Genomic DNA, 72089 nt, shown 5'->3' on the forward strand with positions numbered 1-72089 from the left:
TAGCATCGATGGATTGAGCTACTTAAATATTATGACTGTACGACAGAGTATCATCCCGATAAGGCCAATGTGGTGGCTGATGCTTTCAGTCGTAGAGTGATAACTGATTTGAAAACGATGTTAGCTCATATTAATTTGTTCAATGATGGGGGTTTGGTAGCCGAGTTGTAAGTTAAGCCGACTTAGATTGGATAAATTCGAGATAAGTAACTAGGGGGTGATTATCTAGTTCTACGGTTTCATCAGGTTGAGAGTGTTAGCGTATCTGATTTTGGACTGAATAAAGATGGGATTCTGTGTTTTCGAGGTTGGGTTTGTGTATCGAATGATTCAGATATGAGACAGTCGATTTTGAGAGAAGCACATAGTAGCTCTTATGCTATGCATCTCGGTGGTAATAAAATGTATCAGGATTTTCATGAGCTATATTGGTGGCTGGGCTTGAAATGAAATGTAACGAATCTTGTTGCTCGTTGTCTGACGTGCCAGCAAGTTAAGGGTAAGCACCAGTTGCCTTAACATGTTAAGATTCCCTTATAAAAATGGAAACGAGTGACGATAGACTTCGTTAATAGGTTGCCCTTAACACCCTCTAAGAAGGATTCTGTTTGGGTCATCGTGGATCGATTGATCAAGTCTGTCCATTTTATTTCGGTTTGGACAAACTACTCTTTGCAAAAGTTAGCGAAGCTTTATATTTCTGAGATTGTGAGATTACATGGGGTTCCGGTTTCGATAATTTTTTATAGGGATCTTCGCTTCACTTCTCAGTTCTGGAAGAAACTTATGAAGCTCGAGGTTCGAGATTGGACTTCAGTACTGCGTTCCATCTTCAGACTGATGGTTAATCTAAAAGGGTGATTCAGATACTGGAGGATATGCTTCGAAGCTATGTAATTGACTTCTGAGGTAGTTAGGAGGATTTTTTATCGTTAGTTAAGCTCGTCTACAACAAAATTTTATAGTCTAGCATCCAGATGGCACCTTATGAGGCCTGTATGGTCGTAAGTGTCGTACTTCGCTATATTGGACTGAGTTGGGTGAACATCGGGTTTTGGGTCCTGAGTTGGTTTTCGAGACTAAAGATAAGGTTAAACTGATTCGGGATCGTTTGAAGGTAGCTTCTAATAGACAGAAGTCTTATGCGAATTTGAAAAGGAGGTATATCGAGTATATAAGTGACTTTGTATTTTTTAAGGTATCTCTGTGGAAGAAAGTTCTGAGGTTCGGTCGTAAAGGCAAGTTGAGCCCTAGGTTCATTGGGCCGTATCAGATTCTAAAGCATGTAGGACCGGTCGCTTATTAGTTAGAGCTATCTTCAGATTTAGACCGTATCCATGATATGTTTCATGTCTCGATGTTGAGGAGGTATCTGTTTGATCTATCTCATATTGTATCTGTTGAGGAGATTGAGGTTAGGCCGAACTTGACATTTAATGAGGGGTCAATTCATATTTTGGGTCGAGATATTAAGGTTCTGATAAGGAAGTCTATATCGTTGGTTAAGTTTCTGTAGAATAATCATGGCACTGAGGAAACTACATGGGAACCTGAGGACTCGATTTGTCAACAGTATCTGTATCTGTTTGAATCAGGTAAATTTCGAGGTTAAAATTTTTTTAAGGGGTAGAGTTGTCATGACCTAAAAACATATGTTTGATTTTGTAGTTGTTGTATGGGTTGGTTTGGCTGAGTGGTTAAGTTTCTAGTGTGTTTTCATGTGGTTCTGTGTTCGAGTTTCCATATGTGCAAAGAAATATTTTGGTCTATTCTTTTTCTAGTAAGCTGGTGAAGGAGTTTGGATTAAGTTTAGACTCTGAAAAAAAAATCTGGTTAGTTAGGGGTTTGGATTTAAATCTTTTTAAAATTAATTAGTTTTTTTAATTTATTTTTTAATTTTGTTTTTCTCTCTCTTCCAAAATTTCTCACGTTCAATTTGTGGGGGAATAAGTTAATTCAATTTTTTTTATTTTTTTTACTTTACTTTAGTATTTCATTTTCTTTTCTCCATTTTCTATTTTTCTTTTTCCTCTCAATTCCGCAAGCCTATCGTTTTCCTATTCTTTGAAGTTTGTTTTCTTAGGTGCAAGCGTTACTCTCTTGCATTCCCGTTAATATCGATTTGGTTCAATTATTTCGGTAGATGGCTTAATTCGTAGAGGTAAGGCTTCTATAGTCTTTCGAGTAATTGATGTGAACATTGTGAATTTTGGAATCAGGGTGTGGTAGTGCAATTTTGTATTGTTAAAGAATCTTATTAATCCATCGTGTTTCTAGGAGAGGATCAAGGGGGAGGAGGCGTTTCTTCTGCGATTTAGGGATGCAAGTTACTCTACGTGTTTGGTAAGCGTTTGGTAAGCATTTGGTTCTATTTTGGGGATTGTGTAGTTTCGTTTATCACTATTGTTATGAGTTCAGGAACTTGGCCTTAAAGTCTATGATTTCGTTATTAATTAGTGTTTCAATCGGTATTTTAGGTTCTGGTTATCTTATGGAAGCATTTGCATCAAATTTGAATCAGGTGTGTACCCTAAACATGAAAAAAGAGATTAGACAAAAGCTGGAATTAGTGTCTGTCAACGCCACACGGATGTGTGTCTGGTCGTGTGGCTGGTCGTGTATGAGACACAGCCGTGTGACTGATGAATGTGTGGTCGTACACTTGACATAGCCTTGTGATGGTATGCGTGAGGTCGTGTGGGCCACACAGGCTAAGCCAGGTTAGGTTGTAGGCTTTACACCAGGCCGCGTGGGCCATATGGATAAGGCCATTCTCGTCGTGTGGGCCCAGAATTCTAAAATTTTTTCTAGGGTCGCACGAGTCGTTCCGATTGACTATGGGCCTACTGTAGGGTCGGTAAGGGCTAACCAAACCCTATTTCTTGTGATATGATACTCTGATAGTCTGATTTAAGTAGGAGATTGATATGAATGCCTGATTGTACTGTTAAATATGTATTTATCTGTATACGAGCATGTTAAGCATGTTTATTCTGTTATTTTTGGCATCTGTATTCTATATCTGATGTATGCGTGATAAGTTTTATATTTATGATTGATCGTACTTGAAAACTAACTATTATCACGATGAAGGCGAGCACACCTATTGAACAGTAGTATAGTTTATAGCAAGACCAGAATGTCGAACCTACAGGAACTAAAAGTACTAGTATTAACTTTCTTTTTATTATCTAGCCTAAAAATAATGGGATTTACTTTATCTAAACTAATTAACTAAACTAAGAATGCACAGGAAGAAAATTGGGGAAATACTTTTGGGAAAACTGATTGATTTGGACAATACCCAAGGAAAAATCCACCTAGACTTCACTACTGAACTAGACGATTTATTCACTTGACTCGATCCGTAGAAATTCCTAAGTTATATTATTATCTTTCTCGAGACTAATAACGTCTAACCATAGGTTGATTAATTGAAATATCTTTCTAATTAAAACCCCTAGTGTTGCATTAACTCGATCTATAGATTCCCTTATTAGGTTTGACCCTAATCCGACAAATTTATGTCGCCCTATGTCTAGGGGTGTAATCAACTCCGCTTAATTATGCTAGATCTACTCTTAGATAGGGACTTTTGCTCCTCGAAATAAGCACATCAAAACTTGAATCAATATCTTGAAATATTAAAATAAGAATTAAGAACAAATCAAGTATTTATCATATAATTCAGAAAATAATAACAAGATCCATCTTAGGTTTCATTCCCCTTAGGTATTTAGGGGACTTAGTTCATAAGTGTAAAAGGAAACATCTCAGAAGAATAATAATAACAAAACATAAAGAAAACCCAAAAACCCCTGAAGGAAATTGAAGGGAGATCTTCAATCTTGACGGAGAATCCGGCTTCTGAGATGGATCAATCGGCTTTCTTCGAGTAATTCCTTGCCTCCTACTCCGTGTGTCTCTTAGGTGCCTCCTCAGGTGTTTATATAGACTTTAGAATGCTTCAAAACCCTCAAAAGTGGCCTTTTTAGAGTAGAACTAGACTTGGGCTCGACAGGGACACGTTCGTGTGAGGTGGCTTAAGCCGTGTTTAGAGTCTGCTAAATAGACACGGCCGTGTGGTGTGGCTTAGGCCATGTTACAATCTGTTAAATAGACACGGGCGTGTCAACTACACGTGTGAGAAAGTCCAAGCCGTGTTGATTTTCCACGTTGACTCATTTTCTCCGTTTTTGGCCCGTTTCTCGCTCTTTTTGCTCTCCTATGCTCACCTAAGTATAAAACATGAAATTAAAGGATTAGGAGCATCGAATTCCACAAATCAGATGATAATTCATCCAAAAATATGGTAAGCATGAGATAAAAATATATACAAATTACAACTTATCAATATTTGTATTTGAGGTAGGATTTGTATATGTGGAGGAAGAAATCTATACGGTGACCTTTTGCCTATATTCTAGCAGCTTGACTGCATATTATCTGTTATGTGTCGCATCGACACTATATGGTGTGTAGGGATGGGTGAGTGTTTTTAACCTCACATGATGTGATGGGATGGTCGGAGATGGTGTGTGTAGAGGATAGGAGTAGGATTCGGTATATCTGTTCTGTTAATCTGACTTTGATATCCGTCTCTGTTATGGACTTAGGTCCAAATCTGTATCTGATTGTATATGAAATATTGTGTATGTTGCATGAATATTTCTGTTGGGCTACACATTGAGTTTCCGAAAACTCACATCTATTTGTCTGTTTTGTCCAGGTAATCCACAGGTGTAGGCAGGTCGGTGGGACGGAGGCTCAGCAGTGACCACTTGACGAGAAACTATTTTCATTATTATAATTTAATGATTTTTACTGAAATTCTGGTTTTCGTAAGAGTTCTGTAATTTTTGGATTCTCCGGACTTTTTGGATTGTTTGGTTTAAATTTTTGGTATGGTTACGTTAGATTTCTAAACCACGACGATTCGACAAAATATCAATTTTACGTGAACAAATGTTATTTTTGAAAACATGAATGTGGTTTTGATTTAAACGGTTTTTCAAACTTCCGCTGCGAAATGATTTGGTTAACCTTAAAGGATAACAAGTAACGATCAGTAATAAATATATAAATGAATACGTTTTATTAAACTTGGACGTTTTATCAAAGTATTATCAGTTTCAAAACATTTTTTCATGACACTCCCAGATTTAGCCATAACGTCTAAGCTGGGTTTGAGGTGTTACAAAATGGATATAATCTTAATTACTAGTTATTTTAACTTTTAATTTTTATTCAAGTTATGATTATATTTTCGAGTAAAATTAATTCTAAATTTTTAAATGTTAATTCAATAATATGTTAAAAAAATAAAAAGATATCATCATTAGTTCAAATATTTTTAAAAGTGGTTTTATATATTATACAAATTGTAGATAAAAGTATAAAAGTAAATTTAATGTGAAACTATTTTCTTAATCTATTCAAATCTTAAACGTTGGCTTTCGATAGAACTAAAGGATGTACCTATCGACATTTCCTTATTTGGTTAATTTAGACCAATCAAAACCACGTGTGCTTAATAAAACGGTTTGTAGTTCTTGCGTTGTCTACTGTTTAAATTTGACCATTTTGGTTCGAAAATTAATTTTAAAAAGCAGTCCATGTGCACACCTCATAGTACTAACAGGGGCGAATGGCAGGTGTTCGGCCCTAAAATTTAAAATTATTATTTAAATTTTTAATTTTTATAAAAAATTTTAAATTAATAAAAATAAAATTATATTTTATTTTTTAAATTAAAAAAATTATTTTAATTATTTAAAAATTATAAAAATATAAACTATAAAAAATTAAAATTTTATTCAATTCTCCTACAAAATTATTGCTGCAGTACTAATTATTATTATTATTATATAAAACCCAACTATGAAATGTCATTTTCAAAGCTCTGCTTTAACATCGGCTGCTTTCATTTTTTTTTAGCGTCATTTGCTCACGTCTGCTAATCATAATTAATTGGATACATACCTGAAACTTTTGTCTAATCAATTAGCTTATGTTCTTTCATTACAGGACAAAATTGAGACACCTATGTAGTAATTTGTTCAATGTTTCTGTAATAAAAAATATATACATACACTTTCTTTTTGGAATTTTGCTGTGTGAGAGAGAAAAGAAAAAGTTTTTTCCTGGAACTTGCCCACCTCTACCACTTGTTTGAACGTAAATAGATTCTTTCAAAGTCTTGACTTTTCAAGCAATTTTTATGAATATAAATAGCCTACCAAGATCCTGAAGAAATCTTAAGCCAAGCTTTTCATTTCGTTGAGTAAAAAGAAAAGGGAAAAATAAAGCAAAGAAAAATGGTGAGAGCTCCTTGCTGTGATAAGATGGGATTGAAAAAGGGTCCATGGACACATGAAGAAGACCAGATTTTAATCTCATATATTCAAAAACATGGCCATCAAAATTGGCGTGCCTTGCCAAAACAAGCTGGTAATTTTCCATTTTCTTTTCTTACTAGTTTTCCTGGAAAAAAAATTTCCATTTAAAGGTGACAATGCGTTTATTTTATAATGTTTTTATTTATTTATTTATTCTGTATAAATAGGTCTTCTAAGATGCGGGAAGAGTTGCAGATTACGATGGATAAACTATTTAAGGCCTGATATTAAGAGGGGAAACTTCAGTTTGGAAGAAGAGGAAACCATCATTCAACTGCATGAATTGTTAGGGAATAGGTATCTATCTCTAAAACTATCATTCAACAGGGATTAAGTTGAAAATAAGTTAAAGAAGTGTTACTTTATTATGGGAGAGTTAATAATTAAGAGAGAGAAGTCCTGAAGTAAATGGGTCTATTGTGGGGGACGAGTTGTTTTTCTTCCTTTTCTGTGGGTTGGTTTTGAGTACTAAAATATCCGCAAGTGGGCTGAAAGATCCCTTTTCATATTAATCCTCTGTGGAGTTAAAAAAAATAAATTGATTTTCTCTTAAAAAATTAATTTACAATTTCAAATAAAATAAATGGTTAATATATGTTTTTTTTTTTAATTTTCAGGTGGTCGGCAATTGCAGCAAAATTACCAGGACGAACAGATAATGAGATAAAAAATGTATGGCACACTCACTTGAAGAAGAGACTTAAGCAATACCAGACAAAACCAGACAACAGCAAAAAGAAACTAAAGTCCAAAAACAAGATCAAATCGGAGCCGTCCATCACAAGCCACTCAGAATCCGATGAGGTTCCATCATCATCTGGTGAAGTAGTTTCCTCCATTATAGATGGCAGTGATCATAGGGAAGACAACAACATGGATTCTTGGGAATGTTTGGTTGAAATTGATGAAAGTTTCTGGTCGGATGCACTGTCATCGGATGAGCCTCAAGTTCCTTCATTATCGACTGATAATATCATGGAACCAAACTATACATTTGGTGAAAACCTTGATGATTCAATGGAGTTTTGGTACGACCTGTTCATTAAAGCTGGTGGTAGTGAACAAGGTTTCATCACACAATTCTAAGGAGAACCACCTCATTGACCCAAAAAAAGAAGCCAAGTCTTTAGATGAAGATTTTAGTTCCATTCAAAGGAGAAATTATGTCATTGGAAGACTTTTGTAGTGTAGAATAAAAGGAGGAAAGGCAAAAAGATTGACTTAGGAGCAGTTATATATCGGGATAGATGATGCTTCAAAACTTATTAAAAAAAAAAAAGTTGAAGCTCATTGCATATAGAGAATGATGAAATTATAATTTACTATATTTTCATTTTTTAATTGCTAATTTATGTGCTTAATTATAATAAAATTGTTCATTCATAGATGGTACAATTTATTACTTCCAATATTTAATTTTGTTATATAAATAGAGTTTTTAATATCAAATAATTATTTGATATACAAATAATTAAAATTTTTAATTTTACAGTAGAGTTAAGATTTTGTCATATATCTTATTTATTTTTTAATTTTTAAATATAATTTAAATATAAATTATTTAACATTTATTATGGATAAAATTTTTTTATCAAAAACTTTGATTTTAGGCTCACTGCTCATTAATTTTTTATCAATAATTTTTTATTTCCAAGAAGAAATATCCTTAAGAAGCCGCATTTAACAAAGTTGAGATTTGAAGATTAACATTTTCTGAATTTTGGTTTGGTTTTATTATACATAAAATTTTGATAGTGTATTTTATTATATAAAGGGACTTTAATTTTAATTTAATTATATATATTTTTAAAATATTAAATTTAATTAATTTCATATTAAATAAATTATATGCATACTTAAATTGTTGCTAAGTCAATAAAGGTGTTAGTGTGAGTTGTGAAATTAAATTAAAATAAAATTTTCATATATATAATAAAGATTAAACTTGATGTGACAATAACTTCATAATCTAGTAATAAGAGAATTTGTATTGTGGTATGAAAGTTTGGGTTCAATCCCTAGCAACTTCATTCTTACCCTTAATTATAAAAATAAAAAATAAAAATTTAACTTATATGAAAATTAAAATTTATGAGTTTACTATTAAATAATATTTCATTTAAATATCTTTGAACTCACATTCTTTTGATATGAAATTTAAATTGGTTTGTCAATAATTGTGCAGATAAACTTATTTAAATAGATGATTAAAAATGAAATAAAAATAATTAATATAATGAATTTTATTTTAAATTTCTTTTTCAGCTAACTAAATAATATTCTAAATTAGCTTGCAAGGCAACATGTGATCATGGAATAAAATTGAATTACTATATTATGTTACAACCCAAAATATGAAATGAATTAAGTTACACCACAAAATGAAAATAATATGAATGCATTAATACTAATTATTGATATGTAAAAAATGATATAAATTTAAACTACTTTATAAAAGTTTCATTTTAAAATACTTTATAAATTTAAAGTTGTATATTTAAAATATTTTTAAAATAATAATAAATGTTATTTTACATATATACACTAAAAAATAACACAGTATATAATTTTTTATCTTATAACTAAATAATTGAGCTCAACAATATTTTATTTTCACATTCATTATCTTTTACTTCAACTAACCTCAAACTAATGGGATGACATTGCATAGGTCTCATTAGGTGTTTCACAAAACAAACCATGCAAACGTGCATGATCATCTACGAAAGAAAACTCATATTTGCTTCTTGAGATTTAAAGTCATGATGTATATTATATAATGCTTTGTTGGGTAAGGGCTAGCTCCTTACCCAATAATGCCCAATATGCTAGAGAGTATAAATTTAAATACCATCAAGCGTAAATATGGGAATTTTTTTTATGGGCGATCATGTAAAATGTGTATGGTTCATCTTTTTAAGTTTCTACAAGATTCTCTTATTTTATAAATTCATTATCTTTTCAAACATTTGGACTTTTGAGAGAGTCGGTAGACAAATTTACTCTAAGAACAATATTGACATGTTGAGAAATCCGTCAAATCTTGTCAAATAACCTTCACAAAACTCATATAATTAACATCCCTTCAAACAAATTGTTTAAATTTACACCCACATTCGTAAATATACACATTGAATATTCAAAAACTCATTAACTTAAAATTTTACATACTTAATGAATAATGCCTTAGCTGGGTTAATAAGGTTAAGACTATGATGTTTTGATGGCTTAGATTTGAGTCTTATTATATATAAATATTATGTGTAAGTTTTCTTTTAAATTATTTTAATTTAAATCTCACCTTATATTATTTATGAATTGTGCTTGTAAACTCTTTAAAAATATTTTGTTTTTCATTTTCGAGTACACTTCTTTACCCATATATAGTTTGGTTTTTTTTTTCTTGACCATTAAAAATTAAAATCGAAAAAGTTTAACATAGTAGGAATAGGTTGAACGACTGTTTACCAATGTTTAAAGTTCTCTTTATAGTCGTTTCCATGTGCATACGTAAATGCTAAATAGTTGTTGGAATATAGAAACGATTTAAGAAACATTATCATGTGACTTTGTCCCCACCCCTAGACATTCAAGATATTGGGCAATATATTCAAAAAAGATATTGGGAAAAACACAATATATTTTTCTTTTAATGACAAGAAATATTATAAAATGTTATAATCTACATCAATAATGATAATAGAATAATTGCAAAGTAATAAAAAAAGAAAAAAATAAAACACACAGATTTTACGTGAAAACTCTTTTGAGAAAAAAAAATATGGGCAGAGGAGGAGAAATTTACTAATGTTAAAAACTAAATGATACAATAAGAGTTTCAACTATATATATTTAAAGGTTAAAAAACTTTATTCTAATCAATGTCAAATAGAAAAAGTGTACTTCTATACGGGTTTTACTTGTGCGGCATGGTCTTCTTATTTTACCACTATATTTATTTCTTTAATAAATAACGAGATTCGAGTCATATAAACTCTAAGATAAAATGTAGTTTATTTAATATAATAAATGTTTGTGATGAAGATGCAAACACTACAGGAAAATAGGGTTTTAACGGCGTTTTTAGCGGCATTTTATCAAAAAACGCCACAAAAATTGTAAAACACAGAGCAATAGCGCGTTTTTTGTTAAAACGCCGCTAAAAACAGAGCAATACACTACATGAAAATAGGGCTTTAGCGGCGTTTTTAGCGGCGTTTTACCAAAAAACGCCGCAAAAATTGTCAAACACAGAGCAATAGCGGCGTTTTAGTAAAAAACGCCGCTAAAGACCCGAGCATTAGCGGCGCTTTTGGTAAAACGTCGCTAAAAGTTATATAACCCCTAAACCCTAAAAAATCATAAACACTAATCTATAACCCCTAAAATAATAATTATTAAAATTTATGGTTATACAATATATTAAATATTTTCTTATATAATCGTAAAAGAGGGATTAATATGATTTAAGGTTTAGGGGTTAGGGTTGGAGTTTAAGGTGTAAGGTTTTGGGGTTAAGGATTTAGTGTTTATGGGATAGGGGTTAAGAGGTTTAGAGTTTAGATAAGCAATAAAATTCCTTTTTAATTATCTTTGTCCCTTGTAATATATATAGGGTTTATGATTTGGAGTTTAGGGTTTAGGGTGTGAGGTTTATGATTTAATTGTTAGGATTTTGGGGATTAGGGTTTAGGGTTTAGGATTTAAGGTTTTAAGTGTTCATGGTTTAGGGTTTAGGCCGGTTTAATTAGGGTTTAGGGTTTATAATTTAGAGCGCCTTAGAGTACTTTAGTGTTTATGGGATAGGGGTTAAAGGTTTTTTAGGGTTATGATTAAGTAGTGTTTTTTAATTTATATATTAAACGATTTCTTATATAATTGTAAAAGAGATAATATTAACTTGAATATTATATTAAAATTATAATTACAGTTTAAATTATTTAAGAGATAATAGTTTATATAAATAAAATGGTTTAAGATTTAATCTAAAAATATTTTGATATATTAAAAATAATTCAATTCAAATTAATTCCTCTACACTTAATTTATTTAAGTGAAATTTAAACTTAAAATTGTCATAGAAATAGCAATTAGATTATTATTGGTCCCTATATATACTTTTCAAATTTTAAATTATTAATTTTGACACAAATGACAACCGTTAAATCCGTAACTGGCTTTTTGTGAGTAATATGTTTGTTACATTAGATTTTAGAAATAGCAAAACTTAATGAATTTAATAGCTACCATTTAATTAATACTACAATTTTAAAATTTAAAAATTAAAATGACTAAAAATAACAAAATGAAAGTAAAAGGACTAAATCCACAACTTACATATAATTCAACAACTAATAGAAAAAAAATATAATTAAAAATATTTAAATTGTTTATATTTAAAAAATTAATAAATATCAAATAAAAATAACATGTATATATTTATAAAAAAAATTAAAACAATATCATTTGGTTTAAATAAATTTACTTTAAGTATTTATAAAGATTTAAGGGATTTAAGTAAAATTAAATTGGAGATTTAAGGGATTAAAAATTCCGTAAAAAATTAAAATAGTAAACGGCATCGTTTTAAATGGATATTTAGGGGATTAGCGGCGTTTTTTAAAAAACACCGCAAAAAACATAATTTTTTACCTTGAACGGTGCCGTTTTCCTTGAAGTGTTTGCTTCTTTCTCATGCCCGACACCCATTCCCCCCAAAATAGATTTCCCCAATTCTGTAATTTCTTCTAAACCCTAAATTTCCCCTAAAAGAATTAACAGGCACGGTTAAGATTCATTGTAGAGCTAACATGCATCTGACTTGAATCGCTTTTCTGTTTTGGAGGTTACTCGTTTGCTTCATCGGAGTGTAAAATTTCAGGTAAGTTGTGCTTTTATTTGAGAACAATTTATTTCTTCTTTGTTTAACCTATGGGTTTTGGATGATGTTGGATGAAGTGTCGGTCAACCAAGTTGTAGGATATTCATTTTGGGTTGGCAATTGTGTCTGAATGCACTCAATGACAACCACGAAAGCAAAATCCTCAGCCACTTAATTTTTCGAACACAAAGATCTCGTATCATGTTCACACAATTTTGAATTGTTGTTTGTTGTATCTTGATTTGAGCTATGATAGGAATCTATTTGGGTCAAAGGTTAGTTCATATCCACTGAAAGATCGAAGAACTGAGCATGGACCATCCGACTGACAAAACAATTGAAGAGTTGCTCATTTCTAAGATACAATTAACTCTAAAAAAGAAAATTAACTCATAATTACTGTCGACTAGATATTATTTCCATGGAAAAAAAACACCATTAGTATAACTGTATGCGCTAGAGCAGTGATATATGTTCTTCGACTATCCACCAAAATTAATGTAAGTGAGCTACCTTGCTATAATTCTGTATATGCTGTTATACAATAATTTGAGCTCTTTTTGCACTGTTCTTAAGCTTCATGATCTGGTCTTTGTGTCAATTATGAGTTTATTAAATAAAAGTATTCTAAATAATATATATAGGATTTTCGTTTTCCTAGTATGGTATATGGAAATTGCTTTATCTTATCATATATATATATAGAATAGCAGTAGATACATATAAGGCCAAGTTTCATTCATTAAGTGGAAACCAGGTTCTGGGGGTTTTCAGTTTCATGTAGTTACATGTGTCTGGTAATAAGTAAAAAAAGCTGAAAAAACTTAAGCACTAAGTAGGAGGGAAACTGCCAAAGATTGAAAGGGTATTAGCTGATATATTATTTAGCATGTAATAATATATCATATTTTGGAGCAGTGTTAAAGGATAGGGGAGATGAACCCTTTCACAAATGACAATCAAATCAAAATTATAGGAAAGGAAAATGGGGCATGTAATAGAAAAAAGTAAGTAAGGTGGATAAATCAAATAGGTTCCCTTTTTTTTTTTTTCTTCTTCCCATATCAACTCAATTTGTAACCTTTTCATAAAACAGGTCACAATTGAAAATGCTACAATCTAAATCACCATCTTGTTGTCCAAAAGTGAAACCCTTCAAAAATATTCTCACGAATGGTGCTTTAAGTCACATCTCAGGGATAAAATCATATACTTTCTTTCTTTTTTAGATCAAAAATTAAATCATATTTTGGGACGACAAAATTGTCCCTAGAAGCTTTGAAAATCGTCCCTAAAAGCTATCTCTAAACTCTAATGCATATCACTTGCCTTGTCTATTTGTTGGGCTAGACCAGGAACTCAACCTGGTTTTGCCTGCAGCTTCTGCTTGATCCCTTCAGCGCATTGTGTTCTAATGACTCGTATCAGGTCCTCATAAAGCTTGTTTGAATCAGGGACATTAAATTTGTACATGGGTCAAGTCTCGATTCAAATTCATTTTTAAAATTTTTTGCCTAAGTTTAAATCCGGTTGAGCCATGACCAACTTAGGAGGGTCAAACCTATCAAGCCTAACTCCTTGGATGGGTCTAAGGGTTATCATGGCCTAGCTTGCATAAGCAAACATTGGCAAATTCTTATTTAAGTTGCAAAACCATAATCAATTCAAGATTTAACTGATATGAGGTATTATTATTTTTTTGATTTTGCAGGTAAAAGACATATTATTACAGGCTAAAGGGTCTTGTAGGGTTGTAAACAGGGAACTGGTGAAGTTGATGGGACCCTCTGTGTTGAATAAAACTTAAGGTAATTTTTTTCTTTTTTTTTTTATTGACAAACTTCACAATGTAAAACAAATACATTGATTGCATTTGTCTGTAACAGTTCAAATACTGATTACTAAAAGCTCTAGATATATATAGAAAGTACAGGTTCTTTGTTGTTCTGCTGCACTCAAGGGTAAACCAATAGGACGTGTATTAAATTTTGCTAACAATATATATTTAATTTTTTTTAAAATTCCTTAATATTAGACTTTTTTTGAAAAGTTGTATATGCATAAATTCCATAAATGAATATTTCAAGTTTCCATTAATCATTCCCTTACATTACCATTAATACTAGACAATTCTTGAGCTCCCACCAAAAAACAAAAAACAAAAAACTAGCATGATGAAAGTAGGAGGGAAATTGAAATGTGGTTCAAATGGTTCATTGTTCTTGAAATAAAAACAAAGACCTAAAAACTTACTGATAGACTATAGTAATTAGGAGTAGGGTAGCAGTTTATTGATGTGATAGTGAGAGTGACCATCAATCCTAAATTTGAAATTCGATTTCTCAAATAGTTTTTAATTAATTGAAGTCAATGACAAAGTTAATATACGTGGAAACAGCAGTACTTTCCCTAGTCAAGCAGTGAGCAGTAGTAGTAAATTCGTAAAGTAGATATAGTTGGCATTGGATTTGGGGTTGACAATTATGAATCGTTTACATTTAAAGCTGCTCATCCTTAGAGTATAAAATATTTGGCTGTTTATATTAAAGATGAAATAGACAGGCAAATCAATAAGAGTGGAAGTGCATTTTTCTTTCCTTTTAACCTTCAACTTACGTCCAATATGAAAACATTTTAAGGGGACACATTTCTTTTTGGCTACGTGTTATAATTTTACACACATATCTGTCTTCCTTTGCTATTTTTTCATTTCTTAATTCACAATTGGTTTGCTCATTTTTGTTTTACGGTTTATAGGATTACTTTTTTCGTGATTCATTTTTATTTTTCTTCAATTATATTATTTTTAAAGTTTTTTGATCATATTTAATACTAATTTCACCCATAAAAATTAAGGTCCAATTCCCAACTGTTTTCCTTCACTCCTCTTCTTATTTCTCTCCTGCTTTCTTCTCTTCTTCTCTCCTAATTCTCATCTCTTCTTAAATCTCCTTCAAACAACCATTTTATTTTATTTTCATTCGTTTTTCTCATGATGCGGTCATGTTTAAATTATTTTATATTCTTATAAAATTTGATACATAAATAATTTGTATTATATACAATATGTTTAAATTATTTTATTTTCTTATAAAATTTGATACATAAATAATTTGTATTATATACAATATGCAATATTTCTGTTTTCATGTTATAATTATGTTATTTGCTTGTATCATGGCATAATATAGCAAGTAGCTGTATTATGGCAGATGACATTCATTTTTCAGCTTGATTCATTTCTCCCTATAGTTAAATTAGCTTATTTGGGAAAATTAGAATCCATTATCTGGTTTTGATGCTTTTAGGAATTCAGATGAGGTTAACCCAAAATATCTATGGCATATATACAAAGGCATATCATATTTTTCTTTTCATTGCTGCTTCACTAAAAAAAAACACTTTCTGTTTGGACCAGATTCAGCATCAGTTACTACTTCCTGCTCCTCCTGCAACTAGTGGTTCAACTGAATTTGCCATTTAATCTTCGAATTAATATTTGGTACTGATATAGATAAAATTTTTATATTTGCTTAAACAGAAATATATTTGGTGCTACTCTTATAATCTTACATCTGTTCTAGGTACTGTCGAGCACCTGAATTAATATTTGGTGCAACTAAATACACCACAACCATTGACATCTGTTCTAGGTACAGGTTTCGTTGCTAAATTTTTTTCCTTATTTCTATGCATTTTCACTTTAAATTATTTAACAAATATTACTTTTTTGACTCCAGCCTCTGTTTGCTGGTGAGAGTGGAGTATGAATAAGTATGAATTAATTTTATTACCATGTAGCTTGCTTGTCCATTAAAATTACAACAATAACTGACATTCTCTCCAACCTTATTTTAAATATTTTAAAGATTCAAAGTATATAGGCTGGAAACCTGACGGGTTGCCTTATATCGAGCTGTAAGATATAATGGATCCTCCCTAGATGTAACAACGCCACATATGATGAATCTTAAAAAATTCAAAAAGACTTGAAAAAAGTTCTATCGAGCTCATTTACTATTAATATTTATTACCATGTAGCTTGCTTGTTCATTAAAATTACAACAATAGCTGACCTTCTCTCCAACCTTATTTTAAATATTTTAAAGATTCAAAGTATATAGGCTGGAAACCTGACGGGTTGCCTTATATCGAGCTGTAAGATATAATGGATCCTCCCTAGGTGTAACAACGCCACGTATGATGAATCTTAAAAAATTCAAAAAGACTTGGAAAAAGTTCTATCGATTTCATTTACTATTGAATATTTATATAACCTTAATTTATTTCAAATTTACTTATAAAATTTAAACTACGATTCTTTTTTGATATTATTATATTCAAATTACTATTTTTTTATATTAATAATGTTTGATTTTAATATTTAATATTTAATATTTTTAAATGTCTTTAAAAGTTATAACTAATTTTTATCAAAATAGTATTAATATTGATCATTACTTAAATAAATTACATAACTTAAATAACTCATATAACTTACATAATTTACATAACAACTTACATAACTCACATAACTTACATAATTTACTTAACAACTTACATAACTCACATAACTTACATAATTTACATAACTCACATAACGTACATAACAACTTACATAACTTAACTAATACATGTAGTTTAATCTAATAATTTCCTTAAAAGCATATAGTTTAAAGTTCAAATTTCATAACTTACATAATCTACATAACTTACATAAAACATAAAAATATATCATATCAAGACTTACATAATAAACAACTTACCCGTGTAACTTATTGCCAACTTTAGACTTCAACAACTACGAAATGGATAGGACTTGGATGAATTTCTCAAGGGCAAGCAACGAGTATCAAAATGGAGTGCAATCTTTTTTAGATTTTGCATTTCACAATACAAGCCAAGAGAATATGATTCTTTGCCCGTGTAAGAAGTGTGGCAATATCTATTGGCATTATCGTGAAGTTGTCTACGAACATCTAATTGTTGATGGCTTCATTCAGGGGTATAAAAAATGGATTTTCCATGGAGAGTGTACACCTAGTGGAGCCTCTTCGACGATTAATCCAGGATATCCTTATAGTGGTTACCGTCAGTATGTTAGAGAAGATGACATGGAAGGTATGATGCGGGATGCATTTAATATGCGGAGTGAAGGTTTCCAATCATTTCCACCAAACAATGTTGCATCCGATGATTATAATATCGGTGGGAATACTTTTATGGAAACGAGAAGAAGTGTACCAGATGAACAACCGAATGAAGAAGCGGCGAAGTTCTACATGTTACTTGGTGAAATGAATGAAGAACTTTATGAGGGATCAAAATTTTCGAAAATGTCATTCTGTATTCGCCTTTTCCACTTAAAATGTTTGGGAGGGTGGACCGGAAACTCTTTGACAATGCTGTTAGAGCTTTTGAGAGAAATGTTCCCGTTTGCAAAAATCCCTCAATCATGTAAGGACATGAAGAAAGTGATAAAAGATTTGGGCATTGGGTACAACAAAATTCATAGTTGCCCAAATGATTGCATGTTGTATTGGGGTGATCGAAGAAATCAACAGTCTTGTCATGTTTGCGGTAAATCTCGTTGGATGAATAGAGATGTAGAAGATGTTAATGAGGATGAATATGGGACACAGTCAAGAAGGAAGCCGAACAAGATTTTGCGATATTTCCCGCTAATCCCAATACTTCAAAGGCTATTCATGTCGTCAAAGACAGCTGAGTTTATGACGTGGCATCATGATCAACGAACGGATGATGGATTATTAAGGCATCCTGCAGATTCTTTTGCATGGAAATCATTTGACAATAAATTTCCAAGCTTTGCAAGTGATCCTCGGAGTGTAAGGCTCGGGTTAGCATCTGACGGATTTAATCCTTTTAAAATCATGAGCACCTCGTACAGTACTTGGCCTGTGGTCCTTGTTCCTTATAATTTGCCTCCATGGCTCTGCATGAAGCAATCTTCTTTGATATTATCTATGATTATCCCCGGAGAGAAAGGCCCCGGAAATGATATTGACATATATCTGCAGCCACTTATTGAAGAGTTAAAACAATTATGGGCGGGTGTTGAGACGTATGATGTATTGAGAAAGGAGAACTTTTACCTACGTGCTGCTTTGATGTGGACAATTAATGATTTCCCGGCATATGCGAATTTATCGGGTTGGAGTACCAAATGATGTTATGCTTGTCCTTGTTGTGCTGCTCAAACGTGTTCACAGTGGTTATATAATGGGAAGAAGTTTTGCTATATGGGGTATCGTCGGTGGTTAGATGAAAATCATAGATATAGATTTCAGAAGGCTTTATTTGACGGTACTGAAGGGTTGAAAAAAGCTCCTGAGTAGACCATTGGATCTGAAATCTTATTCATGTTAAAAGATATGGATTTTAGTTACGGGAAGCTGAATCAACCATCTAACAGGCAAACAAATAGACGATCGAGGGATGAATCTGATGATGAATCTGACGAGGAAGATGACCCTAATGAGGCGGAGTTGTGGAAGAAAAGAAATATTTTTTTGAGTTGCCTTATTGGGAGCATCATATATTACGCCACAATCTTGATGTGATGCATATTGAGAAGAATGTCTGCGAGAACATCATCCGGACAATTTTGAACGTCGATGGTAAATCAAAAGATAATCTTCAGAGTCGACTTGATTTAGTTCACATGGGAATTAGGCGTGATCTTCATCCCCAAGTACTTCCTAATGGAAAATATTGGTTGCCGCCTACAATTTTTGCAATGTCAAAGGAAGAGAAAGAAATGTTCTGCACGGTGTTGAAGGATATAAAGGTTCTGGATGTGTATTCATCAAATATATCTCGATGTGTAAGTCTTAAAGATCGAAGACTATATTCATTAAAATCACATGACTATCACATCCTGATGCAAGATCTACTTCCAGTTGCTTTACGGTGCTGTATGTCAAAGAAGGTAACGTCCTGTATAATTGAGCTGTCCAATATAATGAAAGTAATTTGTGGCAAAGTTCTGAATGTTGAAGAACTTGAAAAAGTACAAGATCGAGCCGCTTTGACATTATGCAATTTGGAGAAGATCTTTCCACCTTCCTTCTTCACTATTATGGTGCACCATGTCATTCATCTTCCTCGTGAAGCAATAATTGGTGGGCCGGTTTTCTATCGTTGGATGTATCCAATTGAAAGGTGCTAATTTATTTCAAAGGCATTCTCCTTTATACCTATAGTTACCAGTTTTGATAATGTTGTATATGGTGTTTAGGTTCCTAAGCAAATTGAAGTCTTATTGTCGTAACAAGCGTTATCCGGAAGGATCAATTGCTGAAGGCTACTTGGCAGAGGAGTGTATGACATTCTGTTCTAGATATTTAGATGTTGAAACAAGATTGAATAGACCAAGTAGAAATGTCGGACTCAATGATCCTAACTTGGACAAAACTTATTTATTTCAAAGTTATGGAGAACCAATCGGCAAAGTTGAAATTGTAGAATTAGATGACCGATCTTGGATACAAGCACATAGATATGTTCTTTTCCACCACGATGCACTTGAACAGTTATGCAAGTAAGTTTTAGAATATGATAAATATTCTTTTTTTTAATTTGTTTATTTTTTAACGAATTAAACATGTGTTTAACATAGTGAGTACAAACAAATCTTAAGATCTCGTCCACGCTCACGAAGATTACAACAGCGCGAGATTAATAGGTTATTCGCAGAATCTTTTCATGAATGGTTAAGCCAAACGGTATGCAACTCAACATTTTATTGACAAATAATAATGTCTTCTCATAACATTTATAATTACTCAATTTACTTTCGATTCAATAGGTTTGGAGTGGGAATGTCGTTAATGACGAAGTTAAATGGCTTTCCCAAGGTCCGAATCGAGTAGTAAAAAGATATAGTGGCTTCATCATGAATGGATTCAGATTTCATACCAAATATCGCGAGAGATTGAGGAGAACTCAAAATTGTGGAGTAGTTGTTAATTCTTTAATTACAAGTTACGCTAGTGCTAGGGACAGTAATCCTGTCGAGGGAAATGTGGAGTATTATGGACTTCTAACCGACATTATTGAGTTGGATTATTATGGAAAATGGAAAGTTGTCTTATTTCGATGTGATTGGGCTGATGCTAATACTGCTCGCGGAATTAAAAATGATCAGTTTGGTTTTACAATGGTGAATTTCTCTCGATTAATTCACACTGGAGAACATTTGACAGACGAGCCGTATGTATTTTCTTCTCAAGTTAAACAAGTTTTTTACTCAAAAGATCCAATTGATGAGGGTTGGTACGTTGTACTCCGAAACACCCCTAGAGACTTGTTTGACATGGGGAATGGAAGTAGAGATGACATCGTTGAAAGATCAGAAACTTTGCCTTTTCCAAAACAAGACTTAGATGAGAATGTCCCTAGTACTAGTACACAATTTCAATGGGTTCGTCAGGATGTAGACGAAGATATTTACGATTTATGATGTAGTAAGATTTTATGATTTTTTATTTATATGTAATGTTATAATTTTAACATTGGTCATGTTATATAATTTACCTATTTTATATTTACTATTATTGTTATTTCTTACTAAAATTTTATCTATTTTATGTGTTGTAGGAAAAATGCCTAGAAGAAGATTAAGAGATCTTAGTATTGTACAGAATACTACAAATTCGAAAGAAGTAAGTACTGAACAGTAGACAGTTGTTGGATCTTCAAGCGTGTTGGAGACACTTGACGAGTCTGTAGAATTTCAAAGTAATGTTAAGTTTATTTTACAAATTGTATTAAATTTTATTACTGATTTATTTTCAAATTTCAATATAGTAATAATTTATTATTTTTCAGCTGAAAATGGTGGGACACGCAGAGGTCGAGGACGTACGCTCCTAACAGATTTATATAACTTAAATTCTGTCGAGCGTGTCAAAGTAACTAGAAACAGCCATGGTCGGCCTGTTGGACAAGAAGCTCGACTTTTAGCAGGCTATTTGGGCATTATAGCACGAAATGCCAATATGTTGCCCATCAACTACGAATTATGGCATAACATGCCTGATAGCAATAAAAATCAAGCTCTCTCTAATATTAAGGTAAGAAAACGTTAATGTAATTATAATACTTTGGTTTAATTTTCATTTATAGTTACTTCCTAAACTTGTGTTTTTCAGGATAGGTTTGCTTTAGAGGTCTCTGATGCCTATATCAAGAAGGTATTGGGTAAAAAATGGAGAGACAATAAAAGCATTTTGAAAAAAGAATATTTTAAAAAACCCATAAGCCTCGAAGAAAAATTACAAAATGTCCCACCGGGAATGCTGAGGTACCAATGGGAAGATGTGGTTCGATTTTGGAATTCGAAGAAAGGAGAGGTATTATGTACTTGCAAACTCTTATAAATTTTTCGGTTTATAGTATTTACTATATACGTAATAATAATTTCATTATGTAGGACCGTGAGCGAGTTGGAACAAGCAGCAGGCAAAAACAAAAGTTTACGCACACGGCAGGGTCGAAAAGTTTTGCTTGTGTAGGTCAGGCCGCGGTACTATGGATTTATTAAATCTATCAAGTATTAATAACTTTTTACTACTAAATAATAATTTTACTACTATATTGTAGGAAGACTCGTCTGGTTAAAAAGTTGGACGCCTTCAACTTTTTGACATTACGCACAGGAAAAAAGATGGAACTCCGATGTCATCTGAGGCTGCAGAAATTATGGTATATTTACTTAATAAAAATTGATTCATTATAAATATTTATAATATTTAATTATAATGTTTTAATTCGTCGTTTTTATTAGTTTAATTTAAATAATGTTATGTTGTATTTATTTTTTTTGTATATTTCGTTTCTAACTCTTTGGCTGATTTATTAGGAGAAACTAAAAGATAAGAAGGCAGAGTATGAAGCGACTGCTTCAACTGATAGTTCTGTTAATTTTGAGGATATTGATAACAGAATTATTAATGAAGTTTTGGGTCCTAAAAGGTATGGTCGGGTTAGATTTCAAGGATCTGGTGTTAACCCGACCCAATATTTTGGATCCACCTCGCACCAATACATGCCTTCCGAGAGTCAAAGTCAAGCTGAAGTTCAGAGGTTAAAAGATCAGATAGTTCAGATACAAGCTAGCACAGATGAGCAAGGCAGCAGCGAGGGAGGCGGAGCAGAACAGGAAATACAATGAATTCCAGCAACAGCTTCAGTCTATGATGACTATGTTCCAACAATTTCAAAATCCGCCATCATAGACATTTATTTTCTTGTAACTTTTAACATTATTTTAAGAATATTTTGAATATTCATTTACAATTTATATAATATATTTTTCCTATAATTTTGTATTATTTTAATTTACATGTTTTGGTTGGATTTCATGGTATATTTGCTGTTTTTGATTGAATTTCTTGCAGGAGGGTTAGATATAGGTGCAAAAATACATACTAGAAAACTGGGCAAATTAGCGGCGTTTTTTAAAAAAGCGCTGCTAAAGATCCTGGTCTTTAGCGGCGTTTTTTGAAGAAGCGCCGCTAAAGGTCCTAGTCTTTAGCGGCGTTTTTTGTGGAAGCGCCGCTAATTTTTGTGGCGCTGCATATAGCGACGTTTTTTGTGGCGCTTGTGAAAGCGCCATTAAAAGTATTAGCAGCGCTTAAAAACGCCGTTAAAGACAAAAAAAACGCCGCTAAAAGTCTGTTTTCCTGTAGTGATAGCGGCGTTTTTTGTTAAAACGCCGCTAAAAGTTGGGGCAATAGCGGCGCTTTTGGTAAAACGTCGCTAAAATTCATATAACCCCTAAAACCCTAAACCCCAAAAAATCATGAACACTAATCTATAACTCCTAAAATACTAAACCCCTAAACGCTAAACCATAACTTCTAAAACCCTAAACCCTAAAAAACGTCACATGGATGTTGATGTGTATATACATATATATATTAATGTAAAAGCTTATGTTCATAATAAATTATGGAAGCAATACTTAATATTGATTAAATTTATTTTTTGGTTTACGGTTTAATATTTAAGGTTTAAGGTCTATGGTTTAAGGTTTTATGGTTTAAGGTTTAATGGCCATGGGTATATAGTATGTTAATCTCAAGTGAATCATATTCAATAATTAAATCTTAAACCCTATAATTAATTATTGTTATCGATAATAGATATCTTGATTTTGATAAAAAAATATTTTTTTATGTATTAATAAGGTGTTATATTGTTTAATGGATTGAAGGGACATTTTGTGGAAAATGTTTTAAATGATAAGTTTACCTTTAAATTTTATTAATAATTTTTGTTTATACTATTTTAATATTTATCTATACTGATTAATCAAAATATATATATTTATTTATACGAACGGAAATTCTCTGCACTCATTTGTGTCTCCACGTTTTTTAATTGTAACTCATTTTCTTTTTAAAATATATATTGTCTCCAAGTTTTTTCATTTTCTTTTACACAATTATTGATATAACATCATTTTATATTTATATATTGCATGGATACATAAATATTTATATTTATTCAATATAAAAATATATTGATGTATTTTTTTTAAATGTGTATGATTAAATCAAAATTAAAGTTTCAACTATACATTTAAACCACAATTAGAATTTCACGTCTACAATTACACATTAAACCGAAATAAAAAATAAACTCAAAATTTAAAAATTTAAAATTTAAAATTTAAAATTTAAAATTTAAAATTTAAAAATAAAAAATAAAAAATAAAAAAATAAAAAATAAAAAACTTAAAAATTTAAAATTTAATATTTTAGTCCATATTTCAATTAAAAAGTTCAATATTCAAAATTAAAAAAAATTCCAAAAGAAAAAAAATAAAAAAATATGTTAAAAATAAAAAAAAATTAAAATTTATCTTATAAGGGCGTTTTTAGTGAAAACGCCGCAAAAAAAAAAAAAAAAAATTAAAATCCCCAATTTTTGATTACCCGCTCGTTAGTCCCTACTCATTTTCTCTCGATCTGTTAGGGTTTCTTTTAATTCTAGGCTTTCAAGAAAGCACTGAGCCTGCTCCAAAAATGCTGTGAGAAAGAGGATCTGTTGGTTTAGGATATAACTTTTGGTTCATGAAGAAGCGATCCCTCCGCATCAAGATAGTCAATCGCTGCTCCTAGAACCGGGGGAAGACTAAATGGGCGAAAAGAAGACATTCCGGGGGCAGCAATCTAAGAGATTTCAGAATCCCTGCCCCAGCAGCAGCAGCAACGAAACCCTAGAAATCTCCCGTTTCACCTCTCCCTTATCAATGTAAGCCTCTCCATTTTTCAATCTCCTGTTGCTCAATTCCGTTGTTACCAATGATTGCTCTGCCTATAGTTCCGTTTGCTTTCAGTATGAACCAGTGCATGAAAATACAAGTGCTAAATTTCCTCCTTTTCTTCTTTTGAATTTGAATTGTTAAGTGGATTTTCGCTTTGTTATCTTTTTAATTAGTGTGTTGGTTTCGATGTGGAATAACTGAATCGATTGAGAGTGCGCTGTGAGGTGAAAGAAAAAGGAAGAACAAAAAATGAGTAGGCTATCGTTTAGGCCACGCCCATTGGACATACACAAAAAGCTACCGATTGTTAAGTCAGTCAAAGACTTTGAAGATGATGACACTCCAACTTCCGCTACTCGCAATTCTCAAATGCTCCATCTTGCTGCTGTCGAAGTTGAAACCGAGGTACCCTTTTCACTCCCTTGCTTTTCATAGCTCAAAAACTTCACTGTGACTTGGCATTATCCTTTAAGGCTATTTTTGTTGAATCATTTGATTTCATACTTCAAATTCACTTGCAATTTGTAATCTTAAGGTGAAGCAAAATCAGGGGGTTTTAAATTATTACTTATGCGAATGGAATTTGGTTTTAAATTATGACATTTGCATTTGCATATAAACATAGTTTGCTAATAGAAATTAGGGCTTTGCAACAGTTGAGGATATTTTTGTTAATATCCATTTAGCAATGGATAAGAATGTGGGAATTCTTGCTATGGAAATCTACTTCCCTCCTACTTGTGTTCAACAGGTGATTTCATCTCTTCCTTTTTTTTTCCTATTAATTTCTTCGAGTTTTTGAGTTCTGGGTTTTGGTTGGGTAGCTGATTCAAGGGAGAAAAATGGGTCAAAGGTGGAATTTTTTTTGGTTATTTATGGTGAATAAACTGATTGCCTCCAAATTTAATTTTCTTGGGGTTTTTTTCTTGTTTCAAAATTTTTAATTGTATATCTGAAAAGTTCATCTCATTTGAACTCTATAATTTGGTGAAGTCTAACTACTGTTAAAGTGTTATGTTTGATTCCTTACTGGATCAATGGGTGTTAATTACAATTTTCCCTAGAAAAAAAAATTCTAGTTTTGCATGATCATATGGTTATGAATACTTGTTTTAGTTTATAGCAGAATGATGGCTTTTTATTTGATATGTTATTTATTCATAGATTAATGTAATATGAGATTAATTTTATGATATTCATTTCTTTTTCCTACAAAACAGGAAGCATTGGAGGCTCATGATGGTGCTAGTAAGGGGAAATACACCATTGGACTTGGACAAGATTGCATGGCCTTTTGTACAGAAGTGGAAGATGTTATCTCTATGAGGTTACAAATTCTACATTTTATGTCTACTCTTCTTATATGTTATTAGCATCACGTAATACTATTTTACAGTATGTATAATAATGACTAAGATTTGCATTGTATGGATGGTTGAAATGAACACTTTCTTCGATTTTACTAATGTGGTTATGTTTGATATGCAGTTTAACAGCTGTTACTTCACTCCTTGCAAAATATAAGATTGACCCCAAACAAATCGGCCGTCTTGAAGTTGGTAGTGAGACTGTGATCGACAAGAGCAAGTCCATTAAGACCTTCTTGATGCAAATCTTTGAGGTACTCTTCCCCAATCATCACGATTTCTTATCTAGGATAGTTGTCCCTTCTAGCTGCTAGCCATTATACGGGGTCATTTTGTCAAAGGCTATTTTTTTTTGTTATGCTACAAAAATATTGCTAATATTAGAGGAATTCATGTTAAAAAAAATAGTATTGAGCTATGCTTAATGGATTAATATTAAATAAGAAAAAAATATTTTTTTAAACTCCAAATTAAAAGAAATTCATTATTTTCAAATAATAAAACAAATAAATAAATAAATAAAACTATAAAATAAAAAAAATATCATATCATCTATCATATTTCGGTCCACATTGATTATTTTTGCTACTATAATATAATTAATGAGACTAAACATTTGGTTTAGTTATTTTAGTTGTCCTCAAATCGGTTTAGAAAATGCTGTCCTTTCACGCTTCCACCTCTCTTACTGGGGTATTTGGTTTCCTGTAACTAGGAGAAATATACAAAAGGTGAAACAAGGAAAGCTCTTTACTGGCATAACTAGATAATGCCGTTGTGCAACTCGTAGAACTACAGTCTTTATATGTGACATGTATATATTTTTTGGTTAAATCTTTTCAATTTATAACTTCATATGCTCTTCCAGTGATGTAAATTAAATATAATTTGCAATTGATATTTTTATTTTCATATTTTTATGTTACCTTTAAATTTAAAAATTAAAAAAACACAACCTGAATAAATTTAGAAAAGAAACTATATACTTAAATCTAAAATATTAAAATCTTGAAGTTTTTATTTTAGCTAAAATTTTATTAGCTTTTTATATAATTTTTACAGTTTCTTTTTTGTATAAAGTTTGGTCTTCTAAAAATCTTTCCTATCTCAAACTCAACAGGTAGTCAATAAGCACTAAAACTGATTTTTCACAGTTTTCTTCTTCTATTTCAGGTATGTTAAGCTTCTCTTTTACCCTTTTTTATTTTCTATAATCTTTTGCTACTTTGGGTCTCCTGTAATATAAATTTCTTCTATCTTTATTCATTTTCTTAAACAAAAAACTATTAATTTAAGCATTGAAGAGTGATTGAAATGCAAACTTTGCTTGTTGTCCCTAGTTGCATCGGCAAACCATAGGTGCCTTAATTGAGTATGCTATCAACAGTAGTTTATATCCCCACTGGTAGAGTCTTTCCAAATCAAGTAATTTGGATTAGAATTGAGACTACAAAGTATGCATGAATTCTGTCCATTGGTTCAACTCCCATTAAAATAAATGGATGCCCATGTTCCAACTCCACTGCTTTCCCATCTTAAAGCCAAGCAGAGTAAAAAACTCGAAATTAAATCTAGACATCTCCATCTTGTATGTGCTTCAGAGAATTGGTAAAGGTCGATAGAAACTTCAAATCAACAGAAAGATATCGGGTTAATTCTATTATTAGTTCCTATACTTTGCGAAAGTTATGCATTTAGTTCTTATATTTTAATTTGACCAATACTTTTCGAATTAGTTAATTTTAGGCCCTGTACTATTTTAAATTTTAAAATTTTAGTTATTTTCTTCTTATCGCCTGCATAGTTTGACTTTGCTACTTGTTTTTAGCTTTGCTGCCATTTATCATCTTTTTTTTTTATTTTTTAAATTCTTGTATTTGCTCTAGTTTTGCTGCGTGATTGTTTGTCTATTTTGTGTTTTTTTGTTGTTAGTTTCACTAAGTTATATATGCAGGCATTGCAATACTTTGGCTTCATCTAAAGCTTGAACCAGTCCTCTGTTGTATATTGTTTCTTCTTCTTTTCTGATCTTTTTCCTTTGATTAATGAGATGTGATGATGATTTGGCATTATTTTCTCACCAGGATGAATTATGTTTTAGAAATTCTAATACTTTGTGTGTCTGTTTGTGTGTGTGTGTTTTTCTATGTATTAAATTACATATTGGATCAATGTTTGTGTGTGTGCGTTTGTGAAAAAAGCGCCGCTAAAGGTCATGGTCTTTAGCGGCGTTTGCGAAAAAGGCGCCGCTAAAGGTCATGGTCTTTAGCGGCGTTTGCGAAAAAAGCGCCACTGAAGGTCATGGTCTTTAGCGGCTTTTTTAAAAGCGCCGCTAAAGGTCCTGGTCTTTAGCGGCGTTTGAGAAAACTGCGCCGCTAAAGGTTATGGTCTTTAGCGGCGTTTGCGAAAAAAGCGCCGTTAAAGGTCATGGTCTTTAGCGGCATTTTTTTTCAAAAAAATGCCACTAATTTTTGCGGCGTTGTTCCAATTAGCTTTTAACTCTTTTTGCACTCAAACAATATTTTAATGTTTAATTTACGTTCTAATAAGTTGTACAAATTTTTGAATGGAGTCTTGGAATTGATTGCAAATGTTTTGCTTCTAAATTCTGATTTTACTTTGTAATTGTTTCAGCATATTTAAGTATAATTTTATTTTATATTAACTTATAATTTTATCATTTTAAAAAAAATTAAATAATTTTTTTTAAATGTCAAAATATAATTTTACAACATAATAACTTTTAATTCTATAATTTAAGAATTGTGGAGTCTCCTCTAAATTCCCCCTGCTTAAGCTTTTATTTATACTTACATAACAATATTTTATATCAATTAAAATTTATTTTGAAATAAATTCAAATTAATGGATAAAAGTAGTTTGACTTAAAAGATTATCTATTTGTACTTTATATTAAAAGTTTAATTGAGTTGATGTCAATTTTAAATCGAGTTCTAAATTAATTATGAAATTATCAAAAAAAATTTAATTTTACAAAACAATAAATTTTATTTTGAAAGTATTTTTGTAATTTAAATATTTTATATAAAATTTAAAAAATACATATATAATGAGATTTGAACACAAAACACTATAACATTTACTTACTTCTTCAAATTTAAGCTATATTTAATGTGCATATAAATTTTTCTTTTAATAAATTATTACATAATTATTTTCAAACACATCCTAACTGTGTTATAATCTTTAAATTTTAATCTCAATAATTTTACATCAGCACTCCAAAATGACCAAGTTATATATATATATATATATGGTATTGCATTTGGAGTACTCAAAACTCCATCACATTATTTGCTCATCTGTCTCTTTCTCTCCCAAATTCATTTTCATTGCCTTGTCTTTACTTCAATTTTTCTTAAACTTAGAACATGATGTTTTGCTTTGTTTCCCATTTACTTTTTCCCATCCTTTATGTCTTTTTTTGGAATAAATTTTTTTTAAGATTTTGAAGTTTAATTTTGTGGGCTTAAGTAAGTCTAAAATAGTGTGCTTCAATTTAAAGGTTTAAACAATTTATTTTAATATAAATTAAATCTTATCTATACATTTGATTATTTGACGAACACATTTGATTAAAGGTTAATAATTATAAATTAATCCTCCCTCTACTTACTAGGGTTACACAACAAAACACATATTAAAAATTAATAGAAAATTTATAGCCTTCACTACTTAAGGTTTGTGTAACATTAAGGGAAAAGATCAAAAAAAGAGAAATCAATTTATCGTGTTATATTTTTTCATCAAATCTAGTGGCCAACTCCAATTCTACATTAGGTAATTCTTACTTGAGAAAGCCATATTATTGTAAAGATCTTAAAATAATTATTTATGCAATATCAAGATTTTGATTTTCATAATATTCCAATCATTAAATTTTACATATGGTATCATGAGCTTCATTAAAGAATATATGTTCATCCATTATAAATTTTCGCTATGATAATATTTACGTGGCTCCAAAAAACATATAAAAAAAAGATTATATGAATTTGATGATAAGTTTTATGTTTTATATATGATTAATATGTGAAGTTAATAAATGTTGGTGAGCTTGACGATGAATGATTTTTATCAAACATGATGTCTAATTTATTCTATAAATGATTTGATGATGAATGGTTTTTTGAAAAATAACGATGACAGCACATTAGGTTGTGAATGAAATGAGCATATTAACCAGGTTAGAATGTTGTGGTTTTGATTGTTGGTTTTATGTCATTCTTAATTTTATATATACAATTAATGAGTTATATTTTGATATATAAAACTAAGGATCCATTCAAGGTCATCTTTGAGAAACCTGTTTTTGTCAAGAAGGATCGCTCGATAATAAGTAGATTTGTCTGAAAATGGCATTGTGTATGTTTCTCAAAAGGTTATAAAGTGAAGTATAGTTGCAGAATTTCTAGTAGATCATGCAGAAGAAGAGTATGAATCCATACACCTTGAGTTTTTGGTTGAAGAAATAATGTCTATTTCAAAGGTCAAAGAAGGAAACTTGAGGGTATATTTTGATGGGCCATCAAACATTAGGATCAGAGTAGTTCTAATCTCCCTAGATGGACAACATTTCCCGGTTACTACAAAATTGACATTTGCTTAGGCGAACATGGCTAAGTATGAAGCGTGCATTTTAGGTTTACAAATTGCGATTAAGAAAATGGCCAAAGCTTTGAGGGTGTTTGGTGATTCAGCATTGATAAACTATTAATTGAAAGGAGAAAGGGAAATAGGAGATCCCAAATTGGTCCCTAATTAGAAGTACATCCAAGACTAATCGAGCAGTTTGAATATATTCAATTTCAGCGGCTGCCAAGATAATCAAACAGTCGATGCATTGGTCACTTTAGCTTCAATGTTTAAAGTCGGGTCAGAATTTGAAATATAATCGATTAAGATGAAAATTAGGACATGCCAACTGTACATTTAATATGTCTAATATTGTTTAATAGGGCAATTATGAAATTTTATAGAATAGTTACATATAATAGTCAAAATTTTCAACTTGTAATATAAAATCACCATATATCATTTTTGTAACACCCTATACCCGTAATCTACGCCGGGGTAGAGTACGAGGCATTACCCTTACCAGATTTCATGCAAACAAAGAATCTCAAGTCACCAAGACTCGGTCCAAATTTAAACTTTTTTAATCTCTACCTTATACTTCTTATTGTGGGCCTACGAGCCTTAAGTCGACCGTTGAAAACCATTCGGGACTATACTGGGTCCTTAAACCAACAATGAAAATTTTTTCTTTAAAACAGGGCATATGCCCGTATGGAAAGGCAACACGCCCGTGTGACCAACTCGACATGGTCGTGTTGATGGCCTGTGTGGCTCACACGACCTAAGCACCCTGGGACACGCTCGTGTCTTACACCCGTGTAGAATTAACTTCTAATTCACACCTACAGGGTTTTCACATGGCCAGACACGCGCTCATGTCCCTCACACGGCCAAGACATGCCCATGTCCTAGCCCCTGTGTAAATACCTGGGTATTCTATTTCTGACGTCAGCATTCCCAAAATGACACATGGCCATGGCACACGCTCGTGTACTAGGCCGTGTCCTCCACACGGTTGAGACACACAGTCGAACTACACGCCCATGGGGCAGACCGTGTGTCACATACGGCTTAGACACATGCCTGTTTGTGTACCTATGTGGACAATATAAGGCTATTTACCAAGCCTCATTGCCACCCTTACTTGCCTATTTCCATACAAATTCCAACCAATGCTAAAAAGAGCACAATTTCTAAAATTAAATCTACCACAATAGAAATTTGTTCCACCATGATAATGCATCTTTTATAAATTCTAAAATGAATGTTAGCCATCATTCAAGGCATAATACAAATTGAAGGGCTTCCAACCCAAGCCAACACATTTGGCCAATTCTCAAAAACACAAAATAATAAAGTCTAAGTTCTATACATGCCATATTCAAAAATATAAATCCAACTATACCGAATGCTTCGGATCGATATCTCTGACTTCTGGTGCTCATTGAGCTAGATAGGTGGCACTGTAAGGAAATAGAGAGGAAAGAGAGTAAGCATTAAAGCTTAGTAAGTTGTATATAAGTAAATATACAACAACAATATACCAATAACCAGCATGCTCATGATACTAAGGTAGGCATAAGTATAACTTACTCATTACCGTCCATACCAATCCCAAGTTATATATATATAGAGCTCATATCTCATATGTACCAATTAGGTACCTGTACCATTCACAACACGGTTATACTTTCCTCATTAGCTTAAGAACATAACGTTCATCATTGAACCATTTGGAACACTACCGGATATTCATTACGCCTCAAACGTGGGTAAAGTGTCGATGCCATGTCCCAGACATAGTCTTACACTAACTATCATCTCGTAGCCGATGCATGTCCCAGACATGTCTTACACTAGCTTACGTCTCGAGGTCGATGCATGTCCCAGACATGTCTTACATTAGCTCTCGTCTCAATGTCGATGCCATGTCCCAGATATGGTCTTACACTGGCTCTTATAACGTGGCCGATGCATGTCCTAGACATGTCTTACACTAGCTCACACACAAATGACCCAAACGTCATGGCTGAATATCCGATTTACTTCCTAAGGTTACAACGGAATTTCCATTATCTCAATTATCATTATACATTCTCAATTTCACAACCAAGCAATTCATGCTATATTAACTCAATACAATTCAATACATACATTAACAATGTAGTTGTATTATTTACATACAACTTACCTTGGATTACAAAACGTATACAACTAGTCGGTTTAGTCGACTTACTTGGCTTCCCCCGGTCTAGGTTCCGATTTGAAAATTCTTGATCTATATTAGAAAAATACACTCATTTAGTCACTAAAAAAAGTTAATAAATTAAAAACTCACATCTTCAGCAAAATGACCATTTTGCCCCTAAACTTTGGCAAAATAACCATTTTACCCCTATGCTCGAAAATCAATTTTTATCGAATTTCTTCGCATCTTGAGCCTACCTGAACTCTTTTTATTGTTATAGCAACCCCAAATTCATCATATTTCACACATTTATCAACAATTTTACAACTCGTGCAAAATAGTCCTTTTAGGTGTTTTCATGGTAACCCCTTTCACAAAAGTTGTCTATTACACAACTAAGACTCATACTCTTCCATAAAATTTTAGAAAACACCCTAAATTCTCTCATGAAAAAACCCTAGACCTTCAACCATTTTGCAAGATATACCCCTCATTTGAAAGCTTATGCTTCAAGGGTCTCAAAAATACAAAAATCATCAATAAAGGACATGAAAGTCACTTACTTCTAGGGATGATAAGTTGCTGAAAATTTTGAAGTCCAAACACCCCCAAAAATGGTTGAAAATCAGTTAGGTAAGAAGATGAAAAAGGGATGATATCATCTTTCTTTAGTTTATTTCCTTTTTAGTCAAATAAGCCACCCAATTTCCACCTAACCTTGAAAATTGTCTCATTTTTTTCTAATGGCTGGCCATGCTATCATAATAGGGTATAATTGCCCTTTAAAGACCCTCAATTTTTATTCTTTAGCTATTTGAAACCTCTAATTATCAATTTAGGACTTTTAAATTTTATGCGATTTAGTCCTTTTTCGCAATTGGGCTCACAAAACGTCAAAATTAACCCACCAAATTTTTCATGTACTAATATAAACATGCTATGACTCTAAAATAATAATAAAATAATTTATTCTACTTCATATTTATGGTCTTGAGACCATTATTCTGACTAGCCCTAAAATCGTGTTGTTACATTTCTCCCCCTTAGGGATTTTCGTCCCCGAAAATCTTACCGGTGAACAAGTTCAGGTACTGATCTTTCATAGTCTCCTCGGGTTCCCATGTGCCTTCCTCGACTCCATGCCTATGCCACAAAACTTTCACAAGTGCTATACTCTTATTTCTCAATTGTTTAACTTTCCGAGTTAAAATCTTGACCGGCTCTTCACCATAAGTCATGTCCGGATGAATCACAACCTCTGAAGGTGTAATCATATGCGAAGGGTCCGATCTATATCGACGTAGCATGGACACATGAAACACATTGTGAATCTTCTCTAATTCTGGTGGTAAAGCCAATCGATAGGCAACCGACCCTATTCTCTCGATAACCTCATAAGACCCTATGAAACGAGGACTCAATTTACCTCTTCTACTAAATCTGAGAACTTTCCTCCACGGGGACACTTTCAAAAAAACATTATCACCGACTTGAAACTTAATTTCCTTTCGTTTCAAATCCGCATAGGATTTCTGTCTATCCGAGGCGGCCTTCAAGCAGTCACGAATCACCCTAACTTTCTCTTCAGTCTCTTTGACTAGATCGATCCCGTGAATCTAACTCTCTCTTAGCTCAGTCCAATACAAGGGCATTCGACATTTTCGCCTGCAAAAAGCCTCATAAGGCATCATTTTCAGACTTGTCTGATAACTGTTATTATAGGCGAATTCAACCAACGGTAGATACTTTTCCCAACTGCCTTGGAACTCGAGGATGCAACACCGTAACATGTCTAATATTTTTTTTACTCTCTCTGACTGACTGTCGGTTTGCGGATGGAAAGCTGTGCTAAAACTCAACTTTGTTCCCAATGCCTCTTGTAACTTTTTCCAAGACCTCGAGGTAAATCTCGAGTCTCGATCTGAGATAATCAACAATGGCACTCCAAGAAGCCTCACAATCTCAGAAACGTACAAGTCAACTAATCTCTCAAGGGAGTAGTCGGTACGTACATGTGTGAAGTGTGCCGACTTGGTTAGCCTATCCACAACAACCCAAACAACATCCTTTTTTTCAGGGTTACCGGCAAACCCGTCACAAAATCTATAGTGATCCGATCCCACTTCCACTCGAGAACCATAATAGGTTGAAGTAGACCCGAAGGTACTTGGTGTTTAGCCTTCACTTGCTGACACACTAGACACTTAGACACAAACTCTGAAATGTCTCTTTTCATACCCGACCACCAATACATTTTCTTCAGGTCGTTGTACATTTTTACACTACCTGGGTGCACAGACAAATGACCATTATGTGCCTCTCTCAGAATCTTCTGAATAAGCTCATTGTCCTTGGATACACAAACTCTGTTTTTAAACATTATACATCCATCTGTACCAATATGAAAATATGATTTAATTCCCGACTCACACTGAGTTCTCTTGGCTTGCAATTTCTCATCACCTTTCTGAGCTTCTCAGATCTCTTGAAGAAATGTCGGTCTAGCCCTCAAATCTGTTAGAACTGAACCATCATCAGACAAAGCCATATTGACATTTATTGCTCTCAGTGCAAATAATGATTCCCTACTCAATGCATTGGCAATCGCGTTTGTTTTTCACGGGTGGTAGTTGATAATTAACTCGTAATCCTTTATTAGCTTTAACCATCGCCATTATATTAAATTTAAATCCTTTTGAGTCATCAAGTACTTAAGGCTCTTGTGATCAGTGAACACCCTACACTTCTCGCTATATAGATGGTGTCTCTAAATTTTCAACGCGAATACGATAGGAGCCAACTCTAAATCATGCGTCGGGTAATTATTCTCATGTGGCTTCAGTTGCCTTGAAGCGTAAGCTATGACCTCACTTTCTTGCATAAACACACACCCCAAACCATTTAAAAAGGCGTCGTTATATACCACAAATTCCTTGCCCGACTCTGGCTACACTAACATTGAGGCTTCGGTCAACAAAGCCTTTAATTTCTCAGAACTCTGTTGGCACTTTTCTATCCATTCAAACTTGACATCTTTTTGCAGCAACCTTGTTATCGGTGTAGCTATCATAGAGAATTAATTTACAAATCGTCTATAATATCTGGCTAAACCTAAAAATCTTCGAACCTCAGTTACATTCTTCGGTGATTTTCACTCCACAATAGTCGAGATATTACTTGGGTCAACTCTGATCCCATCACCCGACACAATGTGTCCTAAAAATCTAACCTCTTTAAGCCAAAAATCACTCTTACTAAATTTGGTGTAAAGCTATTTATCTCTCAAAGTCTGTAACACAGTTCTCAAATGCTTCGGATGTTCATTCTCATCTCACGAGTAAATCAGTATGTCATCAATAAAAACCACTACGAACTTGTCCAAATACGGCCGAAAAATGCAGTTCATTAAATCTATAAACACTACCGGGGCATTAGTCAAACCAAAGGGCATGACGAGGAACTCATAATGCCCGTATCTTATCTGAAACGCAGTCTTCGGTACATCTTACTCTTTCACTCTTAATTGGTAGTATCCGAATCTCAAGTCAATCTTGGAAAATACAGTGGCTCCCTTCAACTGATTGAATAAATCATCTATCATTGGCAAATGATACTTGTTCCTTACAGTTACCTTATTGAGTTGTTTATAGTCAATACATAACCTCATCGACCCGTCTTTCTTTTTCACAAACAATACTGGTACGCCTCACGGTGAATAACTAGGTCTTGCAAAACCTTTATCTATTAGCTCTTACAACTTTGCTTTCAACTCTTTCAACTCTATCGGGGCCATTCTATACGGAGCAATAGAAACGGGTGTCGTACCGAAAGCTAACTCAATTCCGAATTCTATCTCCCTCACCGGAGGCAATCCGGGTAATTCTTCTGGAAACACGTCTATAAACTCACAAACCATTGGTACTGATTCAATCCTCAACTCAGTCACTTGAGTATTCAACACAAAAGCTAGATAAGCCTCATATCCTTTCCTTAAATATTTCTCGGCAGTCAACGACGATATTATTATAGGCAAATTATCTGACTCACTTTGCCCAACTCGAAGAACATTCTCGTCTTTACATTTCAACTCAATTATCTTTTTCCTGCAGTCCACTACAACACTATGAGCAGTTAACCAATCCATCCCAAGGATTACATTAAACTCATTAAACAGTAATAACATCAAGTTAGCTAGAAAACAATGACCTCTAATTGTCAAAGTGCAATTTCTACATACTTGGTCCACTAGTACATGTCTGCCTAAAGGATTGGATACTTTTATTACAAACTCAGTGGACTCTACTAGCATACTCATACAAGGTATCAAATCCATACAAACATAAGAGTGAGTAGATCCCGGGTCAATTAAAGCAACAACAGATATTTCATGAATAGAAAAGGTACCCGTGATCACGTTGGGAGACTGCCTCTTCTTGAGCTCGAATAGCATAAGTCCTTTCAGGTGCTCTGCCCTCTGATCTCACCATAGTATCTCTTGGTGTTCCTCTACTGCTAACTCCACTTCCAGGGTTTTTTTGTGATCTACCCCTCAAGGGAGCACTACTTGCTTTCACATCTTGTTTTCTTTCTTTTTTGTCCAATTCAGGACAATCACAAATGAAGTGTTCCAATGATTCACACTTGAAACAACCCTTTTCATTCCCTTGGCACTCGCCAAAATGACGCCTACCACATTGCGAGCATTCTAGCCTATTTGGTCTAGTGCTACTAACACTTGCGGCCGAAGTGGTCTGGGCTCTAGAAGTTGTGTTCTGCCGGTTCTTCTTCCTATTTGAATAACCCCTCCGAAGCATTTGATAGGGTAGTGAACTCTTTCAACCTTTTGGATAAGGACTGATGTGATTTCCCCATATGTCTCTTCTTTGAATCCCGCGACTCAAAAGCCGCTTTCCTCCTTTCTTTAATCAACTCTTCAGCCTTACAGCCTCTTTCAACAAGTGCCACAAACTCCCGCAGCTCTAAGATGCCCACAAACACTCGGGTATCTTTATTGAGGCCGTCATCAAACCTCTTACACATAGTGGCTTCTATAGACATGCACTCACGTGTATACTTGCTAGGCCTCACAAACTTAAGTTCATATGCCGTCATTGATATTCGCCCTTGCTTTAGCTATAGAAATTCTTTCCTATTTTGGTCAATGAATCTTTGGCTAATATACTTTTTCTGGAATTCCTCCTGGAAGAATTCCCACATGATCCTCTCTTTCGGTATGACGAACACGAAAGTGTTCCACCACTGATAAGTCGAATCCCATAGAAGCGACATTGCATATTTCACGCACTCTTCAGGTGTGCATGATAGTTCATCAAATACTCTAATTGTATTTTCTAGCCAAAACTCTGCTCTTTTTAGGTCATCATCTATGCTAGCTTGGAACTTTTCTGCTCATTGTTTTCAGATCTTGTCTACCAGAGGCTTATCTCTTCTAAACATGTCCGCACCTTGCGGAGCTACCTGGGCATACTGAGGAATCGGAGGAGGTGAGGAAGGTGGAGTGTTCAGATTCGCACGAACAAACTCCATGTACCAAACGTCCATCATTCAGAGGTAGGCCTCTTTAGCGCCTCTGCTTTGGCCCATAGTTACAGGCTCACTCTCTACTGGCGCGGTCCCTTCGACGGAAGTCGGTACGTTACTCTCTATGTCATCTACTATGGTTCTATCAGGATCCATTTACTATATGAAAACATAATTTATAATCGTCAAAAATCGTCACACTATTAATATACAATTATGACATATATAGCTAGACTCGTACTCTCGCTAGGTCAGTCCTAAAACCGACTAAACCATAGCTCTGATACTACTAAATGTAATACCCCATACCCGTAACCCACGTCGAGGTGGAGTACGAGGCATTACCTTTACTAGATCTCATGCATACAAGCAATCTCAAGTCACCGAGACTTGGTCCAAATTTAAAATTTTTCAATCTCTACCTTAAACTTCTTGTTATGGGCCTACGAGCCTCAAATTGACCGTTGAAAGCCATTCGGGACTATACTGGGTCCTTAAACCAACTATGAAAATTTTATCCTTAAAACAGGGCATATGCCCGTGTGGAAGGGCAACACACCCGTGTGACCAACTCGACATGGTCGTGCTGATGGCTCGTGTGGCTCACACGGCCTAAGCACCTTGGGACATGCCCGTGTCCCACACCCGTGTAGAATAATTTCTAATTCACACCTACAGAGGTTTTCACACGGCCAGGCACACGCCCGTGTCATTGGCCCATGTCTCTCACACGGCAACGACATGCCCGTGTCCTAGCCCGTGTGCAAAAACATGGGTATTCTGTTTCTGACGTCAGCATTCCCAAAATGACACACGGCCATGGCACACGCCCGTGTACTAGGCCGCGTCCTCCACACGGCTAAGGCACATGGCTGAACTACACGCCCATGGGATAGATCGTGTGTCACACACGGCCTAGACACATGCCCATGTGTGTACCTGTGTGGACAATATAAGACTATTTACCAAGCCTCATTGCCACCCTTACTTGCCTATTTCCATACAAATTCAACCAATGCTAAAAAGAGCACAATTTCTAAAATTAAATCTACCACAATAAACATTCGTTCCACCATGAGAATGCATCTTCTATAAATTCCAAAATGAATGTTAGCCATCATTCAAGGCATAATACAAATTGAAAGGCTTCCAACCCAAGCCAACACATTTCGCCAATTTTCAAAAACACAAAATAATAAAGTTTGAATCCTATACATGCCATATTCAAAAATATAAATCCAACTATACTGAATGCTTCGGTTGATAGTGTGATCGATATCTCTGACTTCAGGTGATCCTTGAGCTAGATAGGCGGCATTGTAAGGAAATGGAAAGGAAAGTGAGTGAGGATAAAAGCTTAGTAAGTTGCATATAAGTAAATATACAACAATAATATTCCAATAACCAGCATGCTCATAATACCACGGTAGGCATAAGTATAACTTACTCATTGTCGTCTATACCAATCACAAGTTATATATATAGAGAGCTCATATCTCATACGTACCAATTAGGTACCTGTACCATTCACAACACGATTATACTTTCCTCATTAGCTTAAGAGCATAACGTTCACCATTGAACCATTTGGAACACTACTGGATATTCATTAAGCCTCAAACATGGGTAAAGTGTCGATGCCATGTCCCAGATATGGTCTTACATTGACTATCATCTCTTAGCCGATGCATGTCCTAGACATGTCTTACACTAGCTTACGTCTCGAGGCCGATGCATGTCCTAGACATGTCTTACACTAGCTCACGTCTTAATGCCGATGCCATGTCCCATACATGGTCTTACACTGGCTCTCATAATGTGGTCGATGCATGTCCTAGACATTTCTTACACTAGCTCACACACAAATGACCCCAAACGTCATGGCATGAATATCCGATTTACTTCCTAAGGTTACAACGGAATTTCCACTATCTCAATTATCATTATACATTCTCAATTTCACAACCAAGCAGTTCATGTTATATTAACTCAATACAATTTAATACATATATTAACAATGTAGTTGTATTATTTACATACAACTTACCTCAGATTACAAAACGTATACGACTAGTCGGTTTAGTCAACTTGCTTGGTTTTCCCTCGGTATAGGTTCGGATTTGACAATTCTTGATCTATATTAGCAAAATAAACTCATTTAGTCACTAAAAAAATTTAAGAAATTAAAAACTCACATCTTCGGCAAAATGACCATTTTGCCCCTAGACTTTGGCAAAATGATCATTTTACCCCTATGCTCAAAAATTGATTTTTATCGAATTTCTTCACATATTGAGCCTATCTGAACTCTTTTTATTCTTATAGCAACCCCAAATTCATCATATTTCACACATTTATCAACTATTTTACAACTTGTGTAAAATAGTCCCTTTAGGTGTTTTCATGGTAACACCTTTCACAAAAGTTGTCTTTTACACAACTAAGACTCATATTCTTCCATAAAATTTCAGAAAACACCCAAATGATCTCATGTAAAAACCCTAGACCTTCAACCATTTTGCAAGATATACCCCTCATTTGAAAGCTTATGCTTCAAGGGTCTCAAAAATACAAAAATCATAAACAAAGGAAATGGAAATCACTTCTAGGAAGGATAAGTTACTGAAAATTTTGAAGTCCAAACACCCCCAAAAATAGCTGAAAATCGGTTGGGTAAGAAGATGAAAAAGGGATGATATCATCTTTCTTTATTTTATGTCCTTTTTAGTCAAATAAGCCACCTAATTTCCACCTAACCTTGAAAATTGTCTCATCTTTTTCTAATGGCTGGCCATGCTATCATAATAGGGTATAATTTCCCTTTAAAGACCCCTAATTTTTATTGTCTAGCTATTTGACACCTCTAACTATCAATTTAGGACTTTTGCATTTTATGCGATTTAGTCTTTTTTCGCAATTGGGCTCACAAACGTCAAAATTAACCCACCAAATTTTTCTTGTACTAATATAAACATGCTATGAATCCAAAATAATAATAAAATAATTTCTCCAACTTCAGATTTGTGGTCCCGAGACCACTATTCTGACTAGCCCCAAAATCGGGCTGCTACAATTTTCTCAACAACCATTTCTCTAGTACAAATTTAGTAAAACACATATTATACCACATACTTCTTATCAAGATAAGATAATAATCAAACATCACAGTATCATAATGAATTTTGTATGCATATTCATACCTGTCAACTTACCCTTTGTACTAAATTTGACATGGAATAGTTTAACACATTCATAATGCCATTATCACTACAATTCAATTAGCTTAATTACTTAATTAAATTCACAAAAAGAACAAAAATTATAAAAGTACAAACCGAAAATCACTAATCCTCAATGTCTTTTGCCTTCCCTTTCTTTTGACGAACTAACTTCGTCTTTAATTATATTTTATAAATTAAATATGAACACAAAGTTAAAATTACATCTTTAACTAATAAAACATTCAAATCAAATATGTTATACATTTATTCATTTTGGTCCTTTTGGACCTTAATATTTGAAATGCTTGTAATTTACACTTTATCTGATCGAATCACAATTCGACTTCGTAATTATACTACAAGGACTTCCAACTATCAAATTACAACAATTTTCATCCAAAGTTCACATCTTGACTCTCTTTCTAACCTAATATTTAACATGATTTCTCAACTAAAACTTAACAATTGAACCATTTGGGCTCCTTCTAACATTGATTATCAAAATTCTATAAAACATCATGAAGAAAATCTTACCTATTTTTTGTTGGAACCTACGGCAATGGAGGAATAATAAACATCCAAAAGCTTTGATTTTACTCCCTTTAGTCTCTTAGCCGAATGAAGAAGAAGAGATATCCACTTAATCTCTTTCATCCCTTTCTTTTATATTCATAATTAATAATTCTTAGTAATTATAAATAGTTTAATCTAAGGGTCATAATTAATCCTTGAAATAAATAGTGGAGCGTGATGGCTATGATCAAGTTAGGCCATTAACCTTATATAAAATTATGGATCAATTGATTTTAAAGATATATTTAATTGCTTAACAATATTTAATTGCTTAACAAGGACTTGATCATTACTTAAATTAAATCCCCTCGTTTACACATCTTTAGAAATTAGTCCATGTACTATGTATTAAATAGCTTAATCAATTTAATCACTAGTTAATTTCATCTCTTAGAGCTGTATTGAACTCACTAATTTCTCAAATTAAGTTTCGAGCGGCTCGGTTTAAAGAATTTAACTTTAAATCGACTTTTCAGACACTAACAAAAATTGAGCCATTACATTCCGATTAATGCTTATAGTTGATTATGATGTTTTTTTATGATTTTTTTAAGGTTTTTATATCAAGTTCTTAATCCGGATTATTGCTATTTCGTTCTTATTTTTTGTTTGATCCGTTTAATATCAAAATCGTATTGTAAAATGTGTCTTTTTGTGTTTGTGAAATTCTATTGGTTATAAAGGTTTCATATTTTTTGCTTGTACCTATATGCGGCGACTGAGGCTAGGGTTTTAGAAACCCCAGCAACAAGTTTGTTAACAAATGGGTCATTGGGATAAAATGAAAAATGGGCTTAAAAGTTAAATTGGTTTCCAAGGGGCCTAAATTTAAAATGAAGTTGGACTTTAGATTAAAAAATGAATGGCCAACTCAATTTCCATCATTATTCAGAACTCCAAACAATGAATGGCCAAATTCCAATTTACCAACTCGATTTACAAACATTTTAAGCTTAGCACGTACCTCTAACATTAATTCTAAAAAGAAGAGTGAATGAGACCTTCTAATTTAATAGAATCAAGTGCAAATGAGCTCCAAATTTACTGCTCGGATAGATTCAAGTATCTCTATGAATTCAAGTCTATCTTAGTTCTCCTTCGGATAGCAGTATACTATCATAAATAAATACCACAAATATTCATATAAAAATAATTAGTTTTTTATTAAATATATGCATTGTCCCTTAGACATTTAAATATTCAATTTATAGCATTTAAACACTTCAATTTGCCCTTTCTCAAAAAAAAAAATATATTTAACAAAAATAATAATTTATCTCCTTAATTTTCACTATTTATAGAATAAATAATTTAATATTTGATAAATTCTAAAGTTGTAATAAGTATGAAATCAATTTATTCATTTTCTTGTAAACATTTCATTAATTAAATAGACATTAAAATTTTACATGATTTAATTTACATTTCATGAAAATTTTTAATTTGATGATTACCAAATTATATACATAAATAAAGAATTCAAATTTAAAGGCACAAACTTTAATACTCATTTACATAAAATACTTGAAAGCCGAATAATTAACGACATTGATTTATAATACCTTATCAAATCACATTATATCTATATACATGTATGCATCGGGTACTTAATATATTTCAAAACTAATGGAATCAAAATTGTCTTATTAACTTATTTTCCTAATTTCATCTGTAAGTAATAATATATATATTAAAAAATTGAATATAGTACATGAACATCTATAACAATATATAAAAGTTATCCCCAAAATTCATCCTAAAGCCTGCATTCAAAAAATTGGACTTGTTTTAATTTTAATTTTAAGGGCTTTTTTTGGCAATTTTCAAGATGGGCTAAGTGTTACGGATTTAGAATTTTTGCCTCACGATCCGTGCAGCTTTAGGTACTTACTTTGCTCCAAAAACGCCTAAGTTAGACTAATTCCAACAATTGAGGATTCAACAGAATTCCTCCATAGAATCAATACATAGCGAAAGCGACTCAAAGATGAACAAAGATGAACGAAGAACAAAATAAGAACAAAGCCACAGAAAGCTAAGAACACAAGAGAGAAAGTTTTGAATGAATGCTTTCAAGAATTCTTATTGCTTAAGAATGAAGTGATTTACAATGATGGGAGATGCATCTATTTGTAGTTGAGTCTTCCCAAGTTCAACGGTACAAATCAAAGTACATCAATGGCTAAGATTAAAAGCTATCTACAAATCAAATCTCTAATATTACAGAATCATATCTTCTAAAATTTACATATCATATCTAAGATTGCATATCTTTGAAGATCACATTCCATATGTGTCAAGCTTTGCAAATGGACCTTCAATCTCTCCAAGCAATGGGCCAGTTCGATTGGGCCAAATGACCTCCCTTGAACTTGATGGGTCGTACAAGTGAGCCATGGTTGCGGGCTCCCATGCGCAACCCATGACATTCTCCCCCACTTGTTCTAGCAACGCCCTCATCACGTCCTTCGCATGGAACTGGTCTGTATTGTCTTGGAACTGCCACAAGGCCTCGGTGGGTTCCCAACTTGTCTCACTATCGGGAAAACCCTTCCATCCATCGAACTAAGTATTCATGCCACGACCAATAGTACTTTCATTTGATCACACGGTTTTCCTTGATGCTTTCAACTACTAGATTGTAGGAGACCTTTAATCCCATTGGTGCTCATTCGGACTTGCTTCGATTTGGATCTTCTTGATCTTCATGGAATGGCTTAAGCATACTTACATGGAACACTGGGTGGACTTTGAGCTTTGCATGCAGCTCCAGCTTGTAGGCTGTCTACTCCCTTCACAACTCGAAAGGGTCCCTCATACCGTCGCACAAGCCCTTTGTGCAAGCCATTATGTCGCAAAATCAAGTGCAGTTTAGCAAGGATTGAGTCATCAACTTAAAATTGCACATACCTTCGATTATGATTTGCTTACTTCTTGTTGTGCTTACTTCCTTGTGTAGACAAGCTCTAACTAAATCGTTTTGCTCTTGCCAATCTATCGCAAATCGATAAGCTGCTGAATTTGGTCTCGCATAGCGAGTTGCAACAACATTGGGTGTAAGTGGCTATTGTCCTGTCAGTATCTCGAATGGACTCTGATTCGTAGCCCCACTGTGTTGCGAGTTGTAAGAAAATTGGGCCACATCCAGCAACTTTGGCCAGTCCTTTTGTGTGGCACTTGCATAGTGCCAAAGATACGTCTCCAACAACACATTCCTTCGTTTTGTTTGCCCATCGATTTGTGGATGCATGCTAGTGGAAAAGTTCAAGTCCAAACCCATTAACTTTAACAGCTCCATCCAGAACCAGCTCATGGATTGTCCATCTCAATTATTGATGATAGACTGTGGCACTCCCTAATATTTCACCACATGTCTAAGGAATGAAAGAGTTGCCTCCTCAGCAGGGCACTCATTGGTTGCTGGATAAAGGTTGCACACTTCGAAAACTTGTCCACCACCAACAAAAATACTTGCAAACCCATCAGATTTAGGCAAACCCACAATAAAGTCCATGGATAATCTCTCCATGGACTCTCCAGAATAGGCAAAGGTTGTAACAAATCGGCAGCAGTCTTCAACTCGATCTTATCTTGTTAGCACACCAAATAAGTTTTCACATAGGTATCTACATCATCTCCCATGTTAGGCCAATAAAACCGATCCTCCAAAAGAGCCAAAGTACGGTGCATGCTTCGATGGTTAGCCCATCTCGAATCATGAAATTCCTTCATGACTTTTTTGCGCAAGTTCCTATATTGAGACACATAAAGACGATGTCCCCGAGTGTATAACAATTTTGCCTCAAGCCAAAACCGCCTCGTTTTTCTATCTTTGGCAAGCTTGATCAAATTTTTGACTGTGGGATCATGGGAAAATCCCTCTCGAATACTCTCCACTAAAGGACTAGTGGGTTGGCTGATTGTTGCAAACTCCATCTTTCAACTGAGCGCATTAGCCACAGTGTTGGCACTCCTCGGCTTATATTCCATGCTAAAATCGAACTTCGCTAGGAAAACCTACCAACGAGTTTGTTTTGGAGACAACTTTTTCTGGGTTAGGAAATAACTATTTTCAACATTATTAGTGAATACCACAAACCTGTATTCCAGCAAATAGTGTCTCCGTGTAATCTCCCTAAACTGGGTCTAGTAAATTCAAGTACATTTTTCAAGTTTCGAGCATGAATTTAGGAATTTATCGGGTTAATAATAATTTTTTAATTTAATTTAGGACATCAATTTCATCTAAAATCAATTAAACAATAATTTGAAAAATAAAAATATTTTTGGAAAATTAATTTTAAAGTAATTAAATAATTATTAGTGAAAATAATAATTTGGGTCGAAAAAATTTTAAAATAATTTTTATTGGGGTTAATTTGAGTTAAATTTAAATATTAATTAAATAGGATTTAATTGTTAAATAAATGAAATTTTGGAGTATTTATTTGGCAAATAAACCTTTAAATTCGAAATTTTTGAGGGAAATGATCAATTGGTAAAGTAAGAAAAATGTAGGAGTGACCATTGGGCAAATTTCCCAATTTTTAAATTTCTAGTGGGTTGTTTTAGTTGTAAACACAATGCATCTAGCCTACTTTTCACACCATTTACATCAAATTAGATAGCTATAAAATTCATTTTCTTTACATGGTTTTAAAGATCTATCATCAGAGAATAGATTCAACAAATTTCCTTCTCAAAATACTCTCTCTTTTCACTCGAAATTATTCACAAAAGTAGCCAAAAATATTCTAAAATTTCTCAAGATTCTAGAATCAAGATTTTCAATTAAAGAATTTAGAACGAATCAAAGGTAATTATTATTTCTAAACTTATTTTTATGATCATTAGAAGCATATTTACATGATTTGAGTGATAATTACATGATTTTTTTTATCAATGCCATCTTCTTCAAAAGCTTAAGGTGCTTTAATGGTGGATCGTGAATTTTGAGAGGAAACCCACAAATAAATGGATGTTCCAACTCAAAAAGGATATATTAGAAGGTTTTTGATCTAATTTATCAAGATTAAACATGTTTTGTAAAGTAATTTAAAGAATTTCGAATTTCATTATCTTCATGAACAAATTTTTTGGATTTTTGTGAAATTGATTTAAATATGAAATTGATGCTTAGTATATGTTTATTTGGTCTAGTATTGATGTTTGGAAGTGATTAGGAGGGTTGGAGTCCTCGATTTTGTGAGGAATCGAGTTTTTGACTTGATGATACTAATCCGGTAAGGTAAATTTGAGTGAGAATTTCGTGTAGCCTAGTTGATGAAAATTTGTATTTATTGTATCTTTTGAAAGGTGGTAATATTTATTTTATCTCTGTTGAAGCTCTAAATCTTGAAGAGGATTGAGCTAATCCAAATTGAAGCTTGGATTTGCTTGGTTGATCACTTGGTTATGGTTGAATTAGTTGTGCGGTGAGTGTTATTAAAGGGCGATTTAGTAAATTGACCCTTATGCTTAATTGGATGATTAATTAATGATTGCAAATATTTAATTGAGTTTTGGTTGATTAATTTTTCAAGATTATTGATATATGTTTAAGTGATAAATTTTTTGTTAAGTGGTTTTATGTGCTTGATTTGATTGATTATAATGGTGAACTAATCAAGCATGCTGGAGTTTTTGGTTCATGGTATGTTGATATTTCAATTGATAAATGAACATTGATAATAGGTAATCGGTATGCTATATTTAATTTGATGTTAAAATGATTATGTTACATGATTCACATATGCAGTTTGATATTTTAAATTGAGCACATTATTGATTGAAATCATGTTATGATTGATTGGTTATATTGATATTATAGCATGGTGGATCCATTGAATATAGTTGGCATGCCATAATATTTGTGAGTACTCACCATATTGATATGTTATTTGTGAGCAATGAGGCTCTAGGTAGACTAATTTAGAGTAGATAATGGAGTGTTAAGCTTGTGTCTCCACTCAACGGGATTGATTTGAGGCGATATAAGGGAGTGTGTGGCCTCGGTCCTCTCAATCTAGGACTGATTCTAATTCTGATTGGGAGTAAGGAGATTTGTTTATCCGATGTATGACTTGATTAAGCCATGATTGTATATGCTAATATAAATATATGAAATGTTATATGCTAAATTGATGATTATATGCCATGATTAATTATGATTTTTTATACATGGTTGAGCATATGACATTGAACTATTATGGATTGATATTGTGATTGAAAATTTATATTTTATTGGTTTCAATTTAAGCATGATTTGGGTGCTAATTTACTCGTCCTTTTGTTAACATTCATTGAGCTTTTTAAGCTCACATATTCACATTCGTGTAGTTATTCGACGGGATTGAAGAGCTGAGGAGCTGAGCAAGAGAGTTCCAAGAGATTAAGGCTTGGTAGAGATTTAGTTACATGTTTTAGAGATGTTAATCGGGCATTGTGGAACTTCTGAGACTTAGTTTAATTTTGGTTGTAATTAAACTTGGACATTGGACATTTTTAAATTTTTATGGATTTATAATATCATATATGCATGTTTGAGTTTGATTATTGAATAATTAACAGTGTATTGTTGCTTGATAACACGGTGATTGATAACACAGTGTCTGAGGCATGATGTTTACACTAACCATTGTCTAAATAAAGCTTCCATGGAGTGGTTTATTAACGACTAAGGTATGCCACTTGTTTGAATTAACCGGTGGGTGATATGCTTGAAATTGAATGTTTAATTCTATTTAATTGAGGCTTAATTGGTGTTAATAAATTCAATTAAAGGTGTATGAATATTTAGATATTTAATTGTAGTTAAATTGGGTTTAATTGGCCATTAAAATACTCAAAATCCAGTTTAAAATCAATTTTTTCGCACAAAAAAACTATAGTGCACTGTTGGGGGTTTGAATTTTGGTCTTTTTAAATTGGTTCTCTGGTCCATTTAAATTACAAATTAGTCCTGTAACTTGATAAGTCTAATTAGAGCCTTAAATGATAAGGAAACTTGATAAAATTTTAGGATTAGATTAGTAATTGATAAAATATGTTAGAAACGCACTCAATTTAATATTTGGGTATAGTACTGATAGTTTGAAATTGTTATGATTTAGTCCTTAATGATAAAACTTGAATTAGACTTAGAAAATAAATAGGGCTTACATAAATTTACTAAAAGAGGGTTAGTAAATGTATAGATCTAAATTCGGGTTAGTGTAATCGTAGATGATTAAATAACAAAAATGCCGTTAAGTTAAATTACTTATAAAAAGTTTAAAATAGGTTCACAAATTGCTTTTGCATTAATAAATAACTAATAAATGGATAAGATTGAGGTGTTATAAGGTTGGGGTGTCTCTTGGGAGGTCATTAGCCGAATAATCACTCAGGTAGCTAATGTAACTGTAGCAGGCCCAATTTGCCCAGTGTAACGCCCCCACGCCCGAGACCGTCGCCGGAGTCGAGTATGAGGTGTTACTAAGCTTAATTTAACATTTTTAGAACTTTGGATTATTTGTTTCTACATTCACAGCTTTTAAGCTACTTGCGTCACAGTCACAAGAAAAATCATATCTCGAGTTACGAAACTCGAAATCAAGATCCGTAAATTTTCCCTGAATCTAGACTCATATACCTATCTACTAATTTTTTTATAAAATTTTTGGTTGGGCCAATTAGTACAGTTTATTAGTTAAAGTTACCCCTGTTTCAGGACTTGACTGGTCTGACCTCTGTTTACTACGAACTACTTTTCTATCTGTAAAAATTTCATATGAATATGAGGTTTGTTTCTCCTAAAAATAGACTCAATAAGGATTCTGAGGATATAAAATACACCACCTAATTATATCTTTAAAATTTATGGTGAATTTCTAAAGTAGGAACAGGGGATTCAGAAACTGCTATGACCCTGTTTCACTAAAATTCAAATATCTTCTAACATATAATTCCTTTACCTGTTTCATTTATTTCATGTGAAACTAGACATAATAGCTTCAATTTGATATGTAGTCTATCATCAAATTCAATTTCTATGATTTTTAGTAAATTTTCAAACTCGCGTCAGTGTTGCTGCAGTATTCTGTTTATGGCAAATTTCATCCCTCTTATGAGTTTTTATGCACTAAGTATCTTAATAATTTTCCTTAACATCAAACATAATCTAAACTTGCCATTTTCATAATTTATCATTATCAAATATATTCTCAACCATTCTGTCACCATATCATAAAATCATTTACACAAAATAAGTATATTGCTATACATGCCATACTTAAATTTACAAGCCATTTACCAAAATCTTCCTGATAGTGTGACTGAGCCTTTGACCTATCCCGACTCCTGAATTGGCTTGTCCAAAACTACAATGAGTAAGAAGGAGGGAGTAAGCATAAATGCTTAGTAATTTCATATGTAAATAATAAATAACATAACAAACAATCAAACTAATCAACATTAGCATATATCATCAACACACTTATCACATTTTTTTAATCATTTTTCATCATCTTATTACCTTATCGTGGTTGTAATCAACACTCAACCCGAGGGTTAAATACATACCTTTCCAAAATATCCATTTCTCATCACTTACCAATACGTCTCTTTTCATCTCGAGTATTCCTCCATGTGAGTAAAACTTTACCCGTTGAACACATCGGAATATAATTCGGATACATGGATAATTTGCATATAAGTGCCACATATTCAATCAAGCAATCATGTAACCCGCCCATAAGCGAACTCGGACTCAACTCAACAAGCTCGGGCGTTCGCATCCATAAGTGAACTCGGACTCAACTCAACGAGTTCGGATGCCTAGTTACATCTCACGAACTCGGACTCAACTCAACGAGTTCGGACATTCGCATCCATAAGTGAACTCGGACTCAACTCAACGAGTTCGGATGCTCAACCATCCTAGTGACATGTCACTTGTATCCTAATCTATTCCTAAGGTTCAAACGGGATTTTTCTCGAACACTTATCCTTGCCGTCTTCCGTAGAATGCCGAAATCAATACTCGGTAACAATTATATTTAACAAGTAGCTCACATAATTTACATATTATTTGAAATTAACCACAAAGCATACATTTCATAATGAAATTCAGCATAACACATAATTAATATCAATAACTTAAAAATAACAATTATGCTACATTATTTACACATGAACTTACCTTGGTACCAAAATACAAAGATTTTGCAATTTAGTCCACAATCTTTTCTTTTCCTCGATTGAGGTCGATTCCACATCTTTCTTGATCTAAAATAACACATTTAGCTCATTTAATACTCACATTATCAAATTAATCCTTAACTCAAATTTTGGCAAAATTATAATTTTGCCCCTAAACTTTTGCATATTTACATTTTTGCCCCTAGGCTCGGGATTAAACTTTATTCCTTATTCTTATGTTTTACAACATGCTGATCACTTTTCTCTTCTATGGCAACATCAAATTCTCACTCTAACATGTACTTGTGACTATTAGGTATTTTTACCGATTAAGCCCTTTTACTCGTTTTTGCTTAAAATCGAGTAGTACAAGTTGTCTAACATAATTTAAAACCCCATATTCTATCATAAAACATCAAAATACACAAATTTCACCTATGGGTATTTTTCCAAATATAAACCCTAGGTTGAATTATTGCTAACATAAGCTTAATCGAGCTACCGGGATTCCAAAAACGTAAAGAACATTAAAAACGGGGCTTGGAATCACTTACTATGGAGCTTGGAAGCTTGAAACAAACCCTAGCTATGGAGAACCCTTGAAATTTCGGCCTAATGAAGAAGATGGACAAAAATTGGCTTTTAATTTTGTTTTTAATTCATTTTAATAACTAAATGACCAAAATACCCTTACTACTAAACTTTCCAAAAATTTCTTCCATGTCCTAATTTTGTCCATGAACTTAAAATTGGTCAAATTGCTATTTAATACCTCCTCATTAATATTCCAAAACAATTTCATACTAAAAACTTCTAGAATGAAAGTTTTGCAACTAATTCGATTTAGTCCCTACTTTCAATTTAAGCACTTTAGGCATAGAATTTCATCACGAAAATTTCACACAATCATGCAATCATATCATAATCATTAAAATAATTATAAAATTATTATTTCTATCTCGGATTTGTGGTCACGAAACCACTATTCCGATTAAGCCCTAATTCAGGATATTACACCCAGCCTGTTATAAACTAAAAAAATAATAAAACCAAACGAAACTAATAGTCCAAATATTAACAGTCCATTTACATCAAGAACCCGAATAGTCCTTTTACAAATTAAAACCCAAGACCCGAGCCCAATTACATTAACCCAATAAGGCCCAAAACCTAAAACCTATCCCAAAGTTACATGGCCCAACAGGCCCAAAAATATTAAACATCAGAAACCCTAGGGTTTCTCTAGCCGCGCCGCAACGGCCTCCAGCTACCCCGCCACGCACGAGCTCCATGTCGCCCCTCCACATTGCCTCCGTACCTGTAAAAGAAGACAAACAAAGAACGGACACAGCAGCAAGAGCAAAAACCAAGCAGAAACTTTGTATTCTTTTTCTTTTTTCAGCTATAAAAGCAAGGATAATCGATTGTAGTTTTTTTTTACGCGCACACATAGCAATCAAAAAATAGAAAAGAAATTGAAAGAGGTGATTTCTCATATTTCATTTTTTTCATTATTTATTTTAGATAGAAAACACAAAAATAAGAAAAGGGTTTAAAAAGCTACCTGTTTCCCCCGCATCTCGTCACTATTGGGGCTCCGCTCCTGCGCAAAAGCCGTGGGACCTCTCCAAGGTCCGAGTTTGGGCTTCGTTTCGAGGGGTACGAGGGGACGATGGCTCACTTCTTTTTTTCTCTTTTTTTAGGCTTTTGCCTTTAGTTCTGGAATCAAGGGTAAAAAAGGGAAGGAAAAATACCAAAAGACCCATTTTCTAGAACTCTGGCTACCGTATACGGTGGCAGACGGGTGGTGGCTCAGTGATCGGAGTTCGGTCAGAAGGGGAGAGAGCGAGAGAGTTGATAGAAAAAGAGTTTGGAAAGTTTTTTTTTAAAAAGGGGATAGGATGAAATTTTTAAAAAAAAATTCCTTTTATAAGCTAATGGAACGACGTCATTTGGGGTTGAGTTCAATAGCCCCAAAATGGCATTTTTTAATAGCCAAGCTCGCATGTTGACCCGACCTAGGGAGGATCTGCGTGTTTTACAGATTTAAGGGTTATTTATTCATCCGGCCCTTCCGCTTTTTCACTTGTTTTAATTAGATCCTTTATGCCTTTTTATTTCTTTTGATTTGGCTCGATAATTTTGCTTTCATTATTTTTTAGTCCTTAATGGAACTGTGCGTTTTGGAAGACGGGTATGTTTCCCATCTGGTCCTTCCATATTATTCGCTCATTTCAATTCGGTCCTGGGGCCATTTCACTTCAATTTATTTTATTTTCTTTTATTTTTTTACAAGCTGTTTTACTTCTTTTTTTTATTTTTTTAATTGTTAACCCTTTCTTGCAAATTTGTACTTGTTTTAAATCTCTTCATATATTATTTATTTTGAACCATTTTTATTATTACTTGTTTTAAATTTTCTTCCATATATTATTTCTTTAAAATTTATATTATTTCATGCCGAATGGTTTCATATAGTTTTAATTTAAATTGTTTTATACTCTATTGGTTTTAAATTGCTATATATATTGTTGTTTTAAGCCGTTTTTCATGTTGGTTATCTTAATTTGTTCCACTTATTATTTCCTTCATTACTTTTCACATTTGTCTCTTATTTCCTTTTATGTTGCCCTTGTGTTTATTTATTTCAATCGTTTATTCCTATGCATTTCAAAATTCAGATTTCATTATTGTCATTATTATTCTAGTTTTTTATTATTTTTATGTCATTATTTTATGTTAGTTACTTTCTATTTGATTGTCCCTATTGGAAGTTAAGTAGTATATATTACGTGTTTGTTGTGAATTTTTTCTATATTCATGTTATTGTAATTGGTTAGCGAGACCATTTTATTCACATATCACCGTTTTAAATAAAACAAATACGCATTGTTTAAATGTTACACCTATTATTACTCAAAATAATTTTTCCTTTAAAAATATATACTTCACATTTTTGGGATTTCGAGAAATCGCACCCTAACTTACGGGGTTTCTGTTTTCTCGTTAAACCTAGATAGCAAATACTCCTTCAAATTTCATAATATGTGAATTTTAAATAAAATAAAGGCAATATTCGATGTTTAGAAACTTGAGAAAGTCGTGCCCTAACTTACGGGGTTTCAATTTTTCTCATTGGATCTAAACAATCGAATATCCTCTTAAATTAAAATGCACAAAATTTTAAATAAAAAAAATAAGGGCAAGCTTATTTTCAAGAGTTCAAATGTCGTGTCCTAAATTATGGGATGTGACGTTTTATCTCGAGATGAGAAGACCTTTAATGTTCGTTTCAATTTATTCAAGCATCTCTTTTTAAATCAACACTAAATAAAAAAAAGGATCGTATTTTAAATTCTTTTCGGGTCTTTAACTTTCGACGTTAAGACACTAATTAATCAATTAGGTACCAATTTTGGGCGTTATGACGGTGCTAATCCTTCCTCGTGCGTAACCGACTCCTGAATCCGTTTTCTCGAATTTCGTAGACCAAAACTATTGTTTTAGTAAATCAAAACGTTTTATTAAAACAATCAACCATAAGGTGATCCGATCACACCTCATAAAAAAGATTGGTGGCGACTCCTGTTTTCAATTTCAAAAAAATAAAATGTCGACCCCATTTTCAAAACTAAATGGTTTCGACAGTAACGCTTCGAATTCGAGCCAGTCCGTCCAGGTCATGTAGCACCTTTAAGCCTTATCCATCACTGGAATAGGGTTATGGAGTATTACTGAGATTTACAGATCAAATACGGACAATTTTATGTCATTTCACATTCATATCATAAACCTGTAATAGTCAATCATATTGTCCCTTATCCGAGCCCTCGAAACTCAAAACACGCATTAGAATCAAGTCGGGACTAAATCGGGTGCTTAAAGAATTTTTCACGAAACTTTAAAAATTTTCTTACGTGCAGGGGATAGACGCCCGTGTGGTCAGGCCGTACACGCCTGTTCACAGGCCATATGGGCAATCGAAATAGGGCACAGACCCATGTCCCAGCTCGTGTTAGTACCTGTGTAACTCTCTGACTTGGGATGCTAGGTCGTTTGAACATAAAAATTTGCATTAAACAGGAGTAGGGGTCACACGGCCAAGCCACACGCCCGTGTGCTAGGCCGTGTGATAAATCATGAGCATTTTGTTTTGAAATTTAAAGATACAGGGGACACACGCCCATATGCTAGGCTGTGCGTCACACACGGTTGAGACACATGTCCGTGTCTCTGCCCGTGTGGACGAAAATAGGCCATTTCCAATGCCGCATTTCTCACCCAATTTGTCCTCCACTTACATTAAAACTTTAACATATTTACAAACCAATACAAGACATTCAAATCAAGCCAATATCAAGTCTTAAACTTAGCATTTTATCACATCACCAAGTATATAAACTTACCTTATTGGCCGATTTATCATATGCATATTCAATTTATGTTTCATTTCCATTCATTCATTCACTCACACATATATTTATTTGATGAGGCCACATACACATACATATATATATCAAATTGTGCCAACACAAGCCATTTCAATGGCTAATCACAACAAAACATTTACATGCCAACATTGGCCAAGTTAACCTATACATGCCATTATAACAAAAGTTCATTTACTAAATATACCGAGATGAGCCGATGGATAGTGTGATAATATCTCTGCCAAGCTTCCAACCCAACAAGCTTCCAAATTACTATAGAATAGAGGAAAATAAAACATAGTAAGCATTTAATGCTTAGTAACTTCGTATAACAGGAAATTAACTTACCATTTAATTCACATTTAAGATAAGCAAATAAACATACTCAAGCCAATTTGGCCATTTTCCTAAACACATATCCTCATCAAGCATGTTAATCATGTAATTCACAAAAATACCAAGAAACATAAATGTGCTCATGAATATTCAGTTTCCACATACATGTATTTATCACTTCAAGTGTCCATGAACATGTACATATCATATCTTTGTATTTCAAGTATTTCTCATGGTAATTCATCTTGAATTCATATAATCTCATATCGGGACTTTACTTGTTGAATCATTTAAAAAATCGATGGATACAAGGGTATACACATGAAGTGTACAAAATTGTAAACCATCAATTCATATTCGGGAATGCTAATACGAGCACATAAATGGAAAGCTCTCTCTCGAGCCATATAACGGGAAGCTCATGTGAGCCATGTAACGAGAAACTTATCCGGGCTGTACAACGGGAAGCACATAAGAGCCAAAATAAGAAATCTCATGCGAGCCAATAACGAGAATCTCTGGATAGCCATATATCGAGAAGTTCAAGAGATCCATATCGTGAAGCTTTAGGGAGCCATTAACAAGAAGCTCACAAAGAGTCTTTAATCGAGAAGCTCACGAAGAACCATATAACGGGACACTTATAAGAGCTGTGGTGTGTCTACAACATATGCAGAATCACAACCAATCAGGATGTTCCAAAGAGCTGTTAACGGGAAGCTCGCAAGAACCATATAATAGAAAGCTCGAGAGGGCTAATAACGGGACGCTCTTTCGACCTGTGGTGTGTCCGCAACATATGAAGGACCACAACAAATACGGAAACCCTGTATCCAATCGAATTTCATCTATTCAAACAGAACTTTATACTTATCGATCATTGTTGGATATGTGAATACTTTCATATACCTGACAATAATACAATCACATACATACAATTCAATTTAACACATATAAGTTCTCAATTTAGTTACACGAACTTACCTCGACAATGTTCTTGAACTTATATGCTACTAATCCGGTACTTTTTCTTTACCTCAATCTAGCTCCGTATTTGGTCTATCCGGATCTATACGAGTAATTTAGCTCAATTTAATACAATTCAATTCAATTCACATCTTAGGCAAAATTACAATTTTACCTTATACTTTTAATTAATGATGATTTTGTCCCTAGGCTCGAAAAATGATATTCATGCAATTTAATCCTTATTCCAAGCCTAACCAATTTTTACATGTAACATTAAGAGCCCATGTATTTCATAAAATTTAGAATTTTTCCAAGAATTTTATAACTTTTCTATTTAGTCCCTAAATCACAATTTCATCAAAATTCCCTTTACAAAAGCTATTTATCTATAACAACCTTTCATTTTCTACCATAAAACTTCATAATTCATACATACTCATCCATTAAAAACCCTAGTACTTTGATAACTTTACAAATTAATCCTTGAGACAACTAGATTAAACTATTACGATCTCAGAAATATAAAAATTACTAAAAACGGTACAAGATTACTTGCCCAATTAAGACAAATAAGCTTGCTTGAGTTCTTTTCTCTTAGCCAGGGTTTCCATAAAAAAATTGGGAAAGATGATATTTTCATTATTTAATCACTTACCATCTTTTATTATTTTTTTACTTTCCAATTTAGTCATTTTTTTAATTAATTTTTCATGAATGAGTCATCATACTTATCTACTAACCCATCTTAATGGTCTTTTTGCCATATAAGGACCTCCAATTTTGAATTCCATAGCTATTTGATCCTTTTAGGTACTAGAATTCAACTTTTACATTTTATGCAATTTGGTCCTTTTATTAATTAAACATGTAATCGATAAAATTTCCTAACAAAATTTTCATACGATATTCCTATCATACACTAGACCATAAAATAATTTTAAAATAATTTTTCTTACAGACTTGATTTGTGGTCCCGAAACCACTATTCTGATTTCACTAAAAACGGGTTGTTACAACTCTCTCCCTTAAAGAATTTTTGTCCTCAAAAATCTTATCAGTAAAGAGGTTTGGATATTGCTTTCTCATAGTGTCCTCTAGCTCCTAGGTAGCTTCTTCTATTCTGTGTCGTTGCCAGAGAATTTTTACTAAAGCTACCTTTTTATTTTTCAATTCTTTCGTTTCATGTGCCAGAATTTTAATCGGTTCCTCATTGTAAGTCATATCAGGTTGAATCTTAATCTCTATCGAGGAGATAACTTGTGAAAGATCTGACCGATACCATCGCAACATAGACATATGAAAAACATTGTGAATCTTGTTAAGTTCTGGTGGTAGTGCCAATCGGTATGCAACAGGTCTAATTCTTTCAATAACCTCATACGGCCTAATAAAACGCGGACTCAATTTGCCTTTACGGCCAAATCAAATAACTTTCTTCCAAGGCGATACTTTCAAGAATACCTTGTCGCCCACTTGGAATTCCATTTCTTTTTGTTTTAGATCTGCGTAGGATTTTTGATGATCAGAAGCTTCTTTCAAGCTGTCTCGGATCACTTTCACTTTTTCTTGAGTTTCACGGATTAGATCAACGCCATGTATCTTTTTCTCACTAAGCTTAGTCCAATACAATGGAGTTCTACATTTACGACCATACAGAGCCTCGTACAGTGCCATTTTTATACTTGACTAATCACTGTTATTATATACGAATTCAACTAAAGGTAGATACTTTTCCCAATTGCCTTCAAATTCTAAAACACAACACCGAAGCTTATCTTCTAAAATCTGTATCACATGTTTGGATTAACCATCTGTCTGAGGATAGAATGCAGTATTGAAATGAAATTGAGTACACAAAGCTTCGTATAATTTATTCTAGAATCGATATGTGAACCTTGGATCTCTATTAGAAATAATAGAAACTGGTACTTCATGTAGTCTGACAATCTCTGAAACATATAACTCTGCCAATTTTTCTAGGGAGAAATCCATACGTATTGGAATAAAATGTGTAGATTTTTTCAAACGATTGATGATTACCCAAATAACATCTTTTTTTTTCAGAGATAGGGGTAATCTCGACACAAAATCCATGGTAACTGTTTCGCATTTCCAGTCTAATATCATGACTGGTTGTAATAATCCCGAAGATGCCTAATGTTCAGCTTTAACTTACTGACATATCAAAATCTAGATACAAATTTAGAAATATCAAGCTTTATTCCAGGCCACCAGTACACCGTTTTCAAATCATTATACATTTTATAACTCCCTCGATGAACAGACATAATACCACTCTGAGCTTCGTATAAAATCTTTTGTACAAGCTCTAGATTCTTCAGTACACAGATCCTGCCTCGAAATAACAGACAATCATTGAGTCCAATCTGAAACTCTGAATCAGGATTTAACTCATGTTGCACTCACTTAGCTTGTAACTCGTCATCATTTTACTGGGCTTCACAAATCTACTGTAGAAATGCCAGTATAGCTTTTAACTTAGTTAAAATTGAACCATCATCAGACAATGTCAATCGGGTATTCATTACTCGTAAAACAAACAGAGACTTTCTATTCAGAGCATCTGCAACTACATTTGCTTTTCCTGGATGATAATCAATTACCTAATCATAATCTTTTAGTAGTTCAAGCCATTTCCATTGTCTCAGAAGCATAGGCTATTACATTACCTTCTTGCATCAAAACGCAGCCTAAGCCATTCAATGATGCATCACTGTACATTATAAATTCCTTACCTGGTTCAAGTTGAACCAAAACTGGTGTTTCGGTCAACAGGGCTTCCAATTGATCAAAGCTTTTTTGGCATTTATTAGACAACTCAAACTTCACATCTTTCTATAATAGCTGTGTCATTGGCGAAGCTATCATCGAAAATCCTTGTACAAAGCTCCGATAGTAATCAGCTAATCTTAGAAAGCTTCTGATTTCAAACATATTTTTCAGTGGTTTCCAGTTAACAATTGCTGAAATTTTATTCGGGTCCACTTTGATACCTTTAGTAGATATTATATGTCTAAGAAAACCAACATCCTGAAGCCAGAATTCACCTTTACTGAATTTAGCATACAACTGTTTCTCACGCTGTGTTTGCAAAACAATTCTCGAATGATTAGCATGCTCATTTTTATCTTGAGAAAATGCCAGAATATCATAAATGAATACCACCACAAACCTATCCAGATATGGTCTAAAAATTCTATTCATTAAGTTTATAAATATTGCACGTGCATTAGTCAAACCAAACGGCATCACAAGGAATTCATAATGTCCGTACCTGGTTCTGAATAATGTTTTTGGTACATTCGAGTCTTTCACTCGTAACTGATAGTGGCCAGAACGGAGATCTATCTTTGATAATATTGTAGCACCTTTTAACTGGTCAAACAAGTTATTAATACAAGGCAGTGGATACTTATTCTTAATTGTGACTTTATTGAGCTGCCGATAATTAATACATAATCTTAAGGATCCATCCTTCTTGTTAACAAATAGAACTGACGCACCCTAAGGTGAAGAACAAGGTCAAGCAAAACCTCTGTTAGTCAGTTCTTACAATTGTGTTTTCAACACCTTTAAATCAGTAGGAGCCATTTTGTATGGTGCTATAGATATCGATGTTATTCCCGGTACAAGATCTATAGAAAATTTCACTTCTCTGACTGGCGGTAATCTAGGTAACTCCTTCAGAAACATATCAGGATATTCACAAACCACCGGCGCTGATTTAATCTTTGATTCAGATACTTTAGTATCAACACATAAGCAAGGTAAGCATCATACCTTTTTTTTTGACATATTTCTGTGCTGACATGGCTGATATCACATTAGACAAACCATCCAATTTATCAGATTCAATACAAAGTAATTCACCGTTCTGACATTTCAACACAATGTGCTTATATTTACAATTTACCGCAGCATCACGTTGAGTTAACCAGTCTATACCCAGAATCACATCAAATTCATCAAATGGCAATAACTTTAAATCAACTGGAAAACAGAAACCCCGTATCATTAAGGATAATTTTTGCAAATTTTATCCACCATCACATACTGGCCCAAAGGGTTCGATACTTTAACCACGAATTCAGTGAACTCAACAGGAAAATTTTTCATAGACACTAAATTCATGCAAATGTATGAATGAGTTGAACCGAGATCAATTAAAGCAATTATATCAGTATCAAGAAGAGAAAAAGTATCAATCATAACATCGGCTACAGAGGCATCATCACGTGCACGAATAGCATATGTCCTTGATGAAGCTTGTGCTTCAGATTTGAGAGTTGAATCTTTTATCGTACCTCGACTACCACTGGAATTGTCGGGGTTACAAGGTATTCTACCTCTAGTAGCAGAGTTGCTCGACTTTGATGTTTGTACAGTATCTTTCTCAAGCTTTTCTGGGCAGTCTCTAAGATAGTGTTAAAAAGAACCACATCTAAAACAAGCTCCACTTTTCATTCAGCATTCACCAAAATGAAATTTATTACAATGTTTACACTTTGGTTTGATGTTTCTGACACTAGCTTTACTCGCTATAGATGTAGCCTAAGATCTTGGATTAGAACGTTGAATATTTCTATCTTTCCCAGAATACCTCGTAGAAGTAGTAGAACAATCAAAATTTTTCTTTGATTTCTTTGAGGCTGACTGATATGAGTTTTTCGAAAATATTTTACTTGAAATTTTGGCTTCCATCTCAGCCTGTCTCTTTTCTTTGTTCAATTCTTCAGCCTTATATACTTTATCGACTAGTACAACAAAATTTTTTAACTCAAAAATCCAGACCAATAATTTTATGTCTTTAATCAGACCTTTTTCAAACCGCTTGCACATTGTGATTTTAGTAGAGACACATTCTCTAGCATATTTTCTTAGTCAAACAAATTCTCTTTAATATTCAGATACTGTCATATTCCACTGTTTAATCTCTAAAAATTTCTTCCGTTTCTGATCCAGGAATCTTTGACTGATATACTTCTTTTTGAATTTAGTTTGGAAAAATTCCCAAGTGACCATCTCCTTCAGTAGAACAGAAATTAAGGTGTTCCACCACTGGTAAGCTGAGTCTTTTAACAAAGACACTGCACATTTTAAACATTCAGCTAGTGTACATGATAATTCATCAAGAACTCTAATAGTGTTTTCTAACCAAAACTTAGCCCTTTCAGGATCATCTTCAGTTGTAGCTCTTAATTCTTCTGCCCAATATTTACGAGTTCTATCAACAGGAGGCTTATCGGCTCTAACAAGTTCTGTAAATTGTGGCATATCGGGAACCAATTGAGAAACAAGAAGGGGAGGAGGTTGTTGTTCAGCCAGATTTGTTCTTACATATTCAATAAACCACTTATTCATTATTTGTAAGAAGGCTTCTCTTGCCTTTCCTCCTTGGCCCTCAAATACGGGCCTTCTACTACTAGATGCTGCTCTTTGAACAGAAGCTGAGCATTGCTCTCAGCTTCTTTGGATTCAGCTCGGTTCGATGACTTTACTATATAAAAAACATGTTTAAAATGCTTAGGAGATATCACACTATAACAGATTATATAATGTATAGATAGATTCGTGCATGCTAAATTAATTTGAGAATCGACTAAATCGTAGCTATGATACCAATAAATGTAACACTTCTAACCCTTATCCGTCGCCAGAACAGGGTTACGGAGTATTATCGAGATTTACAGATCAAATATAAAAAAAATTTATATCATTTCACATTCATATCATAAACCTGTAATAATCAATCATATCTTCCCTTATGTGAGCCGTCGAGACTCAAAACACGCATTAGAATCAAGTTAGGACTAAACCGGGTACTCAAAGAATTTTTTGGAAAACTTAAAAAATTTTCCTACGTGCAGGGGACAAACGCCCTTGTGGTCAAGTTGTGTGGGCATTTGAAATAGGGCATAAGATCGTGTCCCAGCCCATGTTAGTACCCGTGTAACTCTCTGACTTGGGTCACACGGTGAAGTCACATGCTGGTATGCTAGGCCGTGTGAACATAAAATTTGCATTAAATAGGTGCAGGGGTCAAACGACCAAGCCACACGCCTATGTACCAGGCCGTGTGATAAATACTGAGCATTGTGTTTTGAAATTTTAAAGATACAAGGGACACACGGCACGATCACAAGCCTATGTGCTAGGTCGTGTGTCACACACGGCTGAGACACACGCCTATATCTTTGCCCGTGTGGACAAAAATAGGTCATTTCCAATGCCACATTTCTCACCCAATTTGTCCTCCACCTACATTAACACTTTAACATATTTACAAACCAATACAAGACATTCAAATCAAGCCAAGATCAAATCTTAAACTTAGCATTTTGTCACACAACCAAGCATATAAACTTACCTTGTTGGCTGATTTATCATATGCATATTCAATTTACATTTCATTTCCATTCATTCACTCACACATATATCTACTTGATGAGGCCACATGAACATACAGATATATATTAATTTGTGCCAACACAAGCCATTCTAATGGCTAATCACAACAAAAAATTTACATGCCAACATTGGCCAAGTTAACTGATATATGCCATTATAACCAAAATTGATTTAATAAATATAACGAGATAAGCCGATGGATAGTGTGATGATATCTCTGCCAAGCTTCAACGCAACGAGCTTCTGAATTACTATAGAATAGAGGAAAATAAAACATAGTAAGCATTTAGTGCTTAGTAAGTTCGTATAGCAGGAAATTAACTTTCATTTAATTCACATTTAAGGTAAGCAAATAAACATACTCAAGCCAATTTGGCCATCTTCCCAAACATATATTCTCATCAAGCATGTTAATCATGTAATTCACGTAAATACCAAGAAATATAAATGAGCTCATCAATATTCAATTTCCACATATATGTATTTATCACTTCAAGTGTCCATGAACATGTACATATCATATCTTTGTATTTCAAGTATTTCTCATAGTAATTCATCTTGAATTCATATCATCTCATATCGGAACTTTACCTGTTGAATCATTTAAAATATCGATGGATACAAGGGTAGCATACATGAAGTGTACAAAACTGTAAACCGTCAATTCATATTTGGGAATACTTATATGAGCACATAAACGAGAAGCTCTCTCTCGAGCCATATAACGGGAATCTCATGTGAACCATGTAACGAGAAGCTTATCCAGGCTGTATAATGGAAAGCTCATAAGATCCATAATCAGGAAGCTCATGTGAGCCAATAACGAGTAGCTCTGAAGAGCCATTAACGAGAAACTCTGGATAACCATATATCGGGAAGTTCAAACGAGCCATATCGTGAAGCTCCGGAGAGCCATTAACAGGAAGCTCCCAAAGAGTCTTTAATTGGAAGGCTCACTAAGAGCTATATAATGGGACACTCTTTCGAGCTGTAGTGTGTCCACAACATATGCAGGATCACAACCAATATGGGAACCCTGTATCTAGTCGAATTTCATCTATTCAAATGGGACTTTATACTTATCGGTCATTGTCGGGTATGTGAATACTTTAATATACATGAAAATAATACAATCACATACATACAATTCAATTTAACACATATAAGTTCTCAATTTAGTTACATGAATTTACCTCGACAATGTTTGTGAACTTGTATGCTACTAATCCGTTACTTTTTCTTTAACTTGAACTAGCTTCGTATATGGTCTATCTGGATCTATATGAGTAAATTTAGCTCAATTTAATAAAATTCATATTCAATTCAATTCAATTCATATCTTAGGAAAAATTACTATTTTACCCCTATACTTTTAATTAATGATGATTTTGTCCCTAGGCTCGAAAAATGAAATTCATGCAATTTAATCCTTATTCCAACCCTAATCGATTTTTACATGTAACATGAACAACCCATGTATTTCATAAAATTTAGAATTTTTCCATGAATTTTACAACTTTTCAATTTAGTCCCTATGTAACAGCCCGATTTTGGGGCTAGTTAGAATAGTGGTCTCGGGACCACAAATCCGAAGTCAGAGAAATTATTTTATTATTAAAATAGAGTCATAGTATGTCTATAATAGTGCTTGAAAAATTTGGTGAGTTAATTTTGACGTTTGTGAGCCTAATTGCGAAAAAGGACTAAATCGCATAAAATACAAAAGTCCTAAATTGATAGCTAAAGGTATCAAATAGTTAGAGAACCAAATTAGGGGTATTTAAAGGGAAATTAGACCCCTAGAAATAGAGTGACTGGCCATAGGAGACATATGTGGTCAAAATTTTCAAAATTTGTTGGGTTAGGTGACCAATTTTGACTAAAATAGAATTTAAAAAAGAAGAAGTGATTTCCATAACATTTGTTGATGATTTTTGCATTTTTGAAACCCTTAAAGCATGAGCTTTCAAATGAGGGGACTATCTTGCAAAATGGTTGAAGGTCTAAGGTTTTTCCATGAGAGCATTTAGGGTGTTTTCTGAAATTTTATGGAAGAATATTAATCTTAGTTGTGTAATAGACAACTTTTGTGAAATGTGTTATCATGAAAAAACCAAAAGGGACTATTTTGCACAAGTTGTAAAATAAGGGATAAATGTGTGAAATAGAGAGAATTTGGGGCTACTATAAGAGTAAAAAGATTTCAGCTAAGCTCAAGATGCGAAGAAATTCGATAAAAATCGATTTTCAAGCATAGGGGTAAAATGGTCATTTTGCCAAAGTCTATGGGCAAAATGGTCATTTTACTGATAATGTGAACTTTTAATTGCTTGATTTGATTCAGTGATTAAATGAGTACATTTTGCTATTTTAGATCAAGAATTTCCAAATCCAAACCTAGACCGGGGGAAAGCCAAGCAAATCGACTAAACCGAGTAGTCGTGTACGTTTTGTAATTCGAGGTAAGTTGTATGTAAATAATACAACTATATTGTTACCATATGTGTTTGAATTATTATTAAATTAAGATAGCATAAATTGCTTGATTGGGGAACTGAGAATGTATATCGAAATTGAGATAATAAGACTCCTGTTGGAACTTTAAGAAGTAAATCGGATATACATGCCATGACAGTTGGGTCACTTGCATGAGCCAGTGTAAGACATGTCTGGGACTTGCATCAGCCACATTATGAAAGCCAGTATAAGACCATGTCTGGGACATGGCATCGGAATTGAGACAAGAGCTAGTTAAGACATGTTTGGGACATGCATCGGCCTCGAGACGTAAGGTAGTGAAAGACATGTCTGGGACATGCATTGGCTACGAGATGATAGTCAGTGTAAGACCATGTTTGGGACATGGCATCGACTTAAGATATGAGCTAGTGTAAGACCATGTCTGGGACATGGCATCGGCACCTTACCCACGTTTGAGGCTTAATGAATATCTGGTAGTATTCTGAATGGTTCAATAGTGAAAGTTATGTTCTTACGTTAATAAGGAAAGTATAACAGTGTTGTGAGTGGTACGGGTACCTAATTGGTACATATGAGATATGAGCTCTATATATATAACTTGTGATTTGTATGGACGGTAATGAGTAAGTTATACTTATGGCTACCTTGGTATTATGAGTGTGTTGATTATTGATATATTGTTGTTGTATATTTACTTATATGCAACTTACAAAGCTTTTATGCTTACTCCCTTTCCTTTCCATTTCCTTACAGTGACGCCTATTTAGCTCCAGGATCACCGAAAGTCAGAGATATTGATCACATTATCAACCGAAGCATTCGGTATAGTTGGATTTATATTTTTGATTATGGCATGTATAGGAGTTATACTTTATTATTTTGTGTCGTTAAGGATTGGCCAAATGTGTTGGCTTGGGTTGGAAACCCTTATTTTTATGATGGTTAACATTCATTTTGAGTTTATGAAAGATACATTTCCATGGTTGAATGAATGTCTAATGTGGCTGAATTGGTTATATGAATTGTGTTTGTTTTGGTATTGGTTGACAATCGTATGAAACTAGGTATGTAAGGGTAGCAATGAGGCTTAGTAAATAGCTTTATATTGTCCACACGGGTAGACTCACGGGTGTGTGTCTAGGTCGTATGTAACACACGGTCTGTCCCATGGGCCTGTCGTCCAGCGTGTGTCCCCTGCACGTAAAAATTTCATGTCAGTATGCGTGGTAATAAATACACGGGTAGAGACACGGCCGTGTATCTCCGCCGTGTGAAGAAAACGGCCTAGCACACGGGCGTGTGCCTTGGCTGTGTGACATCTTGAGCATGCTGTCGTCAGAAACAAAATGTCCATGTTTTTGTACGCAGGCTAGGACACGGGCATGCCGTGGACATGTAAGGGACACGGGCCATTGACACGTGCGTGTGTCTGGCCGTGTGAAATCCCCTGTAGGTGTGAATTAGAAATTAATTTTACACGGGTGTGGGACATGAGCATGTCCTAGGGTGCTTAGACCGTGTGAGCCACACGGGCCATCAGCACGACCATGTTGAAATGGTTACACGGACGTGTTATCCTTCCACATGGGCGTGTGCCCTGTTTTAAAGGCAAATTTCCTAAGGTTGGTTTAAGGACCCGGAATGGTTCCGAATAGTTTTCAACGGTTGATTTGAGGCTCATAGGCCCATAGTAATAAGATTAAAGTAGAAATTGAAATTTTTTTAATTTGGACTAAGTCTCGATAATTTGAGATGGGTTGTATGCATGAGATCAAGTTAGGTAATGCTTTATACCCTGCCCTGGCGTTGGTTACTGGTATAGGGTGTTACACCTTAAATAACAATTTCATCAAAATTCCCTTTACAAAAGTTGTTTTCCTATCAACAACCTTTTGTTTTCTACCATAAAACTTCATAATTCACACATACTCATCCATGGCAAAACCTTAGAACTTTGATAACTTTACAAATGAATCCCTAATATAGCTAAGTGAAACTATTACGATCTTGGAAATATAAAAATTACTTAAAATGGGACAAGATTACTTACCCAATTAAACCAAATAAGCTTTCTTGAGTTCTCTTCTCTTGGCTAGGGTTTCCATAAAAAAATTTTGGAAAGATTACTTATCATCTTTTATTATTTTTTTACTTTCCAATTTAGTCATTTTCTTTAATTAATTTCCCATGAATGAATCATCAAACTTATCTACTAACTCCTCTTAATGGTCTATTTGCCATATAAGGACATCCAATTTTGAATTCCATAGCTATTAGATCCTTTTAGCTATTAGATATCAACTTTTGCATTTTATGCAATTTGATCCTTTTATCAATTAAACATGTAATCGGTAAAATTTCCTAACGTAATTTTTATACGATATTCCTATCATATGGTAGACCATAAAATAGTTTTAAAATAATTTTTCTTACGGACTCAAATTTGTTGTCCCAAAACCACTATTTCGATTTCACTGAAAATGGACTGTTACAGGTTGGGTTTAGGGAGTCATACTCCATGTGTGCAAACAATGCACCGGAGTGGTCACCTCTTTTTCTTGGACTATGTATTGCCTTTCCGTCTCATTAAGCTTTCGACTCTCGAAAGTAACTGGATGTCCATCTTGCATTAGTACTCCCTAATCGCATAGTCTGATGCATCTGTGTGTACCTCATATGCCTTTAAAAAATCTGACAAAGCAAGTACAGGCTCATTCTTTATTGCTTGCTTCACTTGGTTAAATACATTCTGGTACTAAGGTTCCCACTCCCACACTTTACCCTTTTTCAACAAATTCTTCAAGGGTGCAATGATTTTGGGGTAGCTTTCAATGAAGTGTCGATAATTTACTAACCCAAGGAAAGATTGCTACTCTATCACTTTGGTTGGTGGCTCCCAATTAGCAATGGCCTGAACTTTTCTTTCATCAATTCAAGTCGTGTCACCTCCCACAATGTGGCCTAGAAATGACACCTCTCATTAGGCAAATGAGATTACTCATTTTCTTGCAAGGTTAGGAATACCTGCATCAAATGTTCTACATGTTCCTCAAGTTACTTACTGCACACCACAATGTCATCAATATAAACAACCATAAAACGATCTATGAAAGGTTGCAATACCTTATTCATTAGGTTGCAATAACTCAAAAGACCCATTTCGAGTCACACAGGCAATCTTGGGCTCATCCCCTTCAGCTACTCTCACTTGGTGGTACCCCGATCACAAATCCAACTTAATAAACCATCTCGCACTACCAAGTTGATTGAACAAATCTACAATAAGAGGAATGGGATACTTGTTCTTCACAGTGATCTTGTTTAAATCCCGATAATTGATGCACAATCTTAAAGATCCATCATGCTTCTTTTGGAACAACACCGGTGCACCAAATGGGGCTTTAGATAGTCTAAAGAACTCGACATCTAATAGCTCCGTCAACTATTTTTGTAATTCCTCTAACTCAGGCAAAGACATCCAATATGGGGCCCTAGCTGGCAGCTCAGTATTTCGCATCAACTTGATCTTGTGGTCTACCTCCCTCTTAGGTGGCAACTTTTTGGGCAACTCCATTGGCATTACGTATTGAAAGGACTTCAATAATTGACTCATTTTGGAATTTCACCAACGAATTTCACATCCTTATTGACCTTCAAGGTGGTTAAATAGAAGACTTCATCTCTACATTGTAACACCCCTAACCCGTATCCGTTGCCGGATGAGGGTTATGAGGCATTACCGAACATATTACAATTCATACAATTATGCATTATAAATTGCAATTCGACATTTTAATCACATCAATGGTATAATCAATTCATATATCAAAACCTAAAAGTTATATCATTCATCACATAGTATAAATAAAATATAATTCAAAGTACATAAGCATAACTAATACATGTACCGAACACATGACACATCAATATCTTTATTGTTGAATATTAGACCTATTCTTAAATAAGCCGTGCACTTGCATAGGTTATACATTAATGGAAATAAATTTCATTATTAACCTTTTTATTCCTACATGTAGCACCATTCTATTAGTCTATATGAATTTCATATTTTGTTCATCAATAAAATTTAATGAATCCATTCGAACATATATGTATATGTATAAATAAAGGCATCTAAGCATTTTCGAATAGAGCATAATAGAAATTCATACTTGTGGTTAATATATATAAGAGATGTAACATGTTACATATAGGTCAAGTACATTACATCATTTTTACTTATACCATTTTCGGACATAATTAACAATTTCAACACCCACTCATAACATAACTAATTGAAAACTTATTTCATAGTTTAGCAAACAATTACACATATAATTTAATACCTTATAACATAACCGAACATGCTTTAAAGTTTCTATACAAATGTGCATTTGCGCTAGGTTCCAAGGCCACACTTTAATAATAGAATTCATACCAAGTAAATTACTAAAACAATCATCGAACATTTTCCTTATTTAATACCATGCAAAGCCGAATCACATTATTCAATCTACACACCTATCCAAAATTTCCATCACTGAATTGTCAAAACCAATCTCATTAGTCGTTATTACTAAAAACATATTAGATCAAAACTAAGTATAATAAGCAAGGTCCACATGCATACATTATCTTAGTATAATACACATCTATGCTAACCATATTCATACCACATCCAAGATCTATAATCAAATTCAATACTCAAAACACATACCATAATTACCTCCAATCCATGGCATATAGCATAATAATTGAAAATAAGCTCAAACCATAGCTTAGTGAAACCAAACTCAAGCATAACACTTAAGCCATTTTCGCATGGCTAGGTTACACACAACCAAAATCTAATATTTCAAAACGAAATCCAACCTATACATGCCATAGTTTGAGTTCGACTATTTAAATACCGAAACAACAGTTAGTGTGATGGACTTTGCTGACGATCCCCGAGCTTGTAACTTGAATCCAAAGTCTATAAAACAGAGTAACAAAGCTACACAAGGTAAGCTATCTTAGCCTAGTAAGCTATAAGCAAATAAACAGTCCAATAATATATTCAACCTATTTTATTAAATTGAATTATATTATCATGACCAATGCTTAACCTTAAACCCACATATAAGATACAATGATACATTTTCGTATACCATTTCTTTTTACCTTGATCGAATACTTACATAAACTAATTAATCATTGTCTTTCAACTTTCGGGTCCAAAATGTCACCAAATAATCAAACATGCTTATACCATTTAAACAAGTTCAAGAATCACAATATGACATTATACACACATAATTCTTATTTGGCTGAATACTCATATAATCACTTATCATGTTAGTAATCAACTTCTAAAGGCAAATAGTCATATTAAAATTTAGTACATATTCACTCAAGTGCATAATCTCAATTATCAAAATAATATTTCATATACATATATTAATTATATAACCGAAAATACCTCATCATATATACACATATATAAGAGTTATTCATGACATACTAACTATTCATTCAATAAGCCAAATACACATATAGCATACATATGTTCTTCTTTATTTGCACCTTACAAGATTTATAATAAATAGTCAAGGTGTTTACTTAACTTACCTCAAGTAAGTAACATATTAGTTCATACCTGGCACATAGCTCAATGAACACATTAGAACTTGATTTACCTTTGCCTAATGAACCATTCAGAATTGGATAGGACACTTGGATAATCACACATATCATACAATGTCAACGTCCTAGACGTGGTCTTACATGTAGTCACATAACGATGTCACTGTCCCAGATAGGGTCTTACTCGTACACATTTATCGGAATCACATATCGATGCCATGGTCTTACTCGCACACATATATCGGAATCCTAAGTCATGAAATATGTATCCTAGCTATTCCTAAGGTTCATACGAGGCTTTCAGACGTCATAACTCGGTCGAAATGAATGCTCAAACATGGTTACCAAGCTTATACACATTCGGAAATATTATATATAAATTCATATTTTGCATACCAGCATATATATTTAGCATTTAACTACTATTAGATACATTTATTTGCTTATAAACTTACTCAGACGTTATAAAATGGAACAGGGCAGCTAGTCGACGACTTTTTTTACCCTTCGATCCAAATCCGATTTCTTCGGTTCTTGATCTTGATTGAGCTTGAATATATGTCGAACCCTTGC

General features: G+C 33.5%; 3 protein-coding genes across 9 annotated transcripts; all 3 read left to right on the plus strand.

The window, feature by feature from the left end:
* The first annotated feature begins 6318 nt into the window (after window positions 1-6318).
* Window positions 6319-7504, plus strand: LOC107897941 (myb-related protein Myb4-like). Its single transcript, NM_001326853.1, is given in 3 exon segments — window positions 6319-6450; window positions 6566-6695; window positions 7016-7504. Coding segments are annotated over 3 exon segments (705 nt in total). The 5' UTR covers window positions 6319-6344; the 3' UTR covers window positions 7485-7504.
* Window positions 7505-12075: 4571 nt separating this feature from the next.
* LOC107896213 (uncharacterized) lies at window positions 12076-22627 on the plus strand. 4 transcript variants are annotated; one of them, XR_005903549.1, is made up of 10 exons: window positions 12076-12279; window positions 13991-14087; window positions 15698-15781; window positions 15864-15932; window positions 20902-21042; window positions 21133-21377; window positions 21456-21656; window positions 21737-21818; window positions 21907-22008; window positions 22166-22627. XR_005903549.1 is itself a non-coding variant. In XM_041079249.1 (8 exons), the coding sequence occupies exons 5-8, from the start codon at window positions 18863-18865 to the stop codon at window positions 20762-20764; spliced, it is 1665 nt and encodes a 554-aa protein (XP_040935183.1). In that variant the 5' UTR covers window positions 12102-12279; window positions 13991-14087; window positions 15698-15781; window positions 15864-15932; window positions 17283-18862; the 3' UTR covers window positions 20765-20769. The 4 variants fall into 4 exon arrangements, 1 of the variants encoding a protein (XP_040935183.1); XM_041079249.1 differs by lacking the exons at window positions 20902-21042; window positions 21133-21377; window positions 21456-21656; ... (1 more) ...; window positions 21907-22008; window positions 22166-22627 and adding exons at window positions 17283-19464; window positions 19541-19843; window positions 19922-20027; window positions 20111-20769 and having other exon boundaries at window positions 12102-12279; XR_001684333.2 differs by lacking the exons at window positions 20902-21042; window positions 21133-21377; window positions 21456-21656; window positions 21737-21818; window positions 21907-22008 and having other exon boundaries at window positions 12102-12279.
* Window positions 22628-24097: 1470 nt separating this feature from the next.
* On the plus strand, window positions 24098-48643 carry LOC107897938 (hydroxymethylglutaryl-CoA synthase). 4 transcript variants are annotated; one of them, XR_005903551.1, is made up of 7 exons: window positions 24257-24564; window positions 24751-24982; window positions 25798-25904; window positions 26066-26198; window positions 27065-27117; window positions 47413-47501; window positions 48406-48609. XR_005903551.1 is itself a non-coding variant. In XM_016823546.2 (7 exons), exons 3-6 carry the CDS (start codon window positions 25266-25268, stop codon window positions 27080-27082), a joined length of 321 nt encoding a protein of 106 aa, XP_016679035.1. In that variant the 5' UTR covers window positions 24257-24564; window positions 24751-24982; window positions 25234-25265; the 3' UTR covers window positions 27083-27117; window positions 27899-28067. The 4 variants fall into 4 exon arrangements, 3 of the variants coding, with proteins under 3 accessions (XP_016679033.1, XP_016679035.1, XP_016679034.1); XM_016823546.2 differs by lacking the exons at window positions 47413-47501; window positions 48406-48609 and adding exons at window positions 25234-25328; window positions 27899-28067; XM_016823544.2 differs by lacking the exons at window positions 47413-47501; window positions 48406-48609 and adding an exon at window positions 27899-28067 and having other exon boundaries at window positions 24098-24564.
* The last annotated feature ends 23446 nt before the right edge of the window (window positions 48644-72089 follow it).

The sequence above is a fragment of the Gossypium hirsutum genome, chromosome A10, assembly GCF_007990345.1.
Source record: "Gossypium hirsutum isolate 1008001.06 chromosome A10, Gossypium_hirsutum_v2.1, whole genome shotgun sequence".
NCBI lineage: Eukaryota > Viridiplantae > Streptophyta > Magnoliopsida > Malvales > Malvaceae > Gossypium > Gossypium hirsutum.

Bases quoted from the DNA above. Each gene is read 5' to 3' on its own strand.
- LOC107896213 (XM_041079249.1), top strand. From the start codon at position 18,863: ATGCATATTGAGAAGAATGTCTGCGAGAACATCATCCGGACAATTTTG. The intron at 19,465-19,540 runs GTGCTAATTTAT...TATGGTGTTTAG, and splicing joins TGGATGTATCCAATTGAAAG to GTTCCTAAGCAAATTGAAGT. The intron at 19,844-19,921 runs GTAAGTTTTAGA...TGTTTAACATAG, and splicing joins GCACTTGAACAGTTATGCAA to TGAGTACAAACAAATCTTAA.
- LOC107897938 (XM_016823544.2), top strand. From the start codon at position 24,827: ATGAGTAGGCTATCGTTTAGGCCACGCCCATTGGACATACACAAAAAG. The intron at 24,983-25,797 runs GTACCCTTTTCA...CCTACAAAACAG, and splicing joins CTGTCGAAGTTGAAACCGAG to GAAGCATTGGAGGCTCATGA. The intron at 25,905-26,065 runs GTTACAAATTCT...TTTGATATGCAG, and splicing joins GAAGATGTTATCTCTATGAG to TTTAACAGCTGTTACTTCAC.